The following is a 72,089-nucleotide window of genomic DNA, read 5'->3' on the forward strand; positions in this document are numbered from 1 at the left end:
AAACGGATATTAGGAGTGCGAATCTCTGAACATCCAGGAAACATCCGGAAGGGGTTCCAGTGCCATGGTGTGTCATTGCACTTTGAGGAACACCAGTAGTAGGATTTTGTATATATGTGTGTTGCACGCGCACTGCAAGCAGTGTGATCACACATATATAAATATATGTATTTTTTATATAGTTTTATATAGTTTTGTAATTTTAGTTTAAATAGGACCAGTAACTTAATTAGTGATATATACATATGGGTTAATGCAGGTGTATTCCCCTGCATGCGGACATGATCCATGTAAATGGGTCAGATGTTATTAAGTCATAAGGCATTTTTGAATGCATTAATTACATTTGTCTCAGGTGTGGTATTTAGCTCTCCTTAATGGAAATATAGATATCAATAAAACCCATTTCCAATTTGTTTGTTTTAAGTCTGCAGGTCACCCCCCTTCTCCAATGCATGTAGCATCTGATATAGGATAGTAATAGAAATTGGGGGAGATAGGACGCTATATATGCTGATGCAGATTGATATGTTAAGAGCGACTCCCCTTGTGGAAATTCTCCGCTACTATTCACTACCAATATCTGTATAGAGTATTAATCTACTTTTACTTGTGTGCAATTGAGTTTTAGATTGTTGGAATGATATTATATATAATCTTTAAAAGCTTGTTAGATTGCATCATGGATTGACTCTGTATTAATGAGCAGTGTGAACTGAAGCATTGATGGAATTGGGGACACAGGTGATGCGCATGTGTGGTGATTATACACCGCCCATTGAGAGCAGTTTGGGGAAAATATAAGTCAGTTTGTCTTGCCTAGTGACCAGGTCCATGATTAAGTCAATTTTATGACGAAACATGTCGGATGTTGGCTACTAGGCGAATGAGAGAGATACATATAGGATGCTGAACATCTTACATTGATCCCTGTAAAGCGGCGGTACAGTTAAGGAGCGGTGAGAGACTATCCATTATTCCCGCATATCCTGGGTCCGCCGTGACCACCTATGCTTCAGTATGGGTTACTCAAGAGTGCTGTGAATTTTTACATTTGGCGTGTTTATTCATCCTTTGATGTGAGTGCAATGTGAGAGATTTTTATGTGTGATTAAAAAGTTTTATACTGTATCACGCTATGGAAGCAAATCTTTTCTTTGTTGCATGAGAGTATATCTATGGGAACAGCCGTGACACCTATGGAAACATCCGTGGCGTCTATGAGAACAGCCATGGTACTAGCCCTGCATTCTGGAGTGGAAACCTGGATACCCCATTTAAACCCTGTAAAGGGAAAAAGCACATCCAGTCAAACACGAAAGTGTGAGGCATATACAGCGGGTGAGTGTAATCACATAAGGGGAGAGGAGTCACATCTAGAGCGGTGTGGTGGAGGAGTGTAGATGTAATCTGCTGTTTATTCAAGAGACACTGGTTAACCACTTCAGATCCGCGCTATTGCCAAATGACGGCATTAGCGCGGACCTACATTTCCGGGACTACGTCTATTGACGTCGTCCCGGTTACGAGCGGCCTGCGCGCCCCCTGAGGGGCGCGCGCGGCGCGCTCTGTGATCGGCGAGTCCGTGAGACTCGCCTGATCACCGATCCGTGTAAGGGGTCGATCCCGACCCCTTATCACGTGATCAGCTGTCAGCCAATGACAGCTGATCATGTGATAAAACGGAGCCGGTAATCGGCTAGTATTCCTCCTCGCGCTGATAGCGCGAGGAGAAAAAAAAAAAGCCGATCGCCGGCGGCCGTGTTCGGGACATCAGTCCCGATCACGGCCAGCAATTCAAGCGGACACCTGCCCCCTGCCAGTGCCCACCTGCCACCCGCAGTGCCATCCTGAAATAAAGTAAGTGCCCCCCTGTCAGTGCCACCCAGCAGTGCCCATAGTGCCCACAGTGCCACCCAGCAGTGCCCACAGTGCCACCCAGCAGTGCCCACAGTGCCACCCACAGTGCCACCCACAGTGCCACCCAAAATCTGCCTCAAAGGTGCTGCACCCCAGTGCCGCCCATCAGTGCCCAGCAGTGCCACCCATCAGTGCCCAGCAGTGCCGCCCATCAGTGCCCAGCAGTGCCACCTATCAGAGCCACCTATCAGTGCCACCTATCAGTGCCCATCAGTCCCATCTATCTGTGGTACCTATCAGTGCCCATCCGTGCCACCCATCCGTGCCACTTATCCGTGCCATCTTATCTGTGCCCATCTTTGCCCATCAGTGCCGCCTTATCTGTGCCCATCGGTGCCGCCTTATCTGTGCCTATTAGTGCCGCCTTAACTATGCCTATCAGTGCCCACCAGTGAAGCCTATCAGTGCCCACCAATGCAGCCCATCAGTGCCCACCAATGCAGCCCATCAGTGCCCACCAATGCAGCCTATCAGTGCCGCCTAATCAGCGCACTTCAATGAAGGAGAAAAATGACCCGTTTGCAAAATTTTATAACAAACTATTAAAACATGATTTTTTTATTTTATTTTTTTGCATCTTTTTTTGTTTGTTTAGCAAAAAATAAAACTCCGAGCTGTAACTAAATACCACCAAAAGAAAGCTCTATTTGTGGGAAAAAAATGATAAAAATTTCATTTGGGTACAGTGTTGTATGACCGCGTAATTGTCACTCAAAGTGCATCAGCGCTGAAAGCTGAAAATTGGTCTGGGACTGAGGGGGGTTTAAGTGCCCAGTAAGCAAGTGGTTAAACGTTTTTTTTCACTATTCCATTATTTGGATTATGATCTAAAGATTCAACGTATGGACTATGATTTTACTGGGATACATTATATTCTCAGGAGCTTTCACAGTGGTGTTGGTAACAATGTTCTTGGGAAGTGGACATTGTTTGATAGAACTTGAAACAATTCATTTGATTCTCGTTACTTGTTTATTTATTTTTAGTGTTGAATAATATTTAGTCACAGGATATTTTTTTCAACAGATCGTATATATTTGTTATCACTATTCTTCTGGTAATATGTACTATATAATAATTTGTGTTAATTAATTTCGATACAAACTATTAATTAATTTTTTTTTCTATTTTCTGTATGCTCGGGGCAGGGCCTGCACAGTGTAGTAACATTTAGTAATTCATGTTCACTGGATTGGGTCTATTATCTTTAATATTTTTGAATTCACTGGTGTGGATGTAAAGATCCTGGCCAAGGTCCTGGCACTCCGGGTAAACGGGATAGTGGCCACTATTATTCACCAAGATCAGGCTGGCTTTATGCCACATAAGTCCACAGCAACCAACCTTAGGAGATTATTTCTGAACATGCAGCTGCAGGCAGATAATGGGGAGAGTAGGGCCCTTCTGTCCCTTGACGCCAACAAGGCGTTTGACAGTATAGGCTGGAGGTACCTGTGGGCGGTGTTAGGTAAGTTTGGCTTCGGACAGCGCTTTATTGCCTGGGTTAAACTACTGTATGCCTCCCCGAAGGCCAATATTAGGATGACAGACAAGATGTCTGCCGATTTTGCCTTGGCCAGGGGGACGCGGCAAGGGTGCCCGCTGTCCCCCTTGCTTTTCGCATTTGCGATAGAACCTCTTGCCGCCCTTATAAGAGACAGTGTAGGAATACAGGGATTTCAGTATGGGGCTGTTCACGAAAAGATCATGCTCTATGCGGATGATATGCTGCTTTTCCTGGACGACCCCAGCCAGTCCCTGCCGCAGGTGATGGCCATAATAGAAAAGTTTGGAAGGTTCTCCGGTTTGACCATTAACTGGTCTAAGTCGGCCATGTTGAAATTAGATGGAGGAGAGGTGTCGGTTCCGGAGTCCTGCCCAGTGCCAGTAGTGACTAGTTTTAAATACTTGGGGGTACAAATAACGTCCAAAGTAGGGGACTACTGCTCAGTGAACATATGCCCTCTGCTGTCGAGATTCCGGGACAGGATAAACACATGGAACACCCTTAGGATGTCCCTGGCTGGGAAGGCCAATCTTATAAAAATGATTTTAATGCCCCAATTGCTCTATTTCCTCCACAACTCACCGGTTGTAATACATTTAAAAATTTTCAGAGTAGTGAATACGCTTTTTCGGACGTTGTTGTGGAACACGAAGCCCCCTAGGATCAAGTTGGAACAGCTGCAGCGCTCCAAGGACAGCGGAGGGTTGGCGGTACCCAACCCTTGGCTGTACTATGTTGCGGCCCAGTTGCAACATTTGGTGGGCTCCATGTCGCATGAACCGGCGGGCTCCTCAGCGAGGCTGCTGCTTCATGCGTCAGGGGCAGAGACCATCCCTATGGGACTGGAGGCCCAGATGTTTAAGGGCTCCAATAAACTAACCCCTACGCTGTCCATGATACAAAAAATATGGAACAAGAGTAGACAGTTGCAGGGGGTGCAGGGGTTCACGGAATATAGTCCGATATGGGGTAATCATACGTATGTAGAGATCGCTAAAATACAGCCTGACTCTAGATGGAGTGCCCATAACGTAAAAATGCTGTCCCATATATTTCAGGATGTAAAGCTTCTCTCCTTTGCAGCCATGCAGCGAAAATGTAACCTTACGGAGGCTATGATCTTTCCCTACTTGCAGCTAAGGCACGCGGTGGCCGCGCAGGGGGACTCGGGAGAATGGGTATTGTCGCCCACCCCATTGTACCATGCGTTGCACTCTGCGGACGGCACGAAGGGTATAATTTCACAATGCTATCAGATGCTGCTAGCGCGGCACCTGCGTGACCACCCGTGCAGAGCACTACCGCTTTGGGAACAGGATGTAGGTACACTCACGGGTGAGCAGTGGGAGGAGGCCATGCAGGCCATCACCTACTGTTCACTGAATGTGGCGCAAAAAGTCTCACAACTTTATATCACACTGAGAGCGCACTACACACCGGTTAGGCTGTGTAGGATGGGTGGGACGGCTGACCCCCCTGTGCGGTAGGTGCAGGCAACACGAGGGGGATCTTATCCACCTCCTGTGGTGCTGCCCGAAGCTCCACAGATATTGGAAGGAGGTAGTGGACACTGTCAATATGGTGTTTCACACGCAGATAACTTTGGATCCCATATGTTGTATTCTAGGGGTACTGGAGGATGTGGTGTCTTTGGAACCAATCAGGATGGCGGTCTCCAGGGCGCTATTCCAGGCTAGGAAACTTATTTTGCTGGGCTGGAAATCTGCAGAACCCCCAGCAGTGGCGACCTGGATAACCCATATGGGCAGGACCCTTATCATGGAGAAATACATCTATCAGCACAGGGGATGCCCGGGAAGGTTTGAGCGCCTGTGGTCACATTGGCTGGATACACCTGGGCTAAGTCCAAACTAATTAATATTGTCCAGATTACTGTAAGATGTGTGGCAAAGGGCGGACAAGGGATGCTTAGTCCGGAAATGTTATACCTACTGGGGAACTTTGTGCGATTATGGGGCGGAGGGAGGAAGTCCTGGGCTGATGTATTGCCTGTCTGTACATTGACAATTGTGTATCAAGCGGATGTAACTGTGCAATGGAAATTGTTGTATACCTGTAACTTCAATAAACACCTTTTTGATAAAAAAAAAAAAAGTGTTACTAAACACTGATACATTAAATCAGTGATACATTAAAGTGTTACTAAACACAGGACCCTGAATTCACTATATCTGGTCTCCTACAGTGCACAGAACATGGGAATGCAAATATTTTAGTACATATAAACTGCTAAATTAATTTTCTCATCAGCAGTATATAACAGTCTTGTGACTGATCATACCAAACTGAACATATGCAGCTTGCCCCCAAGGCTTTGTACTGTCAGGAAATGGATTGGGGACAATGGAAGAAGAGGAGGATCAGAGAAGACAGGATCAAACAGCTTTTTTACACAAAGCAGAGGATTAACCCCTTAGGTTCCACAGTAAGTATAACAAGCATGCTTTACTGCATATACAGGTTGATTTTACCATAGCTCCCAACTGTCCCTGATTTTGAGGGACCGTCCCTAATTTGGAACAAAGTCCCTCTGTCCCTCTTCCCTCCTAATTTTTCCCTCATTTATGTCTGATCTATATAGTTGTATAAAAAAAATGCACTTTTTATCTTTCAAAAAGTGGTTCTCAGTGCTAATCCTTTCACTCAATTTCTAAATTGCTGCATTTTTAAATTCCAAAAGCCAATATAAAGAAATAGTATTGGTAAAAAATCACTTGTGGTTTAAAAAAATCAATTTCTTGTGTATAATTCTCCTTTAACCACTTGCCGACTGGCGCGCGCCGATATACATCGGCAAATGGGCGTACAGGTACGTCCCTTAAAATTCGTGCGCACCAGTCAGGACCACCGTGAGTAGGAGTGCGGGTCCTGTAGACTCGATCGCCACGAGGGTTACCCGCGATTGTCTCACAGGGAGGAAGAACGGGGAGATGCTAATGTAAACAAGCATCTCCCCGTTCTGCCTGGTGACAGTGTCACTGATCTCTGCTCCCTGCCATCGGAGCAGAGATCAGTGACATGTCACAGCCATGCCCCCCACAGTTAGAAACATGCCCCAAGACACACTTAACCCATACACTGCCACCTAGTGGTTAACCCCTTCATTGCCAGTGCCATTTACACAGGAATCAGAGCATTTGTATAGCACTGATTGCTGTATAAATGACAATGGTCCCAAAAATGTGTCAAAAATGTCCGACGTGTCCGCCATAATGTCGTCGTCATGATAAAAATCGTTGATTGCGGCCATTACTAGTAAAAAAAAAAAAAAAATATTAATAAAAATGCCATAAAACTATCCCCTTTTTTGTAAATGCTATAACTTTTGCACAAACCAATCAATAAATGCTTATTGTGATTTTTTTTTACCAAAAATATGTAGAAGAATACTTATCGGCCTAAACTGAGGGGAAAAAATGTTTTTTTATACATTTTTGGGGGATATTTATTATAGCAAAATGTAAAAAAGAATGCGTTTTTTTTTCAAAATTGTCGCTCTATTTTTGTGCAAAAAATAAAAACCGCAGGGGCGATCGAATACCACCAAAAGAAAGCTTTATTTGTGGGAAAAAAAGAAGGTCAGTTTTGTTTGGGAGCCACGTCGCACAACCACGCAATTGTCAATTAAAGCGACGCAGTGCCGAATCGCAAAAAGTGGCCTGGTCTTTGGCCAGCAAAATGGTCCAGGGCTTAACTGGTTAAGGGGGGGTGTGGCAGAGGGTGTGGCCTATCTCTACATACTTTTGCAAATAGGTGTCCCACATTCCCATCTCAGAAAGTTGGGAGATATGATTTTACTGTTGTGGGTTTAGTCACACTTTAAGACCCCTATCACACAGGGGCTTGCTCGCCGGGGGATCTGAACGCTGATCGGCCAAGCAGTCGGATGGCCAGTCTGTGTCCACTCCGCTTATACAGAGCAGACATAGACACAGTCTGCTCTCCTCTACGATGTAATCACAACCAACTGCCATCCAATTGGATCAACTAGACAGATGTGATGTGAATGTACAGTATGTAAAGTGCTGTGTAAAGTATCTTCCCTATGTAAATGCCTGTAATACATAAATAAAATATAGATTCTGGCGTATGAGGCAAACGGCTAGTTTTTTTTCTCCAACTGGTTTACTTCAGCCTACCATTGCCCATTCAAATCCCAAGGAGTACCTTGTGCTTAGTACCATGATCTTTAATACATAAGATGCTTCGAACTGACATGCAATTATATTACGAAAAAAAATAAAAAAAGATTACCAAATACATTACAATGGAATGAACAAGAAAAACAGATTTCCTGTATGATTTTTCCTGAAACTGAAGTGACCACAAGCCCACCCTGGGTGAGTGCTAACAACAAAAGATTTAATTGGCTTTTTGTCATATTCCCACGATTCCCGAGGCTTTTAGCTAAACTGCAAGCTGATCATGTGGATTTAATTTAACAAACGTACTTAATGCATTCAAACAAAGTTTATCCTACTACATATAAAATTCCAGTGGGGACTTCCTGGAGCGGGCTGCTCAATCACTACGAATTCCACCGTTTGGCATTTTTCAGTCCTGCTCTTCTTAACTTCCGATTCTCCTGTTTTTCTTGCTGACCCCTTTCATTTCCTTACCCGTAGCCTCTGACCTCCAGCATCAGTGGGTGTAAAATGATGAAAAATACATGTGTGCTTTGTTGACAGTGGGAAGATTGAAACATGAAAATCTCATTTTCTGTGGCTGTGAACATTCTTCACACTCCTCACCCTGAAATGATGCTAGCTTGCTTTTGCATCCCTGGACATATTGGTGCACTTTTGCATGGGAGAAAGTAGCAAGGTTAGGGAAGCATAGCTCCCAACTGTTCCCTGATTTCGAGGGACTGTCCTTGATTTGGAACAAAGTCCCTCTGTCCCTCTTTCCTAGTCATTTGTCCCTCACTTTGATCTGATCTATATAGTTGTATATAAAATGCACTTTTATCTTTCAAGAAGTGTTTTCCAGCGCTAAACCTTTCATTCAATTTCTAAATGACTGCATTTGTAAATGTCAAAAGCCAAGATAAAGAAATAGTAGTGGTAAAAAAAGTACTCGTGGGTTTAACCAATTTTTTTTTGTATAATTCTCCTTTAAGGGGTGTGTGGCAGGGGGTGTGTCCTATGCCTACATCATTTTGCTAATAGGTGTCCCTCATTCCCATCTCGAAAAGATGGGAGGTATGGGCAAGCCAAAGATGATGTGATTTTCTTTCCTGCAACCAAATTGCTTGATTCCCCCATCGACACATTTAGTGTTGTTGGGGGATTCCCTCCCATTATGCTGTTGTGTTCTGTGGACGGGGAACCTTCCATGAGTACCCAATATAGCAGCTGGCAGTAATCACATTCAAAAAATCCGACAGCCTGGTTATACTGAAGTTGATCAATGGATTGACTTCAGTACAACCAGCCTACCCATAGATGGATCAAATCTCAGTCGGTCCCTGCTGAACCATCTGAGATTCAATCCATCTATGACCGGCTTTAGTGTAGTGTCTGGAATTTAGCTTGCTATGAGTGATCAATTAAAAGGTCAGTCCACCCAAAAGTAATGATTTAGTTATGAATGATGTCTGGGGAGCTGAGACTTTGGTTTCTTATACTATATTGATATTTGTATGTATAGGATTTGTATGTCTATTAAGATATAGTTTGATGAGTTTGATGTGAAGTAGGGATGAACTCAGATGTTTCAGTTCATCCCAAGGTGTTCAGTACGTTTGAGGTCAGGGTCACTAAAGTTCCTCCACACTAATGATGAGTTCAGGCGTGTTCAAATCCCAGGCCAAACCCATCTGAGCAAGCCCACCGGGAAGTTGTCACTGCACTGGGCACTCATAAGCAGTTGAGGCATGCACCTCCCCGCAGGCACAGGTATACACATGGGGAATACCCTGGCCACAGATAATTGGCACAGTACAGGCAAGAGCTTTTTGGCAGGCTTGCTCAGTTGGGTTTGGACTAGGATCAGAATAAGCCTGAGCTCATCACTAGTGTGAAGGAACTTGAGTGGACTACATATAACCCTGACCTCAACCCTACTGAACACCTTTGGATGCATCAAAACTCCTATTGCGAGCCCGGCATTCTCATCCAACATAAGTACCCGACTTCACAAATACTCTTCTGTCTGAGTAGGCACAAACTCCAACAGACATACTCCTAGAGTGCAGTCTGTTATAACTGCAAATTAAGGGGGGTTCTGGATGAAGGTGCCACCTATTAATGGGCATGGCTATGAGATGAAATGTCAGACAAGTTCATATAGGTGTGATGGTCTGTAAAAATGAAAAAAGAAAAAAAAAATTTAAGATTTGGAATTTTATGCTGAATTCTTTATTTTATCATAGTTACAATAACAATAAATCATTGTTATTATAACCATGCATTGATGTAACTTGGGTACTTTAGCCAACGCAAGTGAATAGTTGTGTGACAGTCATCCTTAGTAACTCTGGAGGGAAATGAGTCAGAATTCCTTATCTCTATGCTTGTTCCAGGTCAGCAACTCAGAAAGCATTAAAGCCAAAGATGGGGCATGATGGTCAGAAAACTAACATTCATTGATGGCAGCTTCTAGAGAGATTTATTTATCTTTCTGATGGCCTGGATTTCTGGCTACTACACATTCACTTTATCATTACTGGGTGTGTCAAATACCTGCTCCCCCAATCTACGCCAGGGTCCTCTCAATGGCTCCTATGACCTGTGTGATGTAGAAGCTGATAGAAAAGAACAACTACACATGGCAAAGAGTGCAGGTGGTCTTAAATGGCTTGGTGGTTCTGCCTTGCAGCACTGGGGTCCGCAGTTTGTATCCTAGTGAGGACATTATCTGCATTGAGTTTTGCATGTTCTCCTTGTGCTTGCATTGGGATACTCTGGTTTCCTCCTACTCTCTGGTAGGTTTATTGGCTCATTTTCAAGTTGGCTCTAGTATCTGTATATATGCATGTGTAGGGATCTTCTGTATTCTACTGTTTAAGACTGTAAATATATTATGTATGCACTTTCTGGTCCTGGTTGTTGGCTTGAAAGCCCCAGAAGAAGGAAGTGGAGAGAGATAGAAAGTCTCAGTCACATTTCCTGTCCATGTTACTAAATCCTGGACCAGAAAACAATATTATACACTACTAGGGAGGGACTAAAGCGCAGAGTAGATTGGCTAACTCTGAGTTCCAGTGCCACGCCACAGTTCCTCCAAGTAAGAAGTCCCGTTCCAGGCTGGCCGGACAACAGTTGGAGGATACCCCCGTGAAAGCTGATCTTGTTTTCAGGTCTCTGACACAAAGACAGGTGCCCCAGCAACTGAACTTTGCTACAACATTCATTTAGCGGTATTTCTATTATTAACTATATATACCCGAGTATATGTGCACAAATCCACTAGGACACCTATCGGGCCCTTTTGCTGATAATATCTGTATGTACATTGGATGTATGTACTGTTATTAATCTCTTCTTATATAAAGCTTTTATCATTTCTATACTGGTGTGCATCTGTGTACTTATGGTTAATGGTATATGCTGGTTGCAGTTGTTTAGATTAGCTTTCCAAGGAAGGGAATCCACTCTGCTCACAGAGTCCCTGTCCTGTGTGGAGGAGGGACTAAACTTAATTATCAAACCCACTCTTCCACTTACCGTAGGTCAGGGGTCAAGTCCTGGGGAAAAAAGTGTGGGAACTCTCACCCAAGATCCACTCCCCCACCAAAAAAAAAAAATTATGATACGCTCATATGCATACATATTTCACAGAAAATACAGTGTAACATTTATTGTAAAGTGCCAGTTTACAAAAATAAAATAAGTTAACTTGTCAAACTAACAGAATAATCACCACATTGGGTGATTATCTTTCCCTCCCAGGGAATTTCTAACACAAATACACCCTGTTACATACATATACATATACAAATGCATAATGTCCTGCAAGCTGCATCTTTGCAGTGCTATAGGAGCAGTGTATTCACCACTGGGGCATTCACCAACAGGGCAGCGTTGCCAAAGTGCCAGTAAAGCGACCCGCTGCAGTGGCACTTTGCCAACGCTTTTAATCCTTTTAAGGCCGCTAGCAGGTACTCTGTAACAAAAGTAACAGTAACAAAAGTACTCTGCTAACTCTCGAAAAGCACTGCAAAAATGACTGAAAAGTGCCGCTAAAAATACCGCTGACACCTGGGTGCTGTGGGTGTGAAAGGGCTCTTATTGTGCATAAAGATTATCTAAAAATATTTTTAGATCAATAACATTTTATCAAAATATATAAAATTGCACCAATATGAGGCTGTGACCAACACACAAAATAAAACTCAAAAAGGATTTTTATTTTATGAAAAGCAAAAAAAATACTCAAAAGCGATAAAATAAACTTAAAGCGGTTCTGCACCTTTAAAAAAAATATTAAAAGTCAGCAGCTGCAATATTAGTAGCTGCTGACTTTTAATAAATTGACACTTACCTGTCCCAGGGTCCAGCGATGTCGGCGGCAGATGACGAGCGATCGCTCATCTCTCTGCTGCCCCCACCGCCATCCTTTGTCAGGGAATCGGGAAGTGAAGAGTTGCGGCTTCACTGCCCAGCTCCCTACTGCGCATGCGCGAGTCACGCTGTGCGTCTCCACTGGTCCCCGCTGTGTCCTGGGAACTGTGTGTTTCCCAGAATACAATGGGGGGGGGGCATCTGCGGCGGGCTGTCCCGGAAGTGGGTGCAGATACCTGGATTATCCAGGTAACTGCACCTCCCTCCCCCCTGAAAGGTGCCGATTGTGGTACCGAAGGGGGGAGGGATCACATGAGCAGAACTTCCACTTTAGGGTGGAAAACCGCTTTAAAAACACAGTCCACTTTGCAGCAAATATAGTCTGGCTGCCTGCAGGAAGAGAAATCCGCTGACATCCCACCCGCTCGGATCCAAAAAAGTGTGACGGAGGAAAAAGCTGTTTTTCCATCCGTCATCGGATTGGGTGAAGATGGACACTGCGGTCCGTTGTCATCCGATCTCCCATAGGGGAGAGTGGCGCTGTGACAGGTCCATCCCTGCGCAGTGTGCAGAGATGGACCTGTCATCTTCCTGCTCAGCGGAGATCGCTCCGGCCATCCCCGCTGTGCAAGCGCATATCCACGGGGCGGATCAGCACTGATCCGCCTCGTGTGAAAGGACCCTTAAAGCTGTGTGGTATTCCTCAGTGATGAAGAGTGAAAGAAAAGGTTGGAAACATGCAAAGAGAAAGAAGGGAAGATTGTCCCTGAATTGTCTCCTGGAAGTGAGAGCCATTCTCCCTGCAAAGGGAGGTTTTCTAGAAGCTGGGGTGTGGAAGAGAGAGAGAGGTCGGAGGGAGTCAATGGAAGTGCACACACTCACTTGGAAGGCTCCTGGAGGCTCTCTGATTTATTCAGCAGTACACTATCAGTGTGTCTGTCAGCTGCTTCTTTTAAATCTTCCCGCCCACCTCTCCTTCACAGACTGAAGATGCGAGCAGGGAGGGGGGCGAGAGAAGCGATGTGTGTGAAGCTGCTTGGGACAGGCTGCATCCAGGCATGCTGGAGGTGGAGTTGGATGGAGCAACGTGAGGAATGGATCCATCCCCTCCACCTAAGACAGCTATACTTGCCAAGCTGTCACCTGCACTGTCCACACACAGGCACTGACAGAGCGCAGAGGACGGACGAGGGAGGGGGAGGAGAGGAGAAGGTGGATGGGTTTTCCGGGGACTGGAACTAATTCCTGCATCTCTCACTTACGTCTTCTGCCGGCTTGTTGCTTTTGCCAGATCCTTCCCCACCTCCTCCCGCACTGAGGCTGTGGCTGCACCCTAGGCGACTGCCAGTGCCTAGTCCACCTAGTGGTAGCACCGGCCCTGGGAGGAGGACCGAGGGAGGGGAGGACGCCGTCCTTTACTATGCGGCGATGCTTAGTGAAGGATCGGCTCAGGCGGCTCTAGTCCTGCAAAGGGAACGGCGTTCCTGCTGTGAAAAAAGTGCAGGGACGCCGTTCCCACGCGTTCCCGCAGGACTCGAGCCCTGCCGTAGGTTCTGCTTTACTTATTCGCCTAGAGGTTTAGCTCAATATCCTGTTTAGGGAGGGCCATTTCTTATAACCCAACCCCCCTCCAAAAAAAAGATGGCTACATGTGAGATAGAAGCCTTATACTGTAAGCTGTTGAGGGCATGGACTGATGTGAATGTACAGTATATAAAGCCTTGCTTAAATTGTTGGTGCTAAAGAAAATACATGTCATAAATAGGACACAGACTGCCAGAAAGATAAGTGTACAGCATTTCTTTTTTGCAGGGAGGCTTTACTTTCATCGCTAAAATGTTTGTGCACTCGGGTCTGCATGTATGTGGTAACTCCTACTCAGGTTGTATCAAAACCATAGAAGAAGATGGAAATCGGAGACTCTTACAGGTTCCCATCAATTTACAGTCATGTACTGCTATAAAAACTATTCCTTTACAAAACAAGACTTATACACCTCAAAGCCATATATTCCTTGTAACTATCTGTAGAGCAACATGGAAACATTTCCAAGAAGAAATAAGAGAGCAGAGCAATCCAAAATAGCTGGGAACTTGGGAGCAATCAGCATGATGGATCGGCTGGATGCTGAAGCTGGTCCAAGATGTTCTGGTAGCTGGGGATCAGTTTGTCCAGGAGTTCTGTGTGACATCCGGCCTAGTTTCTGACAGTAGAAACCATAATCCTTAGTAGAGTCGGATCCAACTTTATTGAATATTACACAGATCATATTAATTATTTGGAAAGGCAATCTTAGGCATATTTTCTACTTTTGTTGGAGTCTGGGGCTTACGCAACAAAAATGTTTATTGGAAGAGCCGCACAGTACAAACACATAAATCTGTATAATAATGCTCTGGGGTAAGTGATGTATTTTCCTTGCACAGCAAGGACACACTTACAAACACATTACGCGATTCTTTGTGTTTAAAATAAAATAAATTAATATGTACATTTTCTGCCACACTTTTTGCAGGTACAAAACATTTTATGCAATTAGCTTCTAAGCAATTTTGTAAAAAAAAAAAAAAATGCATAAAACTCAAAATTTTGAGTTTTGAGAAGAAGATACAAATAACTCAACACTCCACAAACTGGATGCCACATGTTCACCATACACCTTGTAAACATTATTTGCTTTTTAATATAGGTACTGTAATTATTTTGTATAAAGTTGGAATTACATTAGCCATGCAAAACAGTAAATACCTTTAGTACATATTAACGTAAATAGATCATAAATATTCATAGGTAACCATGCATGTTTGTGCCATGGTCTTCCATCACAATGACTGTTTACCACCTAAACTATATGGTGAAATATTTCACATGCCACTCCAGGTGAGATCAGGCTCCATCCTCGACAATCGCTTCTCAGGTGCTGACTTGGCTCATCTTCCCCGAGTCAACTCTACCATCAAAAGGAATGCCGCTCACCAAGTTGCAAAATAATTTTCCTTTACTAAAATAGCCAGCAGGAACAAGTTCTTTTCTCACATGTTTTGTGCTAGGCACAGCGCTTTTTCAACATTATTGTGGCTAGACTTTGGGAATCTGTTGGTAGCTCTGAAATCAGAGAAATAAAGAAAGGAGCACCAGACCAAAAACAGATAATGGAATCCAAGATGATTTTAACTGTTGGCAAATAGGTCACAAAAAAAGCATTCAGCAACACTACTCCACTTTCATCAGGGCTACAAGAATAAACATAAAACAGTCATAATGAATAATGTATAAATATGCATGCATACCACAAATTGTAAAACATTACATAATAACGCATAGAATCGTATTGAATTATATGAATATATATATATATATATATATATATATATATATATATATATATATATACATACATACACACACTATATTACCAAAAGTATTGGGATGCATGCCTTTACACGCACATGAACTTTAATGGCTTCCCAGTCTTAGTCCGTAGGGTTCAATATTGCGTTGGCCTACCTTTGCAGCTATAAGCCCTTGTACACACGGTCGGACATTCAGACGGAAAATGTCCGATCGGACCGTGTTGTCGGATAATCAGACCGTGTGTGGGCTCCATCGGATTGTTTCCGTCGGAATATCCAACCGACAAAGTTTTAGAGCTAGGCTATAAAATTTTCCGACAACATGATCCGATCTGACTTTTTCTGATCGTTTGTAGAGAATTCCGATCGGACAAAGTGCCATGCATGCTCAGATCAAATTCCTAGACCAAAGCTATTGGCTACTAGCCTGAACGTAGTTCCGTCGTAACGAAATAACGTGATCACGTTCTGAACGATCGGATTTTCCAACAACTTTGTCCGACCGTGTGTATGCAATACCAGTTTCGGACATAATCCGATGGATTTGGTTGTCGGAATGTCCGACTGTGTGTACAAGGGCTAAGAGCTTCAACTCTTCTGGGAAGGCTGTCCACAAGGTTAGGAGTGCGTCTATGGGAATGTTTGACCATTCTTCCAGAAGCGCATTTGTGAGGTCAGGCACTGCTGTGGATGAGAAGGCTTACCTCGCCGTCTTCACTCTAATTCCTCCCATAGGTGTTCTATCAGGTTGAGGTTAGGACTTTGTGCAGGAAAGTCAAGTCACTCCACCCCAAATTTACTCATCCATGTCCTTATGGACCTTGCTTTGTGCACTGGTGCTCAGTCATGTTGGAACAGGAAGGGGCCATGTTGCAACAGGAGTTTGGGGTGGAGGAACTTGACTGACCTGCACAGAGTCCTGACCTCAACCCAATAGAACACCTTCAGGATGAATAAGAGCAGGGACTGTGAGCCAGGCCTTCTCATCCAACATCAGTGGCTGACCTCACAGATGCGCTTCTGGAAGAATAGTCGATCATTTCCATAGACACACCCATAAACCTTGTGGACAGCCTTCCCAGAAGAGTTGAAGCTGTTATAGCTGCAAAGGGAGGGCCAACCCAATATTGAACCCTACGGACTAACACTGAGATGCCATTAAAGTTCATGTGCGTGTAAACACTTTTCATAATATAGTTATATATATATATATATATATATATATTTATTTATTTTTTTTATTTTTTTATTTTTTTTATTATACACTGTAATACTGCAAATTATTTGTGTGTTACAAACTCTACATTGAAAATAAGATTAACCATTATTAAAGGCAGATTTTTTAAAATATGTGACAAATGCAGTCAAAAAATTCCCGCAATAGATATTTAATACTAAATCCACATATATGCCTCAGTCTGCCTACTCAGCATACAGTCCAGAAAAGGGGCCTCTTCTCCTCTAGCCTATAGAGCTGACCCTGTGTCCTCCATGCTGCTAATCAGATAGAATGTATTTAGTGATAGTTACATAAGCCATGAATTTGTATGTTTATATTACCATATCCCACCCTATTTATCTGCTTTTTAATATAAACAACTTGCGTTCAGCCAGCATTTTCTCATATATGTATATTGTCCAGTCCCTATTGGTCTATTGCTACTTGGTCTTTGACCATTAACTAATTCCATTATCTAAGCTGTCATAATTTTTACATACAACAAGTAACTTAGATGTCCTACCATTGAGATAAATGATGATACTAAGCTCTTTAGTGTAAATAGGTAGATAGAAGAATAAACTAGTATTGACCACTGTAAGGCCAGGGGCATCCAAATTTTGGTATAAATCTCAAGATTTAGAAGTACATACTTGCAAAAGGTTTTTAAATAAGTTTATAACTGGTTACAGCTAGTGAATTTGCCCATTATTTGCCCATATACTTGCAATTATTTCCAATTATTAGCAGAGCTATGTGACTTTTGAAAAGAAGATTTACCTACCTTTGGTTTTGAACTTGCTACCTTGTCTTGGCATGACTGACTTTACAAATATCTTTAAAGAGCTGTGAGTTCTTTATTGTAGTTAGAGAGGATGGTGGTGATGGACTATCCCACCTGCTTAATGTATAACCAAAATGATTTATTGGGTTGGCAGTGACCTTTCCTGGCCAAGTTTGAAATTCAGGTGTTCTTCTGTCCACCTTTAAAGCAGAACTATAGGCAAAACTTGTTTTTTCATTTTGGATATCGTAAACTAGGGTTATAACTCATGTTGGATTTTTTTTTTTCACCATTTGTGTCCCATTGTGGAGATTTCCCTTCACTACCTGTCCTATAGCCAAACAGCAAATGAGAGGAAATCCTTCCAAATTAGGGGAATTTATTGTGTGGGATTCCTCCCACTTTCTAATGACATGCTGCTAGGTTCATTGGTCTCTGTCTAAAAATGATGCCTATTATGTGGGAAAGAGAAATTGTAAGTTCCTTGGGAAGAGGGACTGATGTAAAAGAAGTATCTAAAGGTCTGTGTAAATTGTTGGTGTTATATAAATAAATACCTGTAATAAATGAAATACAGCTGGGGCCAAAAATGATGGGCTAAAGTGGAAGTTCAGTTAAACATTAACTATGCATAAAGCTGCTCGCACCCCCCATTCTAAGCCTATTCTAACTGCCCTGTAAATGAAAGATCTGTATATTTACCTATGCTGATGGTGCTCCAGTCACATGATCAGGTCCGAGTGCGGGTTTCAGTAAAGAGGAGAGACATCTGACAACGACCGCAAAGCTTGGGTGATAACGTCACCCATAGGCTTACTATGGGGCATCCGTTGTCAGCTGTTCCTCATCTACACTGGGTCATGTGATGGTACCGGAGCTCCCTCAGAATAGGTAAGTGTACAACTTTTTCCTTTCATGGGGTAGATAGAATGGGCTTAGAATGGGGGGGTGGGAGTAGGCTTGTAGGCCAGTTTAAGGAAGGCCCTCGAATACTCCTAGTTACACTAGATGTAGGATGATGCTAGTGAATTGGCATTTGCCTAATCTCCTGCTGAGTGGGAAATGTAGAAAATATGAAAACACCATGCAACTAGTATGAATCTGTTGAGTTTTTATTGTGCATGACAACAGTATAAAACTTTTTTTCTGTTGTCATGTACAATAAAAAAAAAACGAGTGGACTCATACTAGTTTCATGGCACTTCGTTCCTCCTACATTTCTTATACTATTCTTTGGAGCCTCAAAGATATTCCAGAGCAGTCTTATGAGGTCTTTACCGCAAGCTCTATACGTTTTCAAGCCACTGGTCCACTTTTTCCATTGATCTCCTGCAGAAGGGTGTGAAGATGCTCTCCAATCATAAGGACTCATTATTGTATTTTTTAGCATGATTGGATTTTGTTTTAGGATGTGTGACTCGTAGTAAAAGCTTGCCCTGAAAATCTAAATTTTAGTGCAAATTAAAAAAAAGTATGATGGACAGTAATCAACTCGGTTGTAGCATAGTAGATATGTTGTTGGCTGTACAGAAAGAGCTATGTCATCAGCTACACCAGAGACAGTCAAAGGGTTAATTGTTGCAATATATAGATTTCTCCATTACACTGGGAAAAAGGGACACAAGAGAAAGAACTTTAATTCACAAAATGTGATGATCTGACACCAATTGATTTATAATGCTGCAATAAAGAACAGATTTTCCCGCAAATCACCGACGACCACTCCAGAGCCCCAAACCTGGAACTTCTCACAATTTATGTGTCAAATCTTCATCCCCGTCTGCTGTTGTGAGTTTCTTTATACATGTAAACAATAATCCCCAAGGACAGGAGGCATAATGTAAAAAGGCTGAGGCTATCCCCCCTTTTCCTGTCCCTCCTAGTCTATAAAGTCAAGTATCACATGTGGGCTTTATTCCCTGACAAAGCGAATTCTTACTGGATTATAATTTAATATCTGCAAAGCCTCAACTTTAAAAGACAAACAAATGGAAAATCGGGTCACAATTTTCCTTTGAGCGAGAGAAGAGAAACAGACTGTGATCCTCTGGAGATTGTTCATGGGATCGGGTCCAATATAGCAAGCAGCTAAGAGCCCCTAGCTCCTGGCTTGTGATATTAGTGGACAACTATGAGAAGGAAATGTTGGTAATAAAACTCTACTTTATAGATATCTGTTGGTTTGGAAATCCCAACGTAGGGAACGTACCTACTGTGGGAAACCCAGCTACTGAGTTGGAGAACACCGAGGGTTTGACCTATCAAAAACATACTAAAGGTATCATTTTGGTATAATTTTAGTTAGGCATAGCAACAAGTAAGTTTTTCACTGTCACAAAAGGTTGCAAGGCATATTAGGTAACAAGATTGCTTACTAGGGACTCCAAAAAAGTAGCCCTTAGCTCACATTTCATACATCTAGCACCACATGCTCCTAGAATGCCTATCTCTGTAGGAACAAAGGGCATCATATTCAAAGGAAAGCCATGCTCCTATCACCTATAATTTTTTCCCTCCACACTAGGAACATTTGGTTGGTTCTCGGCAGGGGAAAAAATAGACTGATAGCATGGAGTGGCTGCAGCAAAACCCCAAAGATCAGTAGAGCAATTAGCAAAGGACTTGCTTTTTTATTAAGAAATCCTCCCTGCTGTGCTATTCTGACAGCGGGGACTCCTCCTCAAGTTGAAATTTTCCAACCTTTACGCTGAAGAAAAGTCGATCAACAGAAACAAAGATTTCTTGCTAGCGGGAACATCCTTAGATAAGGTAATAGCAGCACAAGCAGCCTATCAACTGTATAGCAGTACAAGGGGTGTGCTTGCTGACAGAAGGAGAGGTCAGAGTGACTGAGAGATGAGCTCATTAGCCTGCTGTCTCTCCTTTCATTGTCCAGTCAAAGGATGGTGTTCGGGAGGAGAAAAATAAATTATTTGGTGAGTAAACTATCAGTCGTATTTGTATATGTATTCTTTATGCATTTCATGTGTGTATGTACCAATTACAAGTAAAGTAGGTTCCAAACATACAACATACAGTAGGGAAAATAATTATTTGATTCCATGCAGATTTTGTAAGTTTGCCCACTTACAAAGAAATTAAGGGTGCATCACTGTTAGCATAGGTGTATTTTAAATGAAAGAGACAGAATATCAACCAAAAATCCAGAAAAAAAAACACATGATAAAAATGTTATAAATTGAGTTGCAGTTCAGTGAGTAAAATAAGTATTTGATCCCCAAGCAAACATGACTTAGTACTTGGTGAAGAAACCCTTGTTGGCAAGCACAGAGGTAAGATGTTTCTTGTAGTAGATTACCAGGTTTGCACACATTTCAGGAGGGGTTTAGGCCCACCCTCCTTTACAAATCTTCCCTAAATCCTTAAGGTTTCTTGGCTGTCTCTTGGTAACTAGAAGTTTCAGCTCCCTCCATACATTGTCTATGGGATAACGGTCTGGAGACTGGCTAGGCCACTCCATGATCTTAATGTGCTTTTTCTTTAGCCACTCCTTTGTTGCCTTGGCGGTATGTTTTGGGTCATTGTCATACCAGAAGACCCATCCAAGATTTTACAATACATGGCCCTGTCCATTGGCCCCTCAATGCGACAAAGTCGGCCTGTAACTTTAGCAGAATAACAGCCCAAAAGCATATTGTTTCCACCTCCGTGCTTGACTGTAGGGATGATGTTCTTAGGGTTATAATCAGCATTTGTCTTCCTTCAAACACAGCGAGTCGGGTTAATGCCAAAGAGCTCAAATTTGGTCTCACCTGACCACAGCATTCTCTGAATCATTTAGATGTGCATTGGCAAACTTCAGATGGGCCTGTACATGTGCCTTCTTGAGGAGGGGGGCCTTGTGGGTGCTGCAGGATTTCAATCCATGGTGTGACTGTGGTCCCAACTGCCATCCTCCTGTGTAGTTCTGGACTGATCCTTCACCTTTCTCATAATCATCCTCAACCCATAAGTTAAAATCTTGCATGGAACTCCAGACCAAGGGCAATTGATGGCTATGTTGTATTTTTTCCATGTGCGAATAACATCTCCAACAGTTGTCTCCTTCTTACCAAGCTTCTTGCTGATGGTCTTGTAGCCCATTCCAGACTCGTGCAACTCTACAATCTTGTCCCTGATGTCCTTTAACAGCTCTTTGGTCTTGCGCATGATAGTGAGCTTTGAATGGAAACAAGAGATTCTGTGTACAGGTGTCTTTTATACACATAATGAGTTGTCATTAGGAGAACCTTCTTAAATTGACAGGACTAATCTGTGTACCACACAAGGACATACTGTAGCCAGTCTGTTGGAGCCAGAATTATTGTTGGTTGGTGGAGGATCAAATACTTATTTTACTCATTGAACTGCAACTCAATATATAACATTTGTATCATTTGTTTTTTTCTGGATTTTTGGTTAATATTCTGTCGCTATCATTTAAAATACACCTATAATAACTAGACATGTGCATTCGTTTTCGTCCGAATGCATTTTCGTCCGAATTTCAGCAATTTTAGTTTTCGTTTTGACAAACGATAACGAAAGCACAAAATCCGAAAAACGAAAGATCCGACATAAATAAATGCTTTATTTTCGTTTTCATTGTTACAACAGTTCGATATAGAATAGGAGATTCGACATGACTCTGACAACAATCTGTGTCTATAGAACCTGTGGTCGAATGTGCCTAACCTTACCTCTATTAGTCCAAGATTATATAGAGAAAATATTCGACAGAGAAAAAAGATTTGACAGAGAGAAAAGATTCTGCAAGTTACTGTCCTAAAAAGTGTTTGGGGACCCGGGTCCTGCCCCAGGGGACATGTATCAATGCAAAAAAAAAGTTTTAAAAACGGCCGTTTTTTCGGGAGCAGTGATTTTAATAATGATTAAAGTGAAACAATAAAAGTGTAATATTCCTTTAAATTTCGTAGGGGGGGGTTGTCTATAGTATGCCTGTGAAGGGGCGCATGTTTCCCGTGCTTAGAATTGTCCCTGCACAAAGTGTCATTTATGCAGGAAAAAAAGTCCTTTAAAATCACTCGCAGCTATTATGAATTGTCGGCTCCGTAATACAGAGAAAACTCATTGAAAGTCATTGATAAAAAAAAAAAATAATAAATAAAAAAAAAAGCGTGGGGGTCCCCCAAATTCAATTACCAGGCCCTTCAGGTCTGGTATAGATATTAAGGGGAACCCTGCCTCAAATTTAAGAAAAAATTTGACGTGGGGTTCCCCCTAAATATCCATAACCAGACCCTTCAGGTCTGGTATGGATATTAAGGGGAACCCCGCATCAAATTAAAAAAAAAATTGACGTGGGGTTCCCCCTAAAAATCCATACCAGACCCTTTATCCGAGCACGCAACCTGGCAGGCCGCAGGAAAAGAGGGGGGGACGAGGGAGCGGCCCCCCCTCCCTCCTGAACCGTACCAGGCCACATGCCCTCAACATTGGGAGGATGCTTTGGGGGTCTGTGACCCCTCAAAGCACCTTGTCCCCATGTTGATGAGGACAAGGGCCTCATCCCCACAACCCTGGCCGGTGGTTGTGGAGGTCTGCGGGCGGGGGGCTTATCAGAATCTGGAAGCCCCCTTTAACAAGGGGACCCCCAGATCCCGGCCCCCCCCCTGTTTGAAATGGTAAGGGGGTACAAAAGTACCCCTACCATTTCACAAAGAAAGTGTAAAAAATGGTTAAATAAAACAAACACACTTTTGAAAAATTCCTTTATTAAAAATAAAAAAATAAAAAAAAGATTCCAGCGGCGGTAATCCACTCTTGCTATCCAGCGACGGACGGTCATCTCTCCAGCGATGTCTCATGTCATCCAGCGCAGCGAATCCATCCTTCTTCTGTCTCCTCCACGGAGACACTGCAGGCATTCCGGCGGCTGATGTTTCTTATATACGGAGGGCGGGGCCACCCGTCACCTGACCCCGCCCCCCTCTGACGCAAGGGGAAACCCGGGGTTCCCTGTGACGTAGGGGTGACCCGCACCCCTCTGATGTAACACAGGCAGGTTTCCGTTACATCAGAGGGGGGCGGGGTCACCCATACGTCACGGGGAACCCCGGGTTTCCCCTTGCGTCAGAGGGGGGCGGGGTCAGGTGACGGGTGGCCCCGCCCTCCGTATATAAGAAACGTCAGCCGCCGGAATGCCTGCAGTGTCTCCGTGGAGGAGACAGAAGAAGGATGGAGGATCGCTGCGCTGGATGAGATGAGACATCGCTGGAGAGATGATCGTCCGTCGCTGGATAGCAAGAGTGGATTACCGCCGCTGGAATCTTTTTTTTATTTTTTTATTTTTAATAAAGGAATTTTTCAAAAGTGTGTTTGTTTTATTTAACCATTTTTTACACTTTCTTTGTGAAATGGTAGGGGTACTTTTGTACCCCCTTACCATTTCAAACAGGGGGGGGGCCGGGATCTGGGGGTCCCCTTGTTAAAGGGGGCTTCCAGATTCTGATAAGCCCCCCGCCCGCAGACCTCCACAACCACCGGCCAGGGATGTGGGGATGAGGCCCTTGTCTTCATCAACATGGGGACAAGGTGCTTTGAGGGGTCACGGACCCCCAAAGCATCCTCCCAATGTTGAGGGCATGTGGCCTGGTACGGTTCAGGAGGGAGGGGGGGCTGCTCTCTCGTCCCCCCCTCTTTTCCTGCGGCCTGCCAGGTTGCGTGCTCGGATAAAGGGTCTGGTATGGATTTTTAGGGGGAACCCCACGTCAATTTTTTTTTAAATTTGACGCGGGGTTCCCCTTAATATCCATACCAGACCTGAAGGGTCTGGTTATGGATATTTAGGGGGAACCCCACGTCAAATTTTTTCTTAAATTTGAGGCAGGGTTCCCCTTAATATCCATACCAGACCTGAAGGGCCTGGAAATTGAATTTGGGGGACCCCCACGCTTTTTTATTTATTTATTTATTTATTTTTTTATCAATGACTTTCAATGAGTAAATAAATGACACTTTGTGCAGGGACAGTTCTAAGCACGGGAAACATGCGCCCCTTCACAGGCACACTATAGACAACCCCCCCCCTACGAAATTTAAAGGAATATTACACTTTTATTGTTTCACTTTAATCATTATTAAAATAACTGCTCCCGAAAAAATGGCCGTTTTTAAAACTTTTTTTTGCATTGATACATGTCCCCTGGGGCAGGACCCGGGTCCCTACACACTTTTTAGGACAGTAACTTGCAAATTAGCCTTTAAAATTAGCACTTTAGATTTTGAATGTTGGAGTCCCATAGACTTTAATAGGGTTCTAAAGTATGCTATATACTAGCTCCGTCGAATCTTCTTTATACATTCGACAGACACCATAAGCCTTCCAAGACAGATTCGACCGTAATTCATGTGGATTTTCGGACGAATGCAATTTTTGAACGAAAAACGAAATAAATAAAAACGAATTTCGGGAGTAACTAAATAAATTAAGTTTTCGGACGAAAACGAAATTCCGAAACAAAATATTTTACTCTGCACATGTCTAATAATAACAATTATAGACCCTTTATTTCTTTGTAAGTAGGCAAACTTACAACATCTTCGGGGGATCAAATTATTATTTTCCCCACTGTATGCGAATTATAAGTTTACACAGTTGGTATTTATGTCAGGTTTCCTTTAATAAAAGAAGTGCAAAGAACACATCCATGTCTATGTGGGAAGAAACCAGCAACAACCCTTCTATTATTTTCATCATATTTCAACTCACTTGCCCTATACTTGGTTGGTCTGAATATAAAACCCTTGATCTAAGCATTGCTATTTTGGTTACTTTAAAAAAATAAACTTTGCTTTGTGAATGGGTATTTAAAACTATAATTTGCAATTTTTTGAAAAAAAAAGACATTCCCAGAGTGAATCATGTTACATTCTAAATAAAAAAATAAAATAAAAATTCTCAGGCTTGTGTCTGTATTTTACTGATCCATGGGTTGTCTGCTACAATTTAGTTATATGACTATAGAAGATTAAAGGAAGATATTTATGTCACAGGATTTCTGTAAATACTCAGGTTTATGCCGACACAGCTTGGTGCTGGTAGTAGCAGACCACAAAGCTATCATTGCATTGCCATATAATGTATACTGTGGGACTGGGTGATGGTATCTCACAACCTCACCATTGGCACAATGTGTGGGAAGATCATTTCTACTGTTATACTTGCCTGGGGTTTTCAATAAATAACTCTCTTAAACAATGCTTCCGTAAAAATGGTTGCTTATCATAACTGTCATAATTCATTTTGTCTCCTTTTCTTTTTGCCCTACACTCCCCTTAAGTCCTAGAGCTTGTTTTTACTTTGGAGACATCTTGGTTTCGCACCTATACCGTTTAGCTCTTGAATCTACCCTAACGTATTATGTGTTTTTTTCCCTGACACAAAACACAAAGTTTAATAAAAAAATCAATATATGTAATGATGTACATAGAATAAATGATTACACAGAATCTGGCGTCGCCCCCTTTAGCAGAAATGTAGACATTTCACATAAATGTCCACCAGTCTCCGACATTGGCTCAGTGATATTTTTTACCCCTTTGCTATTCAAAGTCCTTAGGTTGCAAGATGTTTGTGGGTTTCCTTGTATGAATTTCCCATTTGAAATCGCCCCATGACATTTCAAAGGGATTCAAATCAGGGCTTTGACCAGGCAAGGTCATCCACCTAGCAGTAGCAACACTAAGGTTGTTGGTTTGTATTCCAACCACAGGACTACCTGCATGGAGTTTATATGTTCTACCTGGTCCTGTGTAGGTTTCTTTCCACACTCCAAAGACATGCTGGTAAGTAAGTTGGCCCTAGTGTATGAATATGAATTAGGGACCTTCGATTGTAAGTTCCTTGAGGGCAGGGACTGATAAGAATACATTATATATATATATATATATATATATATATATATATAATGTGCTACATAAATTGATGGAGCTATGTAAGTATTTGTAATTCTTAATAACCCTTGATGGGTTTGCTGGTGTGCTTTGGCTCATTTAAAAAAATCCAACATCCAGACAGGTGGCCTCACTTTCTTATAAATCACATTATTTTTTGATGCAGAAGGATTGCAAGCTGTAATGGCCCTGAAGCAGCAATGCAACCCCAAACTACACAATTTCCATCACCATGCTTCATAGTATGTATGAGGTTCATCTCCAGAAATGCTGTCAATTGTTAATGTGGCCAAACAACTCTATCTTTTGATTCATCATTCCACAACACATTTACCAGAAGGCCTGGCCTTTGCTAATACTGTATATTCAAAGGAAAACTGTAGATGGTTCTAATATTCTTTTTGGACAGCAAATGCTTTTTCCAAACATACCTCCTATACAGGTTTACTTAATGCAATCATTTTCTGATTGTAAATCCATGCACTTTAACACCTGCTGATCCTGCAATGAAATTTAGGGGTTCTAAGAGATTTATTTCAGCAACAATCAGCTCTTGGGCTGAATTTGCTGAATTGGACAGTTTTGGACAAAGAACAGTCAAATAACAATCAAAGAACAGAACAGTCAAATCTATGATATTTGTAGATTTTCTTTTTTCTTACAGTGGAATCATTGATTTCAAATATTTTGGTGGTCTTTTTAAAGCCCTTGCCCGACTCATAAGCTTTAAGAATCTTTCTGGGTGCCTTAGAGGGCTCTTTTTTCTCTTGGCATGATGACACCACACATGCCAAGAGAAAAGAAATCCCCAGATCCTAGATATCTGAGGTTTTAAATAAGACAGTTTTCTTCTGCACATTCCCTAAGGAGGTTCCTTTGAACACCTTTTGTTTTCATGGACCTTGAATGTACTTAGCTGATTTATAGGGTTAGTCCACCTTTTTTGCATGTTTCCCATAAAACCCCCTATACATTCTATGATCCACAGCACATTACATACCACTGCTTAGAGGTTACAAAAGTGTTTCTTTTCCCCATGTGTGACCTGTCAGCAAAAATTTCCTGGGTGCTCTAACCCCTTCCTTCCTGCCTAAACAAAAGACATTTGGAAGTTTTCCCCCCAGTAGATATTCCAGTTGATACAAACTGCACACAAATGCATGTACTCAGTCACTGCTGCTAGAGAGACTGCGCTGTGCATGCACGCTGTTTGAACAAGACAGAGTAGCCACTGGGGGCACATTTCCAATGTCCGGCCTAAGCACAGAGGAGTTTTTGCTTACAGGCCAATGGCCACACATGGTCTACATGTATATAGGGATAAAGTAGCGCCATTTTTACTGGCTGAGAGGTGGTATGTACTGTGTTGGGGGTCCTGGAATGCATAGGGGGGTTTTGTGGGAAAATTGAAAGAAAGGTGAACTATCCGAAATTGTTATGTCCTATGAAATTTCATAATATTTGGGATATATGGCTTGATTCTTCTTATACCACTAACTTGATATGTCTGCAAGTGGTTCTCCCAGCTTTATTTATTTTCAGCTTCCTTGATGACCTGAATCCACCTAGCATTGTGCTTGGATCATACTTGTGAGATAAAATTTTATTGGTACTATATATTAACTACTTTATCCTTAAATACTTCCCAGGTTTTATTGTGAGGGACACTAATTCTCCTTTTCTGTTGACTTGGTTGATTCTAGTGAGTGCTTCACTTTATAGTTCTTATTTTGAAATGTTTTTTTCTCATTTTGTACGTTTTGTATGATTTGAGCCAGGGAATGCCCAGAAGGCTCTGTTCTGTAACACCCTTTGTTAAAATGAATAAAGAGAACATTAAAAAAAATGAAATTGTTGTTAAACTTTAGTTTTATTCAGATTTTTTTCCAAAATTCTGTTGCCTCAACATAAATCACTGACTAGTCAGACAATGCTGGACCCCCATAGCAGTCACATGGTTTGCTATGGCTATAGTTACACCAAGGGTTACATACAGCAGTGATTCTCAACTCCAATCCTCAAGGCGCCCCAACAGGTCATGTTTTCAGGATTTCCCTCAGATGAAATGGCTGTGGCAATGGCTAAGGCAGTGAATCTGATCAAATCACCTGTGCAAAGTAATGGAAATCCTGAAAACATGACCTGTTGGGGCGCCTTGAGGACTGGAGTTGAGAAACACTGATTTACAGTATGTACCCAAACACATCTAAAAGTGCTAATAGCTGGGAAGATGTATATATATATACAATCATCTGATAGTGAACAAGGTACTCAATGCCTATGGAATAATAATAAAATATTATTCAGAGTTAAACTACATTCACGCTTGAGTTGCGCATTTGTTTGGTCATTTTAAAAAAAATATTTTTGAGCATTTTTGCAGGCGTTTCAGGCTTCAGCATTTTTCTAAAAATGTTTAACCAATGGTAAGCTAGTTATAAATGAAAAAATGTGCTATACGTGCAATTTTTATAAATTCCTATTGAGGTCTATTGGGACCAAAACGCTTGGAACTTGAAGCTTGTAGGTCAAAGAAGCTCCTGAACTTTAAGGAACACCACACTCATGTATGAGCAGGCACAACTGAAATCCATGAGCTTTTGGATGTTTCGTGTTTTGGAGCTTTGTGAAATGGGTTTAGTTTGTTGTAGCAGAGTATTTGCTGGCCGTTTTAAAACAGAACTTCTCCATTCTCTCTAAATATCTCAAACTGTCACTTTGTATCAGTTTCATCTACGGTCACATAAAAACATCTGCTGTTCTGGAGTAACCACAGAGTAAAACATATATTCCTTCAGTCCAGTGGCAGCTGGGAGAAAATGCAGTATGCAGTAATGTTTGTGCAAAAGCAAAAAAAAAAGTTAGAGTAGAAGACTGTCACCTTTCCTCCCAGATTCCTAGATAAAGCCGAACAATGGTAAAGAGAGTTGGAGTTTACAATGAGAGAGGAGGTTCCCTGAGAGGTCAGCTTAGAAAATGAGAATGAAAATCAGATAATTCAGAAGCCGACAGTTACTGATCACCATAATGGAGCATTTAAAGGGACACATAACCTTTTTACCTGCTTTATTTGGTAAATATAGTTGTAATACGGTAAATATAGTGGTAATATTAAGTGTCACCACTAACTGTAACCCCAGGACCCTGCATTTATTATATCTGGTCTACTACAGTACACAGAACATGGAAATGCAATTATTTGTGAAAATATAAACTGCTAAAAAGCTTTTCTCATCATCAGTCTTATGACTTATATCAGTGTCTGGTTAAAGCTTGTAGGAGGAGTTTTAATTCTCTTCTGCCTGCCTTATGAGGCTGCAGGACCCCTGACCCTCTGCCCGGACAGTGTCGGTTGGCCCTGTGCTGATCACATGCACCCGCCCCAAAAAAAGAAAACCCCTCTAGCAATGCACACCAAACTGAGAATGTGCAGGGTGACTCCAAAGGCTCTGTCTTATTGGAAGATGGATTGAGGACAGTGGAAGTGGAGATAGTGGACAGTGGAGAAGACAGGATCAAACAGCCTTTTTACACAATGTGGAGAATTAACCCCTTAGGTTCCACAGTGAGTATAACAAGGAATCCTCCGGAGGAAGCCATGTATCCCTGTGGTGTAACGTGTAGGGGAGGGAGCAACTAGATGGCACAGCATTCGGATTTTTAACTTACACACAGATCACAAGCAAATGCAGGGTTATGAATATAGAGGTTTTTAAATGCTATTAAAGGAGGTGCACTGGAGCACCCTTCTAATATGAGTAATACCTATTTGGATTAACCAGTTGCCGACCGCCGCACGACGATGTACGTCGACAGAATGGCACGGGCAGGCATATGGGCGTACCTGTACGTCCCTGCCTTCCCGCGGGTGGGGGGTCCGATCGGGCCCCCCCGGTGCCAGCGGCGGTCGGAATCCGTTCAGGAGCGATTCGGGATGAGGGGGCGGCCATTCATTCATGGCCACCCCCTCGCGATCGCTCCTGACGAATGGAAGTGCAGCATGACATGTAATGTAAACACAGGCAGAGGAAGTGATGTAATCTCTCCTCCGTGTCGGTATTTTTCATTCCGGCACCGAGGAGAGAGGATCGGTGAGTTGCACCAACACTACACTACACAGTAGAACATGCCAGGCACACTCTCACCCCCCCTTCACCCCCCGATCACCCCCCCAATCACCCCTGCACCCCCAGTCACAGTGACACCAATTGCATTTTTTTTTTATTGCATTGGTGTCATTTGTGACTGTAATAACTGTTAGGGCAGTTAGGGTTAGCCCCCTTTAGTTCTAGGGTACCTCCCTAACCCCCCCAATAAAGGTTTAACCCCGTGATCACCCCCCCGTCGCCAGTGTCACTAAGGCTGGGTTCACATTGCAGCGGTTTATGAGAACGGATGTGATTCGCACCGCACTGCAGTGCAAATCACATCCGATCTCTGTGCGATGCGAGTTCAGCCATACAGATAGTATGGCTGAATTCGCATCGCACCCGCCGCACCCGCCGCAAACTCGCACGGGACCCTTTTTTTGGTCCGCAGCAGAATCGGATCGCATGGGTGTTCACACCATGCGATCCGATTCCTGTCCGAGTTTGCAGATCGCACTGCGATATGCGAACTGATCTGGGGGTGTCATTAACATTTCACTGACACTCCCAGCAGTTCGCATAGGGCAGTGTGATGCGGGAACCCGCCGCGGATTCGTAGCGTTCCCGCATCGCTCCAGTGTGAACCCAGCCTAATAAGCGATCGTTTTTCTGATCGCTGTATTAGTGTCACAGGTGACGCTAGTTAGGCAGGTAGGTATTTAGGTTCGCCGCAGCTTTTTATAGCGCCAGGGACCCCCATATACTACCGCATAAAGCCCCCTGATTGCCCCCTAGTTAACCCTTTCACCAGTGATCACCATATAACTGTTACAGGTGACGCTGGTTGGTTAGTTATTTTTTTATAGTTTCAGGGCACCCGCCATTTATTACCTAATAAAGGTTTAACCCCCTGATCACCCGGCGGGTGATATAAGTTTGAGGGTCAGATAGGGTCTGCGTCGCCCCAGGCAGCGTCAGGTTAGTGCCAGTACCGCTAACACCCACGCGCAAAGCATACACCTCCCTTAGTAATATAGTATCTGATCAGATCTATATTAGCGTCGCCAGCAGTTTAGGTTTCCCAAAACGCATTGTTAGCGGGATCAGCCCAGATACCTGCTAGCACCTGCGTTTAGCCCCTCCGCCAAGCCCAGCCCAGCCCACCCAAGTGCAGTATCGATCGATCACTGTCACTTACAAAACACAACACACATAACTGCAGCGTTCGCAGAGTCAGGCCTGGTCCCTGCGATCGCTAACAGTTTTTTTTATAGCGTTTTGATACAGTCGCTGACAGCCTAGGTGCTTTTTTACCTGTGAGTCTCACTAGTGTACCCCTAAATTTAGGGGTGTCTACTTTCCAAAATGGAGTCATTTGGGGGGGGGGGGGTTTGTGCCATCTTGGCATTTTATGGCCTTCAAAACTGCGATAGGTAGTGAGGAGTGAAATCAAAAATTTACACCCTTAGAAATCCTGAAGGCAGTGCTTGGTTTTCGGGGCCCCGTACGCGGCTAGGCTCCCAAAAAATCCCACACATGTGGTATCCCCGAACTCAGGAGAAGCAGCAGAATTTATTTTGGGGTGTCATTTCACATATGCCCATAGCATGTGTGAGCAATATATCATTTAGTGACAACTTTGTTAAAAAAAAATAAAAATAAATAAAAGTTTGTAATTTTCCCGCAACTTGTGGCAAAATATAAAATATTCCATGGACTCAACATGCCTCTCAGCAAATAGCTTGGGGTGTCTACTTTCTAAAATGGGGTCATTTGTGGGTGTTTTGTGCCATCTTGGCATTTTATGGCCTTCAAAACTGTGATAGGTAGTGAGGAGTGAAATTACAAATGTATGCCCTTAGAAATCCTGAAGGCGGTGCTTGGTTTTCGGGGCTAGGCTTCCAAAAAGTCGACCACATGTGGTATCCCCGTACTCAGGAGAAGCAGCAGAATGTATTTTGGGGTACAATTCCACATATAACCATGGCATGTGTGAGCAATATATCATTTAGTGACAACTTTGTGTAAAAAAAAAAAATAATAATTTTTTTTGTCATTATTCAATCGCTTGAGGCAAAAAAATAAAATATTCAATGGGCTCAACATGCCTCTTATCAATTTCCTTAGGGTGTCTACTTTCCAAAATGGGGTCATTTGGGGGGGTTTTGTACTGCCCTGCCATTTTAGCACCTCAAGAAATGAGATAGGCAGTCATAAACTAAAAGCTGCGTAAATTCCAGAAAACGTACCTTAGTTTGTAGATGTGACAACCAATAAATATACAGTTATTGACTTTTTTTTACCAAAGACATGTGGCTGAATACATTTTGGCCTAAATGTATGACTAAAATTGAGTTTATTGGATTTTTCTAATAACAAAAAGTAGAAAATATCATTTTTTTTCAAAATTTGCGGTCTTTTTACGTTTATATCGCAAAAAAAAAAAATCGCAGAGTCAATCAAATACCTTTAAAAGAAAGCTCTATTTGTGGGAAAAAAAGGACGCAAATTTTGTTTGGGCACAACATTGCATGACCGCGCAATTACCAGTTAAAGCAGCGCAGTGCCAAATTGTAAAAAGACCTCTGGTCATTGACCAGCAAAATGGTCCGGTCTGAAAGTGGTTAATAAACGCAATTACATTTTACATTTTACATTTTCTCATACACATGATTCGGGTTACACTGCGAAGAGCAAAGGAGGAAAGAGAAGCGGACAGCAATTGATCTAGTCGTAGAGGGACAAAAAGTGATGTTTGGCTAAGCTTAATTGTAAGGTCACAGCATGAGTATATTATATAGTCACATATAAGGAGCACTCAAAAAGGCACTGCACATATTTGAATACATAGAAGCATGCGGGTACGGCTGAATTGAATCACAATCACGGATGTAATGCATGTTAATGGACTATTTGTTGATCACCTTTATAATTTTTATGAATTTTGGTTTCTGTGGATATATTGCCTGCAAATAGGAAATGTATGCACTGTATAAATTGGAGATAAACACAATTTTTTCACTTGGGAGTTATTTTTTGGAATGTATGCAAATTTTTTTATTATGTCATGTTGATCTGAATATATGAAGTTTAGCGTGTATATATGATTTGTTTTTGCATATGCAGGATTATGTATATGGGAACACTTACTGTATGTTAAGTTGCACTTGTATCACAGTGTATTTTATGCATATTGCACATAGTGCGACACATTTTATTATTTATTTTTAGTATAACAAGCATGCTTTACTGCACATACAGACTGATTTTACTGTTGTGGGTTTAGTAACACTTTAAAGAAACCAAAAACTCTTTAAAGTGGACCTTCACTTTGAAATTCTTCCTTCCATTATAAGGCCTCATGCACACGAGACGCAGATGAAACCTCTGTTAAAAAAAAGCTGAAACGCGCGTTTAGCCGCGTTTGCATGCCGCGTTTAGACGCGTTTAGATGCGTTTAGACGCGTTTGCGTTTAAACGCGTTTATAAAGATAACATCATGTAGACCCTCCCCAAGCTCTCAAAGCATTTTTTTTTAACTATTTCTGCTATTTTGATCAGAGTGAGCAGCAGCAGCATAGAGAGCAGTTGTACACTTGCATTTGCCGTGTCACTTGCACATCACCTGCCACGTCACTTGCCACGAGATGTGGATTGTCCACTTTCCACGTCATCTGCCATGCCACCTGCCACAAGCTGTGGATTGTCCACTTGCCACATCACCAGCCACATCACCTGCCACAAGTTGTGGATTGTCCACTTGCCACGTCACTTGCCACAAGTTGGGGATTGTCCACTTGCCACATCACCTGCCACGTCACCTGCCACAAATTGTGGATTGTCCACTTGCCACGTCACTTGCCACATCACCTGCCACGTCACTTGCCACGAGATGTGGATTGTCCACTTTCCACGTCATCTGCCATGCCACCTGCCACAAGCTGTGGATTGTCCACTTGCCACGTCACCAGCCACATCACCTGGCACAAGTTGTGGATTGTCTACTTGCCGCGTCACTTGCCACATCACCTGCCACGTCACTTGCCACGTCACCTGCCACAAGTTGTGGATTGTTCACTTGCCACGTCACCTGCCACGTCACCTGCCACAAGTTGTGGATTGTCCACTTGCCACGTCACTTGCCACAAGCTGTGGATTGTCCACTTGCCACATCACTTGCCACGTCACCTGCCACGTCACTTGCCACGTCACCTGCCACAAGTTGTGGATTGTCCACTTGCCACGTCACTTGCCACAAGCTGTGGATTGTCCACTTGCCACATCACTTGCCACGTCACCTGCCACGTCACTTGCCACGTCACCTGCCACAAGTTTTGGATTGTCCACTTGCCACGTCACTTGCCACGTCAGCTGCCACGTCACTTGCCACGAGATGTGGATTGTCCACTTTCCACGTCATCTGCCATGCCACCTGCCACAAGCTGTGGATTGTCCACTTGCCACGTCACCAGCCACATCACCTGCCACAAGTTGTGGATTGTCCACTTGCCACGTCACTTGCCACATCACCTGCCACGTCACTTGCCACATCACCTGCCACAAGTTGTGGATTGTCTACTTGCCGCGTCACTTGCCACTTCACCTGCCACGTCACTTGCCACGTCACCTGCCACAAGTTGTGGATTGTTCACTTGCCACGTCACCTGCCACGTCACCTGCCACAAGTTGTGGATTGTCCACTTGCCACGTCACTTGCCACAAGCTGTGGATTGTCCACTTGCCACATCACTTGCCACGTCACCTGCCACGTCACTTGCCACGTCACCTGCCACAAGTTTTGGATTGTCCACTTGCCACGTCACTTGCCACGTCAGCTGCCACGTCACTTGCCACATCACCTGCCACGCCACCTGCCACAAGTTGTGGATTGTCCACTTGCCACGTCACTTGCCACATCACCTGCCACGTCACTTGCCACGAGATGTGGATTGTCCACTTGCCATGTCACTTGCCACGTCACCTGCCACGTCACTTGCCACGTCAGCTGCCACGTCACTTGCCACAAGATGTGGATTGTCCACTTGTCACATCACCTGCCACATCACTTGCCACATCACCTGCCACGTCACCTGCCACAAGTTGTGGATTGTCCACTTACCACGTCACTTGCCACATCACCTGCCACGTCACTTGCCACAAGATGTGGATTGTCCACTTTCCACGTCACCTGCCATGCCATCTGCCACAAGTTGTGGATTGTCCACTTACCACGTCACCAGCCACATCACCTGCCACAAGTTGTGGATTGTCTACTTGCCACACCACTTTCCACGTCACCTGCCACGTCACCTGCCACAAGATGTGGATTGTCCACTTGCCACGTCACCAGCCACATCACCTGCCACAAGTTGTGGATTGTCCACTTGCCACGTCCCTTGCCACGTCCCCTGCCACGTCACCTGCCACAAGTGGATTGTCCACTTGCCACATCACTTGCCACATCACCTGCCACAAGTTGTGGATTGTCCACTTGCCACGTCACCTGACACAAGTTGTGGATTGTCCACTCGCCACGTCACTTGCCACATCCCCTGCCACAAGTGGATTGTCCACTTGCCACATCACTTGCCCCATCACCTGCCACAAGTTGTGGATTGTCCACTTGCCACGTCACCTGACACAAGTTGTGGATTGTCCACTCGCCACGTCACTTGCCACATCACCTGCCACAAGTGGATTGTCCATTTGCCACGTCACTTGCCACGTCCCCTGCCACAAGTGGATTGTCCACTTGCCACGTCACTTGCCACGTCACCTGCCACAAGTTATGGATTGTCCACTTGCCACGTCACATGCCAGTCACCTGCCACAAGTTGTTGATTTTCCACTTGCCACGTCACCTGCCAAGTCACTTGCCGCGTCACCTGCCAGGTCACTTGCCACGTCACCTGCCACAAGTTGTGGATTGTCCACTTTCCACGTCACTTGCCACTTCACCTGCCACGTCACTTGCCACAAGTTGTGGATTGTCCACTTGCCACATCACTTGCCACCTGCCATGTCACTTGCCACAAGTTGTGGATTGTCCACTTGCCACGTCACTTGCCACAAGTTGTGGATTGTCCACTTGCAATTGCAATTGTTTAAAATATTTTTCTAATGGTTTTTCATTATTTGCAATCATTTTTGAGATTTTTAATGTAAAAAAAAAGGTCACCTTTAAAAACGCATATAAACGCAAACGCGGCTAAACGCGGGTGCCGCGTTTAGCCGCGTTTAGCCGCGTTTTGCGTCTGAAACGCAGAAATTTTTGTTTCTGAACGCATTTTTTTGCTTCTGGAAAATCGAGATTAAACGCAACTGCATATAAACGGAAAAAAACGAGACTGTGTGCATGGACACATAGGATAACATTGAATGAGTTCAGGTGCAGTTGAAAAAACTGTCCAACTGCATCTGAACGCGCGTTTAACTGCGTCTCGTGTGCATGAGGCCTAATACTTTCCTTTTCTTAAAGGGGTTGTAAAGGTAAATATTTTTTCACCTTAATGCATTCTATGAAAAAACATCTCACAGTGCCGGCCCCCCCAGTCCCCCCGTTTTACTTACCTGACCCCTCGAAAGTCCCGCGCTCGCCCCCGACGTCCTCTTCACCGCTCCGATTGGCTAGAGTGGATGGATTGAAAGCAGCGCAGCCATTGGCTCGCGCTGCTGTCAATCACATCCAATGACGCGGGGCGGGTCCGTGTGCTAAAGCAAGCGGCTATAGCCACCGGCTGTATCACGGGAGCGCGCGCGCAGGTGCTTCTCACCATGCGAGGGAGCTCGCATGAACGTGAGAAGTACTTGTGGGAGGAAGCAGAGACAGCTGCCGAGGGACCCCAGAAGAGCAGGTTCGGGGCCACTCTGTGCAAAACGAGCTGCACAGTGGAGGTAAGTATAACAGGTTTGTTATTTAAAAAAAAAAAATAATAACTTTACAACCCCTTTAACCTAAAATAGGCAACAATTTTATTTTTATTTACTTTTTTTGGTTCTATCGTCCAGTCCACCGCCACTGAATTAAATGCTAATAATTTCTAGGGGTATCGGAAGATGTTGTATTACTTAGCGTACTCCCTACTCCCCACCCTACCGGTTTCAGTGCTGTTTTTTTTCCCATCTCCCTGGCGCACCGGGCTATGGGTGGTAATTCGGCATCATTACATACACTGCCCGTACACTGGAGTCAAGCGTGACACTATGGATTAGAGTGCCTTAGAGAAGCTGCAATGCTTACTGTAGCTAGGAATAAGGTACGTATTTCACCTTATTCCTATACCCCTTAGCCTTAATGAGCACTAAACCTATGTAGTGGAGGGGCCTCCACTACAAAGATATTTTTTTCCTTGCCTGGAGTTCAGCTTTAAAATGTACACAGAACTGGGACCACACATAATCAAAAATCAGTAAATAGAATGGTTTTGCCTGCATGGTGAAAGTCAAAAGACTAAGGCCGCGTACACACGGGCGGACTGTTCGCCCAACTTTGTCCGCTGAACAGTGTTTGGGCGGACAGTCCGCTCGTGTGTGGGCTTTCAGCGAACAGTTTCAGCGGACAGTTGGACGGACGAGGTTTTTCGGAATTTCCGAAAAACTGTCCGCTGAAACCTTGTTTCAGCGAACAGCCCGCTCGTGTGTAGGCTTGTTCGTCAAACAAAGTTGCGCGCATGCTCAGAAAGGATTTTCACGCCGAAAGCTATAATGCAGTGTATAGGACGTCGTATTTTTCGTCCCGTCGTACGTGCTGTTCACGTCATCGCGCACGGTTTCAGCAAACTGTTCGTTCGTCGTGTGTGGGCATGTCCGTCCATGCTAATTTTGAGCGGACTGTTTGCTGAAACTGTTGGACGGACAAAGTTGGGCGAACAGTCCGCCCGTGTGTACGCGGCCTCAGAGCACATGTGTTAAACGCAAGGCCCGCAGGCCGAATACGGCCCGCCAGGTCTTTTCATGTGGCCCTTGCACCTCTCCTACAGCTATGGCAACTCCCTTGTTTCTGCTCCCATCTTGTCTCAGCAGTTGGCAGCAGAGAAGACAGAACTCCTCCTAAAGATCCTGTGCCTCTCTGTGCAGCCCCAGCACTCCCTCATCTCCGTCTTCCCTTGTCCCAGTAGCTGACTCCAGCCCTCCTCTTGTCTTCCTCCAGATCCTTCACTTTCTGCTTCCCAGCTCTGCCCCCATTGGAGCAGCACAAGAAAAGGAGGGTGCACTGACATGTAAGGGAGGGTGGAGGAATTTTGACTTCTGATGACTGGGGCTCTTAACATCTGATTTGGGGGGGGTGGGGTGCTCTGGATATCTAGTCTTAGCCCTTGAACACACGGTCGGACATTCCGACAACAAAATCCGTCGCATTTTTTTCTGACGGATTTTGTCCGAAACTGGTGTTGCATACACACGGTTGGACAAAGTTGTCGGAAAAAACGATCGTTCGTAACGTGATGACGTTATTTCGTTACGACTGAACTATGTTCAGGCTAGTAGCCAATAGCTTTGGTCTGGGAATATGATCTGAGCATGCGTGGTACTTTGTCCGATCGGAATTCTCTACAAACGAGTAGTCCGATCGGATCATGTTGTCAGAAAATTTTATATCTAGCTCTCAAACTTTGTTGGTGGGACATTTCGACGGAAAAAGTCAGATGAAGCCCACACATGGTCGGATTATCCGACAACGTGGTCCGATCGGACATTTTCCGTCGGAATGTCTGACCGTATGTACAAGGGCTTACAAATAAAACCGGACCTTTCAGGGCAAACATAATGCTGATGCAAAATGCAATAAAATTGAGTTTGACATCCCTGACCTAGAAGAAACTCATAAAACTCCACTGGATGCAAGAAAAGGGTGGTGCACTGTCATGTAAGAGAGGGTGGAGGCCTTTTGATTTCTGATGGCTGGGGCTCTTAACATCTGATGTGGGGGGGGGGGGGGGTTACTCTGGATATCTAGTCTCACAGATACAAACGGCCCTTTGAGGGCAACCATAATGCTGATGGAAAATGCAATGAAATTGAGTATGACACCCTTGACCTAGAGGAAACTCCTACAACTCCACTGGATGCAACTTCTCCACCTCCAGCAAGATCGCTTTGGGCTAGCCAATGTACCAGCATGCTGCCCTCTTCAATTAAATAAATAATACAATTATTTCTAGAATTAATAACCTAATTTTTTTTTTTTTTTTTTGCTGAGTTTGTAGGACGTTACAGATGGCCACATCATTGACCTTTCTGAAGTCAATGGGCTCTTATTTGCAACCACGCTGCCCTCAGCAATCCTTCAATTATGAACATTATGAGGTTTGTGGGGAGATCTTTAAGCAGCTGTTCAATGTGCCACTGTGTTCTGTCCTCTAATATATCTCTGCCAATTAATTGTCTACTGGATATTGCTTCTGAAATATCTCTCTGACTAAAGAACATGCTAGACAGACTATTTTTCTGTTTTTCCAAGCCTGTTAATATAATTATAACCCATGCAATTGAATTAAACAGGGCGGCATGTACAGAAGGATGGATTCTAACAGTAAAGTGAAGACACGCTATGGCTAAGAACAGACCCTGATTGTGTAGGGCGCACTTTATGAGCATACAGGCTGGCTCTACATTCTTGCAGCACTCTATGAGGATTTTGGCAGTCATAGTGGAATTTCATTTGGTGACCCTGTGATTTTAATGTTGCTCTGTCTCGTGGCTGTCAAGTTGTAAGATATAGTAGAAGGAAAGGGGTGGGGGGGGGGTGTAGAGGGAATGTGGGAAGAGGGTGCAGCTGTCCACATGCTCTGGATAATAATTATGTAAAGAGAGAATACAAGACCCAAAAACCAATATCCACTCCCATAATGCTCTCCTCAGCTGCAGACAAAAAACAGACATCAATAGCCATGTTGTGTCCAAGTAACAAAGTACTGCATTATCAGATACACCATTGTCCGAAAAATCTTTTTACTGAATAGTCTTTTAATGCAAATCTGGTGCAATTGACTGAAGTATAAAATTCTAAATTCAATGAAAAAAGATAGAATCACAACTGAAATACAAATATGTTACCTGTCTTATCTAGGAAAGAATGTGTAATCCTGTTTTCTTCAATATAAAACAGTAATGTCGCGTACACACGATCGGTATTCTCGTCGGAAAAAGCTCTGATGGTTTTCCCGACGGAATTCCGATGGAATTCGGCTCAAGCTGTCTTGCATTCACACGGTCACATTAAATTCCGCGGTGATGTAAAACACATACAACGGGACTAGAGAAAGGGAAGTTCAATAGCCAGTAGCCAATAGCTTCTGTCTCGTAGTTGAATCTGAGCATGCGTGATTTTTGGCATGTCGGAATTGTATACACACGATCGGAATTTCCGATAGAAAGTTTTTCCATCGGGAAAATTAAGAACATGCTATCAATTTTTGGCTGGCGGAAATTCGGACAGCTAAATTCTGATGGAGCATCCACACGGTCGCATTTTCCGATGAAAAGCTCTCATCTGTCTTTTTCTGGCCGGAATTCCGATCGTGTGTACGCGGCATTAGAGTCCATTCACACAGGGGCAACTTTGGATCTGACTTGAAGTCATCCTATGTTGCCTCAAGTCGCTCAATGTGTTAAAAATCAATGTAAGTGAATGAGAGCCGTCTTAATGCACATTACTGAAATCGCTCCGACTTCAGAAAAGGTTGCTGTACTACTTCAATCTGACTTCTAGGCAACTTGTACCCATTGATTTCAGTGATAGTTGCCTCCAAGTAGGATCTCCTGTCTTAACTGAAGCAACTTTCCAGGAAGTAAAATAGTTTTCTAGGCAAAACCCTCCCTCCCACAGAGCTGATTATTATGTGATTGGCCACTGGCAAAGTTCCCTGTCCTGGAGGCAACTTCAAGTTGCCTTGTAAGTTGCCTCAAGTCGTGCTGTGATACATACTCAAGTTGTGTCCAAGTTGCCTCCCAAAGTCTCGCTGGAAGTCGTGTTGCCCCTGTGTGAATGGACTCTCAAGAGGATGACACCAATTTATTTAGTTAAAGTGATAGTTAAGGCATAGGTTAAACAGAAAAAAATAATATTAAACATGTAATACTTACCTGCTCTGTGCAATGGTTTTGAACAGAACAGCCCCGATCCTCTTCTTCTTGGGTCCCCAGTTGGTGCTCCACAACCTTGCCTCTTATTAGTGTCCACCTGTGTTATAGGAGGAGTCCTTTAATTCTCCTATTTAGAGGAGTGGATTATTATGGATAGTGTAGGACCCACTAATTCGGGGTACTTTGTCACATTAAGTGGGCTTAGCACTGTATGACCATATAGTGTGACCAAACCCCCATATTTTTTTGAATATGTTTAGGTGTTTTTAACTAGCCTTGCAGGGTAAATGTCATTTTTTGCATGTGTGTGCTGTAATCTTTTTTTCAGTTGGCGCTTCGGGCTCCTCCGTCTTGACCAGTGCCCCAAATAGCAAGCCACTTGCTATGGGGGCACTGGTACGTACTCACTTCTGAACCCCACTCCATAAGACACATAGAGCCTTGGCATTGGCTCAATGGTTGTAATTGACCAGTGGCTCCCACTGCTGTGTCTTAGCCAATGAAGAGAGAGAGACCTGGGACAACCAAAGCTCCCATGCACATCGCTGGATCAAGAAGGGGCTCAGGGAAGTATTGGGGGGCTGGGGGGGCAGCACACCGAATGTTTTTTACTTTCATTCATAGAATGCATGAAGGTAAAAAAAACCTTCATCCTTTAGAACCAATTTTAGCTTATCATACACATAGATTTTTTTCCAACAGCTGATAATTTTCAGCCCAGCTCAATCAAGGAATGTTGGGAGGGAGGCGGCCAGCAGGGCCATCCACTGAGCGAATTTTAGCTGGTTCATCAGGAACCGGGCAAAATCCGTTCCATGTATGTAAAACTTTGGACCCCTCAAGATTTGGCCATTTCCTTCTGGATCAGCAAACATTTGGGGTCTGGGTGGCCCTGTTGTCAAGAGCTGACAAAGACAAACGACTTTTGTGAAAGCAACCAGTCCCACAATTCTTGGCCAAACTGAGGTGATAAATAAGATTTTTTTGCATAGTGTGTTTTATTTTAAACAATTGTAAGCGTATTACTATTTCAGGATAAAAAAAAAAAGACAAATTATGTATTTTAGTAACAAAATCATTGTGCTTTGTCAACTTGGATATCCTGTGATCCAGCAGTCCAGAACGAGCTCAAAAGGCCTATGGTTCATCTTATTGAACTGGTGGTTTCACCACCCAGAATGAGATAAATGAGATAAATGAATCTTGACTTACTACTAAATGTATCTTCTTGCATACCTCCCAACATTTTGAGATGGGAATGAGGGACACCTACTAGCAAATGTATGTAGGCATAGGACACACACCCTGCCACACCCCCTTAAATGAGAATTAACCCTCAAAAGAAGGTTAATTAAACCCACAAGTGCTTTTTTTACCATTACTATTCTTTTATATTGGCTTTTAAAATGTACAAATGCAGCAATTTAGAAGTTGGATGAAAGCTTTAGCACTGGGAAACACTTTTTGAAAGATAAACAAGTGTATTTTATATACAACTCTATAGCTCAGACCAAAATGAGGGAAAAATGAGGAGGAATGAGGGACAGAGGGACATTGCTTTAAGTCAGGGACAATCCCTCGAAATCAGGGACAGTTGGGAGGTATGTCTTCTTGGAAGAAACTAAATTCTATCCTCTGCATCACCTCTGGCCTGCTCTGCATTTTCCTACCTCTAGGGCATAAACGGAGTATAAATAGATGTACAGGATGTGGCCAGTAACCAAAGGTCAAGCAGCAGACGACATCCAGGAAGGATGTCATATTGATCTGCGATTGTCCATTTTGCTTCTATTTATTAGTAATTCTTAAATCTATTATTTAGGAATTGCCTCTATACAATTCAGTTCAGCTCAGGCACTGTCCTTAACTGACTGAGAAGCAAACTATGCGCAATGAAATGAAGATTGTGTTTGTATCAGCCGAAGGCAGTGCGCAGCTGGCAAGGCATTCCGTACTAATGTAGCCACAGGTTACATAAGACTGCAGGCAAGACTAACATAGCTAGGCAAATATAGCAAGAAGAAGATATAATCTACTGAATATCTGTCATTGTATAGTTGTCTATACAGTATATTGAACTCTTTTTACATACAACCAAATATTATGTGAAATAGAATTCCATATATTTCTGGTAACCTAAATTCAGTGTAAACCTTTAAAACACACTACAGAATTCACTACTACAAATTTAGTTTAAGCTGAACCTAAACAGCTACATAAGAGAACAGTTTTATCTGCCCTGGTATTTGTATTTCTATCCAGTAAGTCCTCATATTAACACAGCCAGGTGCATGACACTACTTACAGTTAGGAATACAGTGGTATCTTCTGCTCGCCCAAGCCTTCTGACTGGACAGTGAAAGAGCAGCAGATTGATGCAGTCATGTCTCTGATCACTCCGCTCTCTCCTCCTATTGGCATGTTCCTTCTCAGCACATGCATGCAGAATACCCGATTGGCTCCCGCACCTATCCCTTTCTCCTAAAGTGCCACAGTATAGCATATTGCAAGAGGATAACAGGCAAATGCAGGTATTTACAGTAGATGAATTTAAAAATGTTATTTTTAAATCAATGAATACAGAGTCACAATAATCTGTGATTTTTATATGGGCCTGGAGTTCAGCTCCTCATATATACACATCTCATTTTTATTTTTGCTCAACACCCTAAAGAGCCACTGAATAGATGGGTCCCCCTGCTGCTTTAAGTGATGACCCGCCCTTTACCTGGACCCGACACTCTGTCATGAATCAGATGTGACCAGAAATGCGTGGAAAGCAATAGAGCAAATCAAACGCATGTCAATTCAAAATATTGTGATTTATTAAGGTAAGTGAAAAATATAAATACAAACACCTCCGATATAACACAGTGCACAACCAAACAATTACCAGACAGAGGCCCACAAGTAACAACAGTCAGACATATATATATATATATACAATAAATAGGGAATACCAGGATTATAAATGTATCAAGGCAAGGGTCATCAACGGGAGATCAGCAGATGGGGACAGGGAGAGGATGGATAGATCAGGCTGCAGGGAAAAGTAAAGGTAACAGGGACACAGGAGGGGCAGTTTCAGGAACAAGATACAGGGTACAGGTATCAGGTGCACAGACAAGGCCAGGTTCCGAGATAAGAGGTTCAGGTCAGGGTGCAAGGAATATACCAAGGCAAGTGTGTATGTGTTTGCAGGGTATTAGTACACATTTCCTGCAATCAGGCTCAGATGACACCTGATCACAGGAGATAATGTCGGCCCCACACTGCCGGGAAATATCTGCCGGTGGACGCCAGTACTGTGGCCCAGGGATCAGATAGTGCCACCAGCAGGTGAAACCTCTCCTGACAGTTCCAGACAGCCAGGAGACACCCACTGGTGGACATCAGTACTGCAAGCCAAGTGTCCAACCACGCCACCAGCAGGTGGAACCCTTCCTGACACACTCACTAACCCATTGGTAACATTTGATTGGGCTTTTTCTGAGATAGGAAAAGCCCAAGGGCACACACCTCCCTCTCCAGTGGTTTTGCCCCAAGATTAGAGTCTTTTGGGAAGCAATCACCTCTTGGATGAAGATAACGACCCTTAGACCCATAGACAGCTCTCTTCTACAGCAGGGCAGCACAGTGGTTTAGTGGTTAGCACTTTCACCTAGCAGCAATAGGGTCGCTGGTTCAAATCCTGACCACAACACCATCTGCCTGGAGTTTGCATGTTCTCTCTGTGCCTGCGTGGGTTTCCTCCCACACTCCAAAGACATGCTGGCAGGTTAATTAGACCTTGTCTAAAAACAAATTGGCCTTAATATGTGTATGTGTATGTCAATGTTGTATGTGTTTACAAGCGTGTCAGGACCTTACAGGGTAAAGGACCACACAAAGCTGCAGATGGACTCTGGTGGCAAGAAAGTGCCCTGAAGCGATTCAGTTCGCATAGGTAGTGCTATACAAGTCACTCACTCCTTCTACAACTTCTATTTTACAGGGTTCCCTCTTCTGTTAAATCCTACAAGAAGATCGTCACTCCCCATTTGCTGAATGTGACAAAATCTTTAATTCCTAGTATTTGGAAACAGACCACCTGCCCCTTCGCTCACATAGGGGAAAAGGAAGGTGAATGCCCTTATGGAGGTAGAACGCTGGGTTCACACAGTTAGAAAATTATATATTCTGTAAATGCAAATTTAGGGATGTGTGGCTGGGATTGGTGTATGACTATGTTGAGATACCAAAGGACTAACTGTCTCTCTCTGTATACCCTGTAGTAGCCCCACTGGTTCTACTCAACTGAATTAGCATTTTTGTTCTACTTCTGCATTTACCCACGCGGTTTTAGGTTAGCCAGCATGAAGCAGGGCAGCACAGTGGCTTAGTGGTTATCACTTCAGCCTTGCAACACTAGGATCCTAGGTTTATAATACGACCAGACTATGGATGTTCTCCATGCGCTTGCATGGATTTCCTCCAACATGCCAAAGATGCTGGTAGGTTAATTGGCTCCTGTCTAGTCCTTGAACATGTATGAATGCATGATAGGTAGAGACCTTAGATTGCAGGTGCCCTGAGGGCAGGTACTGATGTGAATGTAAAATATTTGTAAATCGTTGCCTAAATTATGGACACTAAATAAACCTGTGATGACCACTGGAACCCAGGACAAGAAGTGCCATGGGTGCAGCTATATAACTTCAAGGGGTTTGATTATGACTGTTGGTGTCTGTCCACATTATAATATATACAGATTAAAGAGAAAAAGAAAAAAAAGGGCGCACCAGCCTTGTGCATTATCCTTTGGATGTATTTTATTAAAAGTAGATAAAAGGAAAACTACTCACAAACATCTATAGAAATCTTGCAATGTAAATAGTCTCCGAGTGACAGTAATAGGTCTAGGACAAATGATGAACTCCAGAGGTCACGGGGGGAGATAACAGAGGCCACTGCCGGCTTACGCATTTCGAAGGGTAACCTTCTTCCTCAGAGCCCAGCAGTGTGACATCCTTCAGCAGTCCTTCTATACAGACATATGCACCTTCAATCAATCAAACAAGGAAGTCTCAGAAGGACCTAAAGGACCCACCCAGAGGGTCCTTTCAGAGGGCAGCCTGAGGCCATAAGGATACGCCCACAACAGGTGGCATAGCCCTTACTAAGATTAAATTAGCAACATTCTCTATTAAAGTGGTTGTAAACCCTTTTTGCTGACCTTTACTTATAGGGAAGCCTAGAATAAGGCTTACCTTTAGGTAGTGGAAATATCTCTAAAACGTGCACCATTTAGAAGATATTCTATTTGTAGTGCGCTGATGTCATCATCAGGGCATGTGTTTTGAAGACCACCGTACCATTTCCTCCCCCAGCATGTGCCGTGACTGCCGGCTCCCACGCGCATGCGTGGGAGTGACTCACATGACTCCGGCCAGTCACAGAGCCAGAGTCCATGGCCCCGGAAGAAGAAGGGCGGAGATGGAAGTGGCCTGCTCAGGGGACAGTGCGGGGTTCATTTGCAGGTATGATGCATACTAGCCCATTATGCTTTTCATTTGCAGTCCTTGAGGGGAGCAAAAGAGGAAGTTATACCCATTGGGTTTTACTTCCTCTTTAAACCCAAAAACAAACATGTAATATATCGCAGTTCATCAATCTTTAAAAGTGGTGGCTGCATTATTTTCCCCTTTTTTTTAGACTTTTTTTTCCTTTATCTTCACCTGGTGATCTGGTCAGTAACATTCTTCCTGACCTAGGCTGGCCATACATTATACAGTTTTCTTATTCAATTTCCTTTAGATTTACCTTCAACTATGTAGTGCAAGGGCCTGCATGATTCCATACAAATTGAAAGTGTATGCAATATATGGTTTTGGTAAATCTAAAGGAAAATTGTACAATACAATTGTATAATAATTATTATTATTATTATTATTATTATTCATGATTTATATAATGCCAACAGTTTACGCAGCGCTTTACAATGTATAGGGGGGACAACACAATTACAGTACAATACAAAAGGTACAGGAGGGCAATAGCTGCAGAGAATGATTTGATGGGGTGGCTCGGGGACAGTTAGGTGGGTGTGGGATAGTATATGGTCAGCCTAAAGGCCCGTACACACGATCAGAAAATCGTATGAAAAATACCGCTATTGAAGCGTACGATAATCTGATTGTTAGTACTGTACACAGCTTTCAAGAACCAATCACAACATTCATTAAAAAAAAAATGTTCTCGTATGATACCAGATCGTACAATTGTCGATTAATCTGTGAAGTTGTCTTTCAAAAATACATTTCGTATTTTGTAGTATGGGAATTTTCATAACTTTAGTAAACTTCATTTTCAATGTGAGACTAGCATGAAAAATAAAACAGAGGGTCATTGGTCCAATAATCTCATCGTGTGTACCAGGCATTAGGGTGTTTCCATTCTGGATGGAGCAATAACTGGGACACCTTTGGGCTGCAGAATTAGCAGCATTGTCAATCTGGGGATAGAGTAGTGTGAGATTCCCTATGTAGGAGATTTACACGGCTTTGACTATATGTTGTAAGAAATAAAGTCGAATTCAAGATAATGTTTTTAAGCAGTTACCGTTTTTAAGCGGCAATAACAGTTTTACATAAATAAATAAAATAAGATAAGATTACAAGGTGATCGTTTATAATTACTTTAATTAACTATTTCAGCCCAAGAAGGATTTGCCCCTTTCCTGACCAGGCCATTTTTTGCGATACGGCACTGCACCGCTTTAACTGATAATTGCGCGGTCGTGCAACATTGTACCCAAACAAAATGTATGTTCTTTTTTCCCCCACAAATAGAGCTTTCTTTTGGGGGTATTGGATCATCTCTGCGGTTAAAATTTTTTGCACTATATAAACAAAAAAAAATAGCGACAATTTTGCAAAAAACACAATAAATAATAAATAACAATCTTTTTTTTAAAACAAATTTTTTCCTCCGTTTAGGCCAATATGTATTCTTCTACATATTTTTGGTAAAAAAAATCAAAAAAAAATCGCAATAAGCATATATTGATTGGTTTGCGCAAAAGTTATAGCGTCTACAGTATAGGGGATAGATTTAAGTCATTTTTATTATTATTTTTTTTTTACTAGTAATGGGGGCGATCTGCGATTTTTATCAGGACTGCAACATTGTGGCGGACAGATCAGACACTTTTGTCACTATTTTGGGACCATTGACATTTAAACAGCGATCAGAGCTAAAAATAGCCGCAAAAAATTGATTACTGTATAAATGTCATTGGCAGGGAAGGGATTAACACGGGGGGGGGGGGGCGATCAAGGGATTAACTGTGTTCCCTGGATGAGTTCTAACTGCAAGGGGGATGGGACTACCTAGGGGAGGAGAGAGATCGGTGTTCATACTTAGTATGAACACACGTTCTCTCGCCCTGTCACAAGCGATTGCGAGTTCCCAGCGGTCATCCCGCCCCCTGGGCACACGCATCAGCTCCGGGGACACGCGGCAAGCACGTGCGCATGCCTCTGGCAGCTGTGACCTCTTAAAGAAGCAATGTACAGCTATGGTGATTTGCCCAGCCAAGCCAACCTGCAGCAGTATAACTGCGGTCGCTGGTCGGCTAGTGGTTAAAAGAAAAGAAAACAAATTCACATTTAAGAATTGATAAGCTGCAATATAATACATTTTAGTTTTTGGGTTTAATACCGCTTTAAACAGGAAGTAAACCCCGATGGGTTTTACTTCCTCTTTTGCTCCCAGCAAGGCCTGTTAATTAAAAGCATAATGGGCTAGTATGCTTCGCATACTAGCCCATTATACATCACTTACCTGCAAACGAAGCCCGCGCTGTCCCATGTGCAGGCCGCGTCCATCTTTGCCCCTCTTCCTTCTGGGATTTCGGACTCCGGGCTCTGCGACTGGCCAGAGCCGCATGATGTCACTCCCATGCCTGCACGCAGGAACTGTCAGTCACGGCACACACTGGGGGAAGAAACGGCACGATGGTCCCTTTCTTCACAGCGCATGCGCCATTGATGACATTGGGGCACTACAAGTATAATATCTGCTAAACGCTACACATTTAGGAGATATTTCCAATACCTATAGGTAAGCATTATTCTAGGCTTACCTATAGGTAAATGTCACACAAAAGGGTTTACAACCACTTTAAAGTGATTGTAAACCTAGTTACACCACTTTTAGAGAAAGGATGAACCACTGCTCCAAAGTAATCCTCGAGGACTGAAGCTCTATCTCCTATTGATGAGCCCCAGGTGCTGACCATTAACCTACACCACTTTTACCTACAGGTAAGCCTATATTAAGGCTTACCTGTGGTTACTGTAAATATCTCCTAAACCTGCATGGTTTAGGAGATGTTTATCATATATGCTAGTGCTGACGTCATTGGTGCATGCACACTAAGAAAGGGCATGATCAGCGGCTCCCACTCACATGCGCTGGGGGGAGGTCAGGCGACTCCGGCCATTCACAGAGCCGGAGTCCATGGCCCCAGAAGGTAGAGAGGTGAAGATGGATGTGGCCAAAAGCGGGGACAGTGTGGGCTTCGTTTGCAGGTAAGTGGCACATAATGGGCTAGAATGCGATGCATACTAGCCCATTATGCTTTTACTTTGCAGGGAACAAAAGAGAAAGTAAAACCCATCAGGGTCTACTTCCTCTTTAAGCTTCTTTACCTTTCTGTTACCTGCAAAATGTGATGGTTGGAAATATTAGTATGAAATATGAAGGTAAATCTAAGGCCGCGTACAAACGACCGGACTTTCCGGCAGGAAAGGTAGAAAAGGTCTGACGCTCTTCCTGATGAACTTTCGACAGAGTTCTGATAGTCTTCCGAACGAACGGACTTGCCCACACACGAATGGACCAAGTTCTGTTCGTTTTGAACGTGATGACGTAAGACGGGACTAAAAAAGGAAGTTCAATAGCCAGTAGCCAATAGCTTCCCTTGCATCGTATTTGGTCTGTCGGACCAGCATACAGACGAACGGTTTTCCCGATAGGAATTGAGTCCGTCGGACAGATTTGAAACATGTTCTATTTCTAGGTCTGACTGATTTTTTAAATGAAAAGCGATCGGCTTAGCCCACACACGATCGGAATGTCCGACAGAATCAGTCCTAGTCTGCCGAAAAGTCCGGTTGTGTGTACGCGGCATAAATTTCTTCTACCTAAAGTACTGCTACTTTTTTCTTTTTAAAAAATCTACAATATGAGGCTGATTCTAGCCCATTAGCATTCAGGCAATAGACAGTTAAGTTTTAATTTCATTTATACAGGACATAATCAGGCTTGTAACATAATCTGGCGTTGAGCATCACGTTGTCTAAATAAGGCTCATTTGACTTGCTTTCTAATGCAGCCTGTAGGTGTTTTTCATCTCCCACACCGAGACACTCTGTGAGAATGTTACAGTTTCCCGTGACATCTTTTAACGCCAAGTTAATTGGTGCCTGATTGCATGAACCGGACCATAAAGAGTTTAGGGTAAAGATTAGTGAACTGTTATTGTTGCTCTTCTTCACAGACCTGGCAGAGTGGACTAACCTGTCCAGTTGGGACTGTCTTACAATGAATGCATACAGGCTGACAATGTTTTCTTTACCCGTAACTTCAAAAACAGTAAGCTCCACTCCAACTCAAGCTGCATTACATTCTATTGAAGGAGGTGTAAAATTCCACTATAAGCACAAAGGAAATAGTAAAGAATTCTGCATGTATGTAGGCCGAGACCCTTGTACATGGGAGTGAGTATAGACAGGTAGGTTGGGAGAACCCAGAGAGAGGTTTCCCAAGACTATTACTGAAGACAGGCAGATTATTAAAACTGAACTTTAGGCAAACAGCTAAATGCGCAATAAAACGTATTAACTGAGAAATAATTTGTATATCTGCCTGGCCGCCTTTGTGGTACAGTCATCCGTGCCAGGATGGCGCAGCTTTATTTGTGTAAATGTAGACGTAAGCCTGATCACCAACATCTCATATAAGCTGTATTGCACATGATCGGAATTCCAGCCAGAAAAAGACCAATGAGAGCTTTTCATCGAAAAAAAAAAATGTGTGTATGCTCCATCGGAATTTAGCTGTCCGAATTTCTGCCAGCCAAAAATTGATAGCATGTTCTAAATTTTCCCGACGAAAAAACTTTCTATCTGAAATTCCGATTGTGTGTATGCAATTCCGACACGCCAAAATTCACGCATGCTCAGATTCAACTACGGGACGGAAGCTATTGGCTACTGGCTATTGAACTTCCTTTTTCTAGTCCCGGTGTACGTGTTGTACGTCACCGCGTTCTAACCGATCAGAATTTGGTGTGACCGTGTGTAGGCAAGACAGCTTGAGCCAAATTCCGTCAGAATTCCTTCAGGAAAACCATCAGAGCTTTTTCCGACGAGAATTCCAATCGTGTGTACGCGGCATATCATCTTAATCTAATTGCAAAATCCATGGAAGGGAAGTTATACATTTCAAGCAATTTTCCCCAGAGCTTTTTGTCTAAGGTGAAGCTCTGCTGGCTTCCATCATTAGATCAAGTGCAAGAAAACATTTCTATTTTTTCACATTTTTCTTTTTTTCCTTGCATGTGATTGGTTATTCTGTGCAAAGTGAATTTCACAACATTCATTAAGCTCCGGGGCAAATTTCCTTGCAAAGAGCAACTTCCCTTGCAAAGTGAACTACCTATTTGTCTTTACAAAATAAACCTCTATAAGTAGACACCCCCTCATAATTTTGCTCCTGTGTTGTCACTCAGTCACACCAGCTTCCTAATAGGACCCCTTACACATGGGGTGGGTTCCATTGGAGTCCACCGCTCCGTGGGGGATCTGTCTGCTGATCCACGCTGAGCAGGGCGAAGGGCTGGTCTTTGTCCTTTCTGCTTATGCAGAGCGGGCACAAACACAGCCCACTCTCCGAAAAAGATAAGGAACCATGCATTACCTTTGTGATCATTGATTAAAGAAAAACAATAAAAATTATATTCACAAACAAAAACATCAATAAGGCATAGCAAAGTCCAAACAGTGCTCCGACCTCCCTGGTGTGCTGGGCAGGTCCCAAAAGTGAGATGAATGTCCAAGTTATCTGACGCATGTCAAGGGGGATCCCCGCTTCCTCAGAGCTGAACTCTATTCCTTATATTTTTCAGTTTCTACTGGGTGTCCCCATCCTAATATAAGTGGCAGCACCGCCAGTACAAGGGTCAGATTAGTTGAAGATCTCAGGCTGTCCTTGGTCGCACCTTTCTCTCGAACCATCAAAATAACTTTCAGGTCTCATGGAACCTGTGACAATAAATACTATACATTGAAGATTAGTGTGAAGAATGCTTCTTACAATGGTGGTCAGTGGGAAGAATGGCACCTTCCATTGCAGGCCAGTGAGAAGAATGCTCCCTACATTTGTGGCCATTGGGAAAAATGGCCCCTAACACTAGTGGCCATTAGGAAGAATGTCTTCCCTAGATTGGTGGTCAGTGGGAAGAATGTTCCCTCACATTGGTGGCCAGTGTAAAGATTTGGGCCCTTACTTTAAAGGTCAGTGGGAATAATGCTCCTTACATTGGTGGTACATGGGAAACATTGCCCGTTACATTGGGGCTGTTGGGAAGAATGCCCCTCTTATGGATAGGTATAAAGGTCATTATTGTTATTGATAACTTACCTGAGAAACAGAAATTGCTAATTGCTTTAAGAAACCTTAGAAACATCTGAAAGAACCCTAGAGTTCCATGAAACCGTGGTTTAGAAATACTGCTCTAAGGGCACCTCCCCGCCTGCTCTTCCAATCAGCATGTTTCCTGGCAGCCCATGTGTATGCATCAGATTTTGATTGGTACTTACTGTCCTTCCTTCTCTCAATATAAACACTGCTGATATCTTTAAAGGAACACTCAACTGTTTTCCATATCTGATGTGGGCTAATTTCTGGCTATCTACCATACAATAATTGTTTTTAATAGAGTAAAATTGTTAAAACCTGTCAAGGTTTTATTGTTCTATAAGAAAAAAGTGAATTAACGTGCCACACCATTGCTAACTGGTCCCGATATGACTTTATTCAGTGTGACATGGTCAGTCTGAGGACCATCCAAAAAATATCAAACATGTTTTGGGGTCACAAAATACCCCTTCATCAGGGCTTGGGATAGAAAACAATGTATATAGACTAGAAGCTAACTGAACCTTTAAAAGTAAGATAGGATAGCAATACCAATAAGATAACCTCACAGGTCCAGTGCTAATTTTCCACTTTCCTTAGGTCTCTTAAGCCAGTCATAGATGGGTTGCAGGAAATAAAATCGCTTGATTACTCGTTCAACACAGGGTTGATGGGGAAATTCCTCCTGCAGAGCCATTGTCTTCTCCCCATAGGGAGAACAAAGTGATTACTGCCAGCGGCTATAATAGCAGCTAGAAATAATCGCATATAAAATCCTACAGGCTGGTTGTACCCAAGTTAATTGATCAATCAGCTTGGTTACATTCAACCTGCCCATACAAGGTTCTAATCTCAGCCAATCCCTGCTGAACCAGCCGAGATTCAAACTGTCTATGGCTGGCTTTAGGCTACTTAGGAGAGATTAATCTTCTGTATTTGTCCTCTACTCATCAGCTGGAGAGAATGTGAGCAATCCAAAATTTTACAGTGTCACCAGGACACGAAGACAGGGACATTTTCCAGTGGGGACCAGTCTAAGAGGGGATTTTTTTACCCACCTGCTAAATGCAACCCATTGAAGTGAATAGGGTCACCCCACAACCTTGTGCAATGCACCTGGTTGCAGAACGGTAGTGTGTACTTTTATGGGTTAAAACACGTGGCAAGGAGGTGACATATTGCCTCCTCACCGCCTGTCAAACCCCCTCTGAAAATTGATTCACCATGCCCAATTGACAACTCTTTACAGGGCAATATTGCCTTGACCGTCAGAAGGTGCTGACCCTCCCTCTACCAATCTGACTATTGCTGCAAGTTCAAATATTGATACTAGATTGGTTTAATCAATACATAGCTGGATTAAATGTTATTTTCATAGAAGAATGGTGTTCAGCTATACAAAAGATAGCCAAATCAAAATGTTTGTTCAGCTTCACAAATATAGAATTTGGGGCAAACACTGAATATGTATAGCATAAATCATTAGACAATTGAGGTAAAACTCTAGAAACAAAATGAACAACCATAAAGAAGGCATTTTGCTTCCTCTCAAAACAGTATTTAAAGAACATGTAAGGGTCGATGACTATTCCTATGTATTTTATGTAGAAGGTATAACATATGTGCTATAACCACTTGCCAACTTGCCCTTTAGCAGTTTCACTGCTACAGGGTGACCACTGTGCGCAGGATCACGTATATATATATATATATATATATATATATATATATATATATATATATATAAGGGATCCTGCACTTCCGGGTAGGGGACACGAATGTTCGCCACCGCTGTCCTGCTCCCACTGTGTGTAATCACGGGTACCACAGGCTCGATGTCCACTGGCACCCACCGATCAATAGCCATGGAGGCAGAACTGCAATCTGCCTACAGTATATAAACAAGGCAGATTGCCGTTCTGACAGGAGGGAAGGCATGAATACTGTGTCTCTGCAACACAGGACCTAGGATCCATGTCTTCCCCTAGTAAAAGCACCTCCCACAGTTTAGAAAAACACTGGCTAGGCACAAGTTAACCCTTTGATCACCCCTGATGTTAACCCCTTCCCAGCTAGTGTCTTTAGTACAGTAACAAGCAAGATATTTGGGGGGCATAACCTAAAAGATGCATTAAAGATGGTGCAGCCATAAGACCATAGAACAGATCAAAATATTACAGAACACGCATGCAAAAAATAAATTTACCTCCTGCAAGGCTATTTAAAACACCTAAACATTTTAAAAAATATGGGGATTTAGTCACACCATATTGCTATATGGTGCTTCCCGACCGGCGCACGCCGATGTATGTCGGCAGAATGGCACGGAGAGGTAAATGGGCGTACAAGTACGTCCCTTTAAATTTGCTGCCGTGCCACCGTGTGCGTGCCGGCGGCGGAAAAACAAGCATCTCCCTGTTCTGCCTAGCAACAGTAACACTGATCTCTGCTCCCTGTGACTGGAGCAGAGATCAGTGATGTGTAAAACACAGCCACGCCCCCACAGTTAGCAACAGGCCCCTAGGACACACTTAACCCCTACACTGCCACCTAGTGGTTAACCCCTTCACTCCCAGTGTCATTTAGGAATCAGTGCATTTGTATAGCACTGATTGCTGTATAAATGACAATGGTCCCAAAAATGTGTCAAAAATCTCTGATTTGTCGCAGTCACAATAAAAACCGTTGATCGCTGCCATTTCTAGTAAAAAAAAAAATTATTAATAAAAATGCCATAAAACTATCCCCTATTTTGTAAACGCTATAACTTTTGTGCAAACCAATCAATCGCTTATTGCAATTTTTTTTTACCAAAAATATATAGAAGAATACGTATCAGCCTAAACTGAGAAAAAAAAAATGATACATTTTTGGGGGATATTTATTATATAGCAAAAAAAATAGTAAAAAATAATGCATTTTTTCAAAATTGTAGCTCTTTTTTTGTTTATAGTGCAAAAAATAAAAACCACAGAGGTGATCAAATATCACCAAAAGAAATCTCTATTTGTGGGAGCCACGCACGACCACGCAATTGTCAGTTAAAGCGACGCAGTGCCAAATCACAAAAAGTGGTCTGGTCTTTGGCCAGCAAAATGGTCCGGGCATATGTGGTTAAGCCTACTTACTGCGACACAGTACCTCATTATTAGGGGGTCCTATGCCATCCACAGAATGGGAGATCTTGCTTCTCTGAACCATGGGAGCCATACACTCCTCTATATGGGAGAACTAAAGGATTCCACCTATGACACAGGTGGACACTAATAAGAGGCAATGATGATGGAGTGGGGTGCTCCAGCCCAAAAGGATTTGGTCAGAATCCATACAGTAGACAAACAAGATATTTGGAGGGCACACTCTAAAAAATGCATTAAAGATGGTGTAGCCATAAGACCTTAGAAAAGAACAAAATAGTACAGTAACAGTGGATATTTTTAACATTGATCACTGTATTAGTGCCACTGATTCCCAAAAAGTGTGTTAGTGTCAGAATGTGTACCGTAAGATCGCAGTCAAACTATAAGTATCTGATCACCGCCATTATGTAGACACTATAACTTTTGCGCAAACCAATCAATATACGCATATTGGGATTTTTTACCAAAAATATGTAGCAGAATACATATTGACCTAAATTGAGAAAGAAATTCGATTTTTTAATTTTTTTTTTTATTGGATGTGTTTTATAGCAGAAAGTATTTTTTTTTTTTTTTTTTAAATGTCTGTCTTTTTTTGTTTTTAGCGCAAAAAAAAATATATGCAGAGGTGATCAAATGCCACCAAAAGAAATCTCTATTTGTGGGAAAAAAAGGACATCAATTTTATTTGGGTTCAGTGTCGTACGACCGTACAAATTGTCAGTTAAAGTAGCGCAGTGCCGTATAATAAAAAAATCATAAAAAATGGCCTGGTCAGGAAGGAGGATAAATCTTCCGGAGGTCAACTGGTTATAGAAGCAGAAAGTGGAGCAAAACAATTCTCTACACCTCAAATAAAATGATACAAAACCTGTTCTCAACATGAGAAAAATCTAGCGATAAAACAGAAAAAGAGATAAGCATCTTACAGAAAAGTTTTTAAATTCAGATTAATTCTTACAGGACATTTTACGCAACAAAAGATTTCAATCAGGGTACAAAAGGAAGAATGCATCAATCATAGTTAGCTTACATAGGTGAGTGTAGCTAAGGACAAATTGTAAATGAAGGCATTAGACAAGGAGATTCAGGATAGTACATCAAAATAGTTTCAACTTCAGCACAAGCAAACGAAACAAAATATAATCTATACACTCTGCTCTGCTTAATGATCCTGTAAACTGTTTTTCATAAAATAATTTCTTACTGTGTCTTTCTGCCTCCTAGTAATAACCTGGGTGAGCTCCTGAACCTTTCCTTTTCCTCTTCATTTCATTTAGTTCGGAATGAGCAGTGTTATGCCCTGTTCACACGGTCGGAAAAGGTTTGATTGGATTATGTTGTCAGAAAATCCGATTGTGTGTGGGCTCTATCGGACTTTTCCCGTCTGAAATTCCGACAGAAAAAGTTTGAGAGCTGGATCTCAAATTTTCCGACAATAAAATCCGATCTGACTTTTTCCGATCATTTGTAGAGAATTCCGATGGACAAAATGCCACGCATGTTTAGATTAAATTATGAGACCAAAGCTATTGGCTACTAGCTTCTACGTAGTCCCATCATACGCAACGAACGTCACCTTGTTCCGACGATAGGATTTTCCGACAACTTTGTCCGACGGTGTGTATGCAGCACAAGTTTCGGCCAAAATCTGTTGGAAAGAATCCGACAGATTTTGTGGTCGGAATGTCTGACTATGTGTACAGGGCATTAGTTGCAGTCATGTGCACAGCTCCAAGTACACTACACATCCCATAGTCCATAGTCACTATTCCATCACGAGAGGGTGGCTACGTTCCTACATACAGGAACCATAGGACCTCAGAGCCACCCTCTAACAGGAAGTCAGGTTACAGTAACAAAAAAAAAAAGGAATTTTGAGATTTGGAGGAGGCTGAGGCCGCGTACACACGCGGGGACTGTTCGCCCAACTTTGTCCGCTGAACAGTGTTTCGGCAAACAGTCCGCTCGTGTGTGGGCTTTCAGCGGACAGTTTCAGCGAACAGTCCGCTGAACAAGGTTTTTCGGAAATTCCGAAAAACTGTCCGCTGAAACTTTGTTTCAGCGAACAGTCCCCTCGTGTGTAGGCTTGTTCGTCAAACTAAGTTCCGCGCATGCTCAGAAAGGATTTACACACCGAAAGTTATAATGCAGTGTATAGGACGTCGTATTTTTCGTCCCGTCGTACGTGCCGTTCACGTCATCGCGCACGGTTTCAGCAAACTGTTCGTCCGTCGTGTGTGGCCATGTCCGTCCATGCTAATTTTGAGCGGACTGTTTGCCGAAACTGTTTGACGGACAAAGTTGGGCGAACAGTCCCCGCGTGTGTACGCGGCCTGAGAGAAATAGGAAGGACTTTTTTAAAGTAAAGATGCGTACTTATATATCATTTTTTTTAAAACCAAAGTTTAGTGTCACTTTAAACACACAAGTTGAACATATTCCAATGTCACATTCCAGAGCAGCCTTTCTCAAACTTTTTAACATGGGGGATGCTTTGAAATAACCTATAACAGGGGTATCCAAACTTTTCAAACAAAGGGACAGTTTATTGTCCTTCAGGCTTTAGGGGGCTTGATTGTAGCGGGGGGAGGGGGTAGTCCCAGGTGCCCGGCGTCAGTGAGGATAAATATGGCCTTAGGGTTGGTGGTCAATAGGAGGAGGAGTAATGCCCCTATTCGTGTGAGGAATAGTATCCCATGATTGGTATCTGTGGAAGAAATAGTGCCCCATTATTGGTGTTCCGTGGAAGGATTACTGCCTCGTATCAGTGGGAGGACTAGTCCCCCAAGGGTAGGAGAAAGGCTAGCAAAAGGCCACATTTGGTCCTCAGGCCGTAGTATGGAGACCCTAGACCTATAATTTAAAAACCAAAAAAAAAAAGGAAAAAGAACAGACTTTATAGGTTGCCACACATAACCCCAAATAAAGGAAATGTGTCCTTAAAGTATGTATAAAAATACAAAAGTTTTTTTACATTCCAAAACAGTTTAAAATCAATTTAAATGCTTCTAACACTTACCATAAGTGTAAACTATATTCCCCAATGGGATAGTAATGCACTTGTCCTGCTCCTACTTAGCCCTTATATACAACATATGTACATGTAAAAAGAGTGACAGGTTTCCAAAAATATGCAGGATCCAAGTGGTGATCTTACTCTCTAAGCGTTTCACCAATGAATGGCTTCTTCAGGAGTTCTGTGTTGGAAAACAAATCACAGTTACTTACATGACTTAGTTATAATTACTACCTACATATGCAATATGTAATTGTACTGTGCCCTTATGTTGTAAAGCGCTTCGTAAACTGTTGGTGATATTTAAATACTCTATTATCATAATAATAATATTGGAAAATGTAACAAGATACTTAGCGATAGATGCCTTTTGCAAAAGAGTCCTGCCTGCTTTTATTGCGGCTTGACACGATGATCAAACCAGGCAAGGATGTGTCCTGCCCACTTCTATTGCGGCTTGGCACGATGATCAAACCAGGCAAGGGCGAATCCCGCCCACTTCTATTACTGCTTGGCACAATTATCAAACCAGGCAAGGGCGAGTCCCGCCCAATTCTATTGCGGCTTGGCACGATAATCAGACCAGGCAGGGGCGAGTCCCGCCCACTTCTATTGCGGCTTGGCACGATGATCAAACTAGGCACGTGCACGCCCTGGTACTGGACTAGTTTATTCCAATTTTGGCTGTGGTATATACAAGACTAGCTGGTAGCATTTGATCAATTGTAAGTCTTGCGAAAAGTAGTACCTTTTAAGGAATATAGCACACATTCCTTGGTCAGTTGGTCAGTTCGTAGTAACATATGTCCTTCTATGGCATCTTAACCAGGTTTTGGAGGCGTTCTTATACGTTTGTGAGCTACAATAAAGGAAAAATACATTTCTACATCACTGTAGTTTTAGCAGGCTAATTGTTAAGCTGGCCATGCACTAGTAGATTTTTAAACTAACGTTCATTACAAAAATTCTCAGAACATTCAATGACTTGATGAATGTACCATATTGATCGGCATATAACACGCACTTTTCCCCCTGGAAATAGGGGGGAAATCGTGGGTGCGTGTTATACGCTGACATAGTGCTGCCTCTGAGGGGTAAGAGGGGGATGAGTGCCATCAGATTAGACAGAACCAGATCTCCTGTGGTGTACTCGGTTCATCTTGGCTCAGCTCGGCTCGCAGTCACGCCCCGTTACGCCCTCCTGGATGGCTCCTAGCATGTCATATGTCCTGGATTGCGAGCCGAGTGCAGAGCTGAGCTGAGTACACAGGAGATTTGGCTCTGTCTACAACCGTGCTGGCTACATTAACAGGCACTGGTGAGGCTGCAGATGGGCACTGAGCAGGCTGCAACGATGGGCAATGTCAAGGCTGCAGATGGGCACTGCTGAGGCTGCAAATGGGCATTAATCAGACTACAATGATGAGCAGTGGCAAGGCTGCAGATGGGGAATGGCAGGGCTGCAAATGGACACTGATCAGGCTTCATTAATGTGCAATGGTGAGACTGCAGATGGGCACTGATCAGGCTGTATTAATGGGCACTGAGCCTTATTTTGCTTCAAAGTCCGTTATTTACATTTTTTTTCCTGAAAAAAAAAATGGGGGTGCGTGTTATACACATGTGCGTGTTATACACCGATAAATACGGTAATTCAAAAGTACGTCAAAACATGTTTGCATTTAACATTACATTTTAGAATGCACAGACTTTCCTGAACCAAAAAAACATACACTGTTAGAAATGAATTTGTTCAAGAAAAAATTTCAATCCGGCATCTTCAAACTTTATCATCACTGCAGTCGAAAATGAACATCAATTTGACCCCAGCAATGACTAGAAAATGTAACAAACTTTCTTAAATCACCAATTTGAAATCAAGGTTTAGTAGTGTATAGCAAGCTTTCCTGAGCTGCAATGAGGACGAAGTGTCCAGTATAGAGACTATGGCCGCAGCCTGCGCCCCCCATGAGTGTCACCTAAGACAGCCATTTCAATTGGCCTTGTGAGTGGCCCAACTCCAAGCAATTTCTAAATGCAAGACTTTAGTTCCACTTTAAGTATACATGGAATTTATTCTTAGGGAAAAGGACAACTACTCTATTATATTAGAAGGTTCAAAATGTATTTGATAAGGTAAGGGGTGGGATACGTAGGTCACAACAACCTACATAAGAGTGCAAACAAAAACACAATCAAGTGAAACAAAACAATATAGGATGCAGAAAATGTGTGGAGAAAGAACAGCATAAGCATGAATCACAATACATGGGTGTATACCGACGCGTTTCAAATGTGGTTCTTCTTCAGGGGTCACGGATCAACATATATTTATATATCTATGAAAAAAAAAGCAATATGAAAAGGATACAGCAATACATTTGCAAAAATGGCCATCAATATTGACCATGAATATGATACCAAATCACATAAAAAATTTTAAAAACATATATACTAAACCTGTGGTGTGTCATGCAAGCATAATAATGCATCCAACAGATTGTTTCTTTAAAAACGAGGGGAGAGGAAAAGTACTCAGTGTGGTATGCTTTAAAGTGCATCTAAACCAAAGAATTTTTTTTATACATCTTTCCAAACCTTCAATGTGATGGCTGCATTAGTTTCCCTTTTTATATTTAGTGATCCTGCCAATAACACACTTCTTGTTGTGAGCGTAACAACGCTCATTCACTGTACTGTATCTATGGAGGAGCATCGATGTTCCCGGAGATTGCAGGGAACAATGTAACTGATAACAGAGCACAGGAAGGTATCAGCTCGCTAGATTTTCCAGCAGAGTCAACAGGATTTTATTGAACAGCTATAACAAAACACTTTCAATGGTAAATTTAACAAGAAAATAATTAGAAATTCATTGTTAAAGTTTACATACACTTTAACTAAAAGCAGTGGAGAATATAGAGTTGATAATATAATTGTTGAATCGATGGTGAGTATTCAGTTCCTTGCTTCTGTGGAGAGAATTAGGCTCGGTTCACACAGGGGCGACTCAGATCCGACTTCAGGTTGCCCCTAGTCGCCTCAGGTCGGACAACATTTAAAAATCAATGTAAGTGAATGAGAGCCGTCTTAATGCACGCTACTGAAGTCGCTCCGACTTCAAAAGAAGTTCCTGTACTACTTCAATCCGACTTGTAGGCGACTGGTACCCATTGATTTCAATGGAGGTCGCCTACAAGTCGGATCTCTGTCTATACGGAGGCGACTTTGACAGAATTATTAGCTCTGAAGGGGGAACTCCATACCAAATTTATGAAAAAAATTTGGCATGGGTTCCCCCTCCGAGAGCATACCAGGCCCTTAGGTCTGGTATGGATTCCAAGGGGAACCCCCCACGCCGTTTTTTTCAACCCATGTGACATCAACCGATGACCCCGCCCCTTGTCCCTATATAAGTCGCCGCGCAGTGCGTCCCTGGCATTGCGGCCAGAGAGAACGTCGAGTCAACATCTCCAGGAGAAGAAGAAGGAGGAGAAGAAGAACGGAAGGCGGCGGCGGCGACGACAGAAGACCGGGCCACCGCCTGTAAAAGAGCTATAAGAAGAAGCGGTGGCCTGGCAGAAGAACCGAAAAGGGGGACAAGACCCCCGAAGTCGGAAGAAGAGGGCGGCGGCGAGGAAGAAAGCCGGGCTCCTCCGCTAGCAAAAAAGCTACAAGAAGATAGCGGAGGAGTCCGGCGAGAAGACCCCCGAAGACGAAGACCCCCGGAGCTGTGCAATAAACTATTTTTTAACCCTGTGTTGTGTTTTATTTTTACTTTTTTCCACAGGTGAATGGGTAGGGGTACATTGTACCCCATACTCATTCACATAGGGTGGGGGGCCGGTATCCGGGGGCCCCCTTATTAAAGGGGGCTCCCGGATTCCGATAAGCCCCCCGCCCGCAGACCCCGACAACCAATGGCCAGGGTTGTCGGGAAGAGGCCCTTGTCCTCATCAACATGGGGACAAGGTGCTTTGGGGTGGGGGGGCCGCACACCCCCCCCTCCCCCAAGGTACCCCCTCATGTTGAGGGCACGTGGCCTGGTACGGCTCAAGAGGGGGGGGGCGACCGCTCATCCCCACCCCCTTTCCTGGCCTGCCGGGTAGCGTGCTCGGATAAGGGTCTGGTGTGGATCTGAGGGGATCCCCCACGCCGTTCTTTCGGCGTAGGGGGTTCCCCTTGGAATACATACCAGACCTAAGGGCCTGGTATGCTCTCGGAGGGGGAACCCACTCCAAATTTTTTTTCATAAATTTGCCGTGGAGTTCCCCCTTCAGAGCTCATTCTCTGATTTGCCACGGCAAAAGTCGCCTGGCCTGGGGCGACTTAAAGTTGTGTTGTAAGTCGCCCCAGGTCGTGTCTAAGTCGTGTTCAAGTCGTCTCCAAGTTGCCTTACAAAGTCGTCCTGAAGTCGTGTCGCCCCTGTGTGAACCGAGCTAACTTGAAGCATTGCTACCCACTATATTTTACATATTTTGCTTAGAAGGGACAGATGTAGAGCCAGATGAGAAAAAATTGGTGGGGAAATACATGAGGATACAAAAGGAAACAACAGTTACAGGAAATGAATATAATGATATAATACAGATTAAAATGATATCATTAATCTAAGCGATGTTCTACTTTACTCTCATCTCCCTTCTGAGAAAGAAAAAACGATTTTTTGTTTTGTTCCACTTTGGTAGTCATGATTTTGTTATTAGGATGTGCGGTTGTTTTTGAGAAATGCTTTCTTAACCCTTTCATGCCTAATCCTGTTTCTGACATTTGTTGCTTACAAGTTAAAATCCATATTTTTTTTGCTAGAAAATTACTTAGAATCCCCAAACATTATATATATATATGTTTTAGTAGGGACCACAAAGAATAAAATGGCGATTGTTGCAATATTTTATGTCACATGATATTTGCACCGCGGTCTTTCAAATGCAATTTTTTGATGAAAAAGACACTTTCATGAAAAGCAAACAGTAAAGTTAGCCCCATTTTTTTTTATAATGTGAAAGATGATGTTATTCCGAGTAAATTGATACCTAACATGTCATGCTTTTAAATTGCGCACACTCGTGGAATGGCGACGAAATACGGTACCTAAAAATCTCCATAGGCGACACTTTAAAAAAATTTAATGGTTACAGAGTTACAGAGGAGGTCTTTTGATAGAATTATTGCTCTCACTCTGACAATCGTGGCAATACCTCACGTGTGATTTAAACACCATTTACATTTTACGGGCACGACATATGTATGCTTTTCCTTGCTGCGTGAGCATGCAGAGACAGGGGTGCTTTAACAAAATATTTTTTTGTTTTTCTTATTTATTTATTTTTCTTTTTTTTTTTTTTACATTGTCCCTTAAAAAAAAATACAAATTCTGATCACTTTTATTGCTGTCAAAATTAATGTAAACATCCCTTGTGACAGTAATAGGTGGTGACAGGTACTCTTTATGGAGGGATCAGGGATCTAAAAGACCCCAAATACCTCCTTTGCACTTAAAAGTATTCAGATCGCCAAAATCTGCAATTCTGAATACTGTCATTTTTTTTAAATCGGCGCCATTGGCAGCTGAGTACACCAGAAGTGACGTTGTGACGTCACTTCCCGGGATTTTATATTGGAGAACCGATCAGAGCCAAATCTGGCTTTGTTCGAGTCTCAGCCTAGGCAACGGACACACCAGCTGGTGGCTCGGGTCTCCCGGTGGGACAGGAGCCTCGGGAAGAGCGGCGGAAGGTGGCGGAAGGGGGGCGATTTCATCTTCCCCTTCTTTAGGATAACAGCCAAGCGGCTTTTAGCTGCATCGGTTGTTATTACTAAAAAGCCAACTGCTGGCTCTAAAAAACTGTACTGGGGTAAAGCTTGCAGCTGCAGGTAAACGGGTGACCCCGCCCCCTCTGACAACATGGAGAAAGCCATAGGGAAGTCCCCATGTGTCAGAGGGGGCGGGGTCACTGGGTGGCCCCGCCCTGCATTATATAAGAGCTGTCACCTGGACAGAAGCTTTTACACAGCGAAAGACTCCCATTGAGGCGGATCGTCAGCAGGACAAAGTGGAGAAGAAGCCAGAGGAAAATGAAGCCGGAGGAAATGCTCGACGAGAAGACCGGAGGAAGATAGAGGAAGAAGCAGGCAAAGAACAAGATGGAAGAAGAAGCGGGGAAAGAAGAAGACATTAATGAAGGAATATTCAAAAACCGTCTACTGTCTTTTTTAACATATTTGACACTTTTTTTGTGAAATGGTAGGGGGTATATTTGTACCCCATTACCAATTCACACGGGGGGGGGGGGCGGGATCTGTTCTATTTTCCTGTGGCCTGCCAGGTTGCGTGCTTGGATAAGGATCTGGTATGGATTTTTGGGGGGACCCTGCGCTATTTTTTTTTACATTTTGGTTTGGGGTTCCCCTGTGGGGGAATCCCATGCCATTTTTATCAATGAACTTTTATGTGTAGTGCCGGTGATGTGTCGAATACTGTCCCTCGTCGGATAGTGTCCGTCCTGTACTGCCCTTGCGCAGTACGGAGAACAAGGAGACGCCGAAGGTCTCCAAAGATGGACGGCGCTTGCGCACTGAGTCCAGGTTCAAGCCCCACCATCCAAGTGGACATAGAGTTACAATAAAAATTAGCTGAGCGAAGCGAGCCCGCAAGGGGCCCTGTTACTATGTGCTACTGTATGTCCACTTGGATGGTGGGGCTTGCACCTGGACTCAATGCGCAGGTGCCGTTCTTCTTTGGAGACTTTCTGAGTCTCCTTCTCCTCCGTACTGCGCAAGCTCTGTGCCTGCGCACTATGGGGTGGACACTATCTGATGGCTGGACACTTTTTGACAGAACACCGGGATCGACAATTTATTATAGCCACGAGTAGTTTTAAATGACTTGTTTTCCTTTAGAAATGTCATTTTGCTGTCAGACTGTTCTAAACACAGGAAACATGCGTCGCTTTACAGGCATACTATAGACACCCACCAGGTACAAAATTGAAAGGAATATTACACTTTTATTGTTTCACTTTAATCATTATTAAAATCACTGCTCCCGAAAAAATGTCTCCAAACACTTTTTAAGACAATACCATGCATATAAGCCTTTAAAATTAGCACTTTTGATTTTTCATATTCATGTCCCATAGACTTTAACAGTGTTCATGTGTTGGAACACATTTTTTGCCTGTTCTGGTGCGAACCGAACGGGGGGTTTGTGTTCGGCCCATCCTTAGTGCCTGCTAATTCCAGGTCTTTCTGAATCTTTCCACAAGTAGTCCTTGGCTCTTGGACAACTCTTCTGATAATTCTTTTCACTTCAGAAATCTTTTGAGGAGCACCAGGTTGTGGATGGTTTATGTTGAAATTATGTTCTTTGCACTTCTGGATTATGGCCGCAACAGTGCTCACTGGAACATTCAGAAGTTTAGAAACCCTTTAAATTCCAATAAGGTTACAAAGGTCTTGAGAGAGCTCTTTGCTTTTATTCATCATGAGATGTTTCTTGTGTGACATCTTAGTAATGAGACACCTTTTTTCAGACCATCATTTGAGACTGAACCAGCTGATATTATTCTGGTGGTGGGATTGTGGAGGTTCCAAATCTAGTTTGTCTATGGCCAGCATACAAAGTGGTGCGATTCTAGTTTGGGTTAATTCTGTATGCTGATATTTTTGCTCTTAAAGTGTTACTAAACCCCGGAGCCTGCTGCATTCACTTTATCTGGTCTCCCACAGTACACAGAACATGGAAGTGCAATTATTTTAGTAAATGCAAACTGCTAAATATCTTGTCTCATCAGCGGTATATAGAAGTCTTGTGACTTCTATCAGTTCCTGGTTACAGCTTGTAGGAATAGTTCTCATACTGCACTGGCTGACCTATCAGGATGCAGGACCCCCGACCCTCAGTCTGGACAATGCTGATTGGCCCTGTGCTGATCACATGCACTTTCCCAAGAAAAAAAAAACTCTAGCAATACATACCAAAAGGAGCATGTGCAGACTTGCTCCAGTAACTCTGTCTTATCCGGACATGTTTTGGAGACAACGTAAGAAGGGGAGGATCTGTGCATTCAGGATCAGTCTTTTTACACAATGCAGAAGATTACCTCTTAGGTACCACAGTGAGTATAACAAGCATGTTTTACTGCATATACTGTTGTGAGTTTGGTAACACTTTAAGGCCTAATGCACACAGGGTGTCTGTCTTAGCCCCTCTGGATGCCAGAAATCCTGGCAGGAAAAAGCTGCTTAAAAAATGCGCCCAAAGCCACGTTTTGCATATTAGTTTAGCTGTGTCTGGCGTTTGAGCGTTAATGCATTTCACTGGCCACCATATTTATTCTGGCCATTGAAATGCATTGAGACTCAAAGCCTCAAACAGACAAGCTTTTTCTGCTTTTCAGCTTTTCTCCAGAACGTGTATTTGTTTTGTTTTTTCAGCCTATAAATGTCCTCTACTAATACACCTGTAAACACCTATGTGTGTATGAGCACATGGGCTAACATAAAGGTGCTTTTTACAGACTGAAAAAAAAAAAAGCCAAACACCCTTAAAAGCCACATTTTTTTAAGCCCATTGTTCAAGAGCCCGAAAATTTCACATCAGCTGTTTAATGATGAATGATTTAGATCTATCTTGTAAGCCCCAAATCATATAATAATAAATAAAAAAAACAAGAGCAAAGAATAGACGAAAGAATGTAGACAGCATTTTGACTGAGCAGATTTTGGATAGTTAAAAATAGATGAAAACACAATGACAATCATGTTTTCTCGCTCATTGTGTGACTATGGAATATAATAGGAATAAAGGCATTTGGTGGCTGACCATCTAAGGAAAAGAACGGGGCTGGAGCAGAAGGGAACCTAGGTGCAGGTCCCACATAACTGGGGGTGCTAGGCAGTCTGCTAGGTGGGTAGGGACATTTAATCTACTAAGGTGAGCATTGGTACGATGGAGGAGTAGGGGTTCGGCCTGGAGGCTGGGTTGTCTTGGGGGTGGGGGCAACAGTGTTTCAGTAGGGCAGTGATGGCGAACCTTGGCACCCAAGATGTTTTGCAACTACATTTCCCATGATTCTCCAGTACTTTGCAGTGTAGTGGAGCATCATGGGAAATGTATTTTCCAAGGTTTGCCATCACTGCAGTAGGGGTCAACAGGAGAGAGTAGACCAGCACAGGAAGCCTTTCATCAGTTTAGGCTGCATGGATGGTTTAATATGTTCTGTCTGTGTGTATGTCAGCATGGTTTTTGGGTTTGTATAAAAAAAAAAAGGGTGGGGTGGTACGTCAGGTTTCAGGTTGTCGTAGCGGTTGGCAGGGATCTTGGGTTTTTGAAGGTCGGAATGTTGGAAGGAATACAGTATGTGGTGTGGAAGGGGTTGAGCCTATCTCGGTATGAGTACCTTTCCTATCATGGAAATAATGGGCTATCGGTCATCAGTCTGCATCGGGCAAGAAAATGGTAAAAGTTTGGCCCTGAGCTGGTGGAATTGCAGCTAGGGGCCAGGATGCCTAGGTGGTGGTGGTACAGCCGATGTGATAGAAAACCTTCCTTCATTAACCTGAGACATAGTCAGTCAGTTTAACCACTTCAGCCACGGAAGAATTTACCCCCCTCCTGACCAGAGCACTTTTTGCGATTCGGTACTGTGTCGCTTTAACTGACAATTGCGTGGTTGTTCGACGTTGTACTCAAACAAAATTGGTGTCGTTTTTTTCCCACAAATAGAGCTTTTTTTTGGTGGTATTTGATCACCCTTGCGGTTTTTATTTTACAAAAAAAAGAGTGCCAATTTTGAAAAAAACGCATTATTTTTTACTTTTTGCTATAATAAATATCCCCCAAAAATATATTTAAAAAAACAATATTTTCCCTCAGTTTAGGCCGATATGTATTTTTCTACATATTTTTGTTAAAAAAAAAAATCACAATAAGCATATATTGATTGGTTTGCACAAAAGTTATAGCGTCTACAAAATAGGGGATAGATTTATAGCATTTTTATTTTTTTATTTTTTACTAGTAATGGCAGCGATCTTTTATCATGACTGCGACATTATAGCGGACACATCGGACAATTTTGACACATTTTTGAAACCATTGGCATTAATACAGCGATCAGTGCGATTAAAATGCATTGATTACTGTAAAAATGTCACTGGCAGTGAAGGGGTTAACACTACTGGGCGGTGAAGGGGTTAACTATGTTCCCTGGGAGGTGATTGTAACTGAAGGGGGAGGAACTAATTACAGGAAGTGACAGATCGTGGTTCCTAGCTAATAGGAACACACAATCTGTCACTCCTGTTAGAACAGAACAAGGAAGTGTGTGTTTACACACACTCATCCCTGTTGTGTCTCCTGGTAATGGTCTCTTGTGGCCGGCGGTCATCGCGACCGCCTGCCACGAGCATCGGCACCCCCGCTGTGCAGCGGTCCTGCTATCCGGAACCCCGCGACATCACGTACAGTAACGTGATTTTCGTGCAGGGGAGTCGGCCAGCCTGCCACAGTAAAAATGCAGCGGCTGGTCCGGAAGCGGTTAAGTTGGGTAAAATATAGTTGGGTTATAAGATTTATTTTGTGTAAAATTGTTATGGTTGTTAATAAAGGGTCCGCTACAGTCATTTAATTCCAGAATGTGTTGCGTGTTGCTTTCTAATAGATTGCTGGGCCAATAGGAGGGGTGGTAGTGGTTAGTGTTGGCAGGCTATACATCAGCCATACACCAAGTGATGAAAGGGAATTTCTGGAGAACAAAGCCACCCCTACCATAAATCTGTATAGAACATGTGGCTATGGTCATGTATTATTAGATGATTAATATGCCCTTCACCACCTTATATGTCACAGGGATCTCGCATTTTTAACTTCACGGATTTTAATGATGACCTAATAGATGGTCTACAGTGCAGCTCTACAACTACAAAAATAGGCATATTTCACAGTTTATTAGCAGTCTCTAGACTCATTCCCAAACAATCTGATGGTACAATACCAAAAAGACCAGGGTAACATGTATTTTTGGATTTAGAGTGACCTGATACCAGGTGTGGTAGCCTGATGTCATAAAATAAGATGCTTCAGTCTTTAGTAAATGCTAAAGCTGGCCTGCAGGGACATTGAATTCTGACAGCAGCCCCCTGTGAACAAACCAATCAGCAGGTAATAGGCTGCTTCCAACTGGTTTGTTTGACAGAAGTCGAATTAACGATAATCTTCTGTCAAATAGGGATTTTTTTTTTCTAAAGATTCACAAGAACACAATAGTAAAGATATGAAATAACACACATAAAGCACAATTAATGGGAGAACTAAGTAGATAAATAATAGATGCTCACCCACAAGTATATAAAGTAGGAAATCGGTACAGAAGGCCCAACTCGAATGGGAAAAAAAGAACATAACACATTTTTTTGCTTGTTTTTTTTTTTCTTCACAAAAAAAAACTCACAAGAATGCAACACTAAATATAAGAAAAAACGTTCATAAAGCACAATTAATGGAAGAATCAAACAGATAAACAATAATGATAAACAATAGCAGTACACTCACAAGTTTATAAAGTAGGAAACCTGATTAGAGGATATAACTAGAACGGGAAATCAAGAACACAACACAATATATTTTTTTTTATTATTTTTTTTCTCTTCTCTCGGGAGTGGGGGGTTGGGGACCATGGACGAGCGAAGCGGGGGGAGCCAATCTCCAAGACTGATATATGTTATAAGAAGAGAATTGTGAATTTTATTCCCCTTTATCCACTTAAGGACCAGGCCTCTTTTTCAGATTTGGTGTTTACATGTTTAAAACAGTTTTTTTTTTTGCTAGAAAATTACTTAGAACCCCCAAACATTATATTTTGTTTTTTTTTCTAACACCCTAGGGAATAAAATGGCGGCCATTGTAATACTTTTTTTCACACCGTATTTGCGCAGTGGTCTTACAAGTGCACTTTTTTGAATAAAAAAATAAGACAACAGACAAAATTAGCCCAATTTCTGTTTATATTGTGAAAGATAATGTTACGCTGAGTAAATTGATACCCAACATGTCATGCTTCATGGGAATAGCGTCAAACTTTTACCCTCAAAAATCTCCATAAGCGGCATTTAAAAAATTCTACAGGTTGCATGTTTTGCGTTTACAGAGCAGGTCTAGGGCTAGAATTATTGCTTTCGCTCTACCGATCGCGGCGATACCTCATATGTGTGGTTTGACCGCCGTTTTCATATGCAGGCGCTACTCACCTATGCGTTCGCTTCTGTGCGCAAGCTGGTCGGGACGGGGTGTTTTAAAAATATTATTTTTTTTCTTATTTATTTTACTTGATTTTATTTATTTTTACACTTTTTTAATGTAAACATCCCTTGTAATAGAAAAAAGCATGACGGGTCTTCTCAAATATGAGATCTGGGGTAAAAAAGTCCTCAGATCTCATATTTGGACTTAAATGCAAAAAAAATAAAAAATGTCATTTGAAAAAGATGTACCTTTAAGAGGTATGGGAAGAAGTGACATTTTGATGTCGCTTCCGCCTTCCTACGGTATAGAGACGAGTGGGGGGCCATCTTAGCCTCACTCGTCTCTATACCCAGCCATCGATAGGACCCAATCACCTCTGCCACTACCGACGGCTCCGGTAAGCTGCGGAGGGTGCAGGAGAGCGGCGGGAGGGGGGTGGCACCTCTCCCGCCGCCGACAACGGTGATCTCGCGGCGAACTCGCTGTGGAGACCACCGTTATCGCACACAGGACCGCCTCCTGTAAAGAGGGATATCTCAGTTGTGGCAGCAGCTGCTGCCGTTACCAAGATTTCTCTCTTCAAAGTACCGACGTATATCTA

This window comes from Lithobates pipiens, unplaced genomic scaffold (assembly GCF_037356315.1).
Source record: "Lithobates pipiens isolate NorthernLeopardFrog02 unplaced genomic scaffold, aLitPip1_a1.2 Scaffold_22, whole genome shotgun sequence".
NCBI lineage: Eukaryota > Metazoa > Chordata > Amphibia > Anura > Ranidae > Lithobates > Lithobates pipiens.